The 72,089-nt window shown below is 40.1% G+C and overlaps 2 protein-coding genes across 2 annotated transcripts; both read right to left on the reverse strand.

Annotated features, from left to right (window-relative positions):
* Positions 1-2,251: 2,251 nt before the first annotated feature.
* Positions 2,252-36,864, reverse strand: PAXBP1 (PAX3 and PAX7 binding protein 1). The gene is made up of 18 exons (XM_046002111.1): positions 36,400-36,864; positions 34,818-34,946; positions 30,003-30,179; positions 28,651-28,872; positions 27,988-28,091; positions 26,031-26,248; positions 25,297-25,486; positions 21,556-21,679; positions 18,090-18,189; positions 17,889-18,004; positions 16,100-16,299; positions 14,674-14,818; positions 13,868-13,989; positions 12,071-12,147; positions 11,633-11,699; positions 7,459-7,605; positions 5,380-5,534; positions 2,252-3,218 (listed from the first exon to the last, which is right to left on the reverse strand). Exons 1-18 carry the CDS (start codon positions 36,749-36,751, stop codon positions 3,101-3,103), a joined length of 2,763 nt encoding a protein of 920 aa, XP_045858067.1. The 5' UTR covers positions 36,752-36,864; the 3' UTR covers positions 2,252-3,100.
* A 17,005-nt stretch (positions 36,865-53,869) lies between these two features.
* Positions 53,870-72,036, reverse strand: C4H21orf62 (chromosome 4 C21orf62 homolog). The gene is made up of 2 exons (XM_046001365.1): positions 71,797-72,036; positions 53,870-56,732 (listed from the first exon to the last, which is right to left on the reverse strand). Exon 2 carries the CDS (start codon positions 56,665-56,667, stop codon positions 56,008-56,010), a length of 660 nt encoding a protein of 219 aa, XP_045857321.1. The 5' UTR covers positions 56,668-56,732; positions 71,797-72,036; the 3' UTR covers positions 53,870-56,007.
* Positions 72,037-72,089: the final 53 nt, after the last annotated feature.

Below are 72,089 nucleotides of genomic sequence, written 5' to 3' on the forward strand. Positions count from 1 at the left end.
GAACAATTCTTAGCTCGTCCACCTTTGCCAGTAGTCTGAAGCCACGCTCAACAACTGTGAACCCACTATCTGAACCGCTTTGGAGGGCAGTCTCCAAATCATCTTGGACAATAACAGCCTTATCAAAGCACAAGGCCTCCCAAACATTCAGAGACATTACATTGTTCTCGCTTCACGCAGAAGTTCTGGTGTTTTAACTATTCTTATTTTCATTTACTTGAAACGACAGACCAAAATCTTATTATAATTGGTGAATGATGAGTCCCTTTACTATATGGACATTACCATGTTAGAAATGAATTCTTGTAACAATACAGAACCACTACAATGTAGCAATCTACAACATTAGATTGTAATGAAAAATTTTCATTTTGCAGCTCTACATCGGACCATTTTTAGAAGGCTTTCATGGTTTCAAGGGAAATTAGCATTTTAAAAATTTAAATTCAATTAATTAGCATATAGTGTATTATTAGTTTGGTAGAGTTCAGTGATTCATGAGTTGTATAGAACACCCAGTGCTCATTACATCACGTGCCCTCCTTAATGCCCAATCACCCTGTTACCGCAGCCCCCCCCCCAGAAATTAGCATTTAAAACAAAATGAGGCACTTGTCAAAACTCATGGAACTGTACGCACTTAGAGGGTTAACTTTACTGTTTATAATTTATACCTCAATAAACCTGGCTTTACATTTTAGCATACTCTCATGAGGAAAGTGCTCACTGTGAGGTTGCATAATCTGGGGGCCAGTTCCAAGAGATGATGTTATCATCACCACAGGCAACTATGACTCAAGTCAACTGAAGCCCTCTGGGAGATGACGAGAACATACTGGAGAGATTAGGAGTTGGTACAGTAGATCTGAAATTGCCCTTCCCCAAGTCTCCCACAAGGAGACCCTGGCACTGACGACGGAGTGCAGTGGGAAGCCAGCTCCTGGAGACCTAAACTCAGAACAGCAGCTCTGGGTTGAGGACTTCCCATCAGCCTTGCTGAGCTCTCTGTCTTTCATGAGACTTTAATTCTTCCCATGCCTGCTTCAGACGTCATGCCTGCCTCATGGTCTCGCAGCTGGTGGGCAGCCTCCTCCAGCTCCTCCCCCTTTCCCCCTCAATGATCTGCCGTATTATCTAATGCTGTCTCATCGACTGCTCCCTGGAGGACTGGAATTCCTGGCTATTTCTCCTCCCGCTCCCTTCTTTAGCTGAGGGCTGTTCCCTGGGACATTATCTGGTGGACGCTCCAGCCAGATGCACAAGCCAAGAGAAAGCCCGGGGGCAGAGCTGCAGGTGCCTGCGGGACCCCAGCGGGTCCTCGGGGACATGGGTGGGGCTCCACCAGCACATACTATAATGTCGCCAGCAGTCTTTGTGACTGTGGTTTATATTGCCTCAATAAAATAGCTTTCCTTTGCAAAAACTCCTCTCACCTACTTTGGAGTTAATCCAGAAGACTGATCTAAAAGGAAAAACTGAAGAAGCAAACCTTTAGCTTTATTAAAATGTCACACCCCCTATCTTTTGCCAATTCCCTTCATAAGAAAGGATGTACTGTGGCTATTTCAGGAACAAAACTTCTTCCAGCTGAGATAGGAGAGCTACTTGTTTTATGCACACATCTACGCTGAATTCACCTTCCATCAAGGTCCCTTGATGGGTATTCAAACCTATGCCTGAAACCAAAACAGCCTGAGGGACTGCCCAGGATAAAGTCTCCAAGCTTACTGCAGAAGTCCTTAAAAGTAGACACAGGAAAAATCACCAGTCGAACCAGCACACATGATGCGCATGTCCTCTGTATACATGTTTATGTGTTCTTATTCTGTTGACGTTCTCATTTGAATTCTATTTAGTAGGCCACTATTGTGTAACAGAATGAATATGTAGTGATAAGGAAAGTTCCTACAATAAAGATAACAGTGACGAAGCACTTAAGAGTGCACGCCGCCACCGTTATAAATATTATTTGACCTGGCCAAGGGTACGCACGCTACTAGTCTATGTTAGAGTCATATGAAATGCTCCAAAGTCAGTCACCAGCAAAATACAACAAAGGATCTATTTAAAAATTAATTTAATGCTTGGCTAAAGCTTAATTACATATATAATTATCAAACAATAGTCCTTAATTTCCAAAAAGTTCCTCTTTTGAAAATCACAGAATCAGAAAGCATAAACTTTAAAACAAGTTCTCTGAATATTTACAACATGGTATAAACATTATAGAAGACCAAGGATATCAAATTGCCTGGGTGTAGCTAATCAGCAAGGCATTTTCTTTATTGCATATATAACTCACATATGTGGGATTTTAAATAAAATGACAGACTACTAAAATTCAAATGCATGTATTTTTGTAAGCTGGTCAGGGGTAAAATCAAGAGACGGGACAGTCAGCCCAAAACCATGCAGTGAGGTTTGTGGGGCTATTATTTCCCAAAGTTAAACTTCCGTGTTCTCCAAAACCTATGTTGCATATATTATTTAGAGTTCACAGTCAACCCATATCTGACCGTTACGCTGATTCAGGGAAGAAAGTTTCCATTCACCCACTGACTAAGTCCACACTCGACTCTCAATTTTAAGGCAGCAAAGCTACAGTGATAGCACTGCTAACCGAAAAGGTGATGGACGCTTAGTCATTTGCCAGCCCTTTTGTTGCAACAGTGTCGTAATTTCCCTAAGACAATTTGCTACTGAGTAATTTCCTGCTGTGAAAAGGCTTACTCTGTAGAAAAACACCACAAATTTCCAGTGTGAAAGTTAACTCCATGGTGGTATAAATATATATATGCATAATTACACAATTTACACTGCACACATCGTTTACAGAGAACAATGAACTGAGAGGGTTAATCTGAATGACCGTATAAAATAGTTCTGTAAACAGAGTATGACAGGCAGTAAGGAAAACATGAATAGGCTTCCTGGAAATAATGTGAATTCCATTCATTCCAAAGAAATTGCATTTAAGGACACGGTAATGAATATTAATAATGTTCTTTGTATTAAAACAAGAATCAGTATTTTACAGTTTAAGAAACTTTACATATATACAAAATTTATACACTGGGAATGGTATTAAAGCAAACAGGGTCTATTTTCCTTCAATCAAAGACTTAAATTCTTTCACATTGTGGTCACTTGCAACTGACATAGCATGATCCAGAGCGCGAACACTTGCAAGGAGTTTTACTATCTGTTTTATGTTTTCCCTAAAAAAAGAAAAAAAATTGTCAATATCTTATTACTTAATACAGATGCCTTCAAAGGAAAATTTGTTACTGACTTTATGGCCACTTCTGAGGTTTGCAATCAATTTTTTCGAGCATACATTTTTAAAGAAGACAGGTAAGCAAGCCATAGCATATAAAGAAATAAAATAAATTTATCCATATAAAACAAAACTTGTATATGTTTAAATGACTAGCCTGGAGACCAAATATCCACTTTCCAAAATATAAACACCCCAAAATTTCATTCAATGATTTCCATTGATACCTAGAAAGAAAACAAACTAGTCTATTGCTAAATTACTTTAGAGCCCTGCCTCCCATTCCCTTCCAAACCAGAGTCCCAGGTCTTTCAGAACATATCTAGAACACAAATGTGTTTGTGTGTTTCATCCCCAACCCAGCATCATCTCCACTCTTCCTAAATTCACCAAGAAAGGATAAGCTGGCTTCCTCCGTCACCCCAGCCAGCTGTCACTCTGAATAGGCCTCAAATTTCAGCATATATCGAAATTACCTAGAGGGTTGGTGAAACACAGATCACCAGGCCCTACCCGCAGGGTTCAAATTCAGTAGTAGGTCTGGGGTGGGGCCCGAGAATCTGCATTTCTAACAAAGCTCCCAGCTGATGCTGGCACTGCTGATCCAGGCACCACTTTAAGAAAGACTGTTACAGGGGCGCCTGAGTGGCTCAACTGGTTAAGCGTCTGCCTTCAGCTCAGGTCATGATCCCAGGGGTCCTGGGATCAAGCCCCACATTCTCCCTCTCCCTCTACCACTCCCCATGCTTGTGCTCTGTCAACTAAATACATAAAATCTTAAAAAAAAAAAAAAAAAAGAAAGAATGACTGTTTTAACAGTTGGCACTGTGGTGAGAAACAGCACACAATGTGACATTATTAGCTGTCTCTTCTCTGCAAAACTGTAGCAAGCAGCTTTTAGGGAAGGATTATATTTGTAAAACTTGGTAACCCACAGGGAAACTACTTTATGGGCTCTGCACACAGCAGATGCTTATCATAGGTGCTGAATTTCTTTTCTGTAGAAAAGTGAATCCCCTTTGTCGATATTTAACTTCCCAACAAAAACAGTTAAGTATATATAAATCAAAATGGCCCAGGCTAAGGACGAAATTAAAATATAAATCAAAATGCACCTGACAGAAGTATTTTACTACTAAAAATCTTTACTATCTACTTGGTTTTAACTTTATTTTAAGAGGTAGCAAATTTTCTCAAGAAAATAAGGTTTTTGCATTGAAAGGAAATGAGGGGAAAGAAAAACGTTTTGTTAGAGGGGTATAACTAATAGTGCATATTCTTTTTTTTTTTTAAAGATTTTATTTATTTATTTGACAGACAGAGATCACAAGTAGGCAGAGAGGAAGGCAGAGAGAGGGTGGGGGAAGCAGGCTCCCCGCTGAGCAGAGAGCCCAATGCGGGGCTTGATCCCAGGACTCTGGGATCATGACCTGAGCCGAAGGCAGAGGCTTTAACCCACTGAGCCACCCAGGGGTCCCTAATGGTGTATATTCTAAAAACTCTGACATTAGGAAGAATATATCAAATGAAACCTTAAAAAAAAAAGAATAATGGTTCATTTATTCATTCCTTCCTTGCAACCCCTGGTAAAATGTATGTACAAGCTGCTCCCCAAAAATCATATGAGTGATGACCTTTAGTCTATGATACGGATAAAGGAAAACTTCACACAGAGCACAAATGTCTCAAACTGGCATATAACCTTTAATATACTTAAGTTTCAGTGACCAGCTTTTTGAGGGTTTACATCTGTATCATGAACCTCCAGAGATTAAGATCCATGACACTCTAAGAGCCTGAAATCTCCCCCAATTCTTCAAGGGAGGAGACCTAGAAAACCATGGTTCATTCATTTGCCTTAGAGCTGGTATTAATCAGAAGTCCTTCCTAATACCTTCATAAATAATACACTGAAAAAAAGATTAGGTAAAACTGAAAAAAGAAAAAAATGATGGTTCTTTTTGGTGGGTTTACCAATACCAAATCAATGCACAATTTAAAATAAAATATAAACACGACTCTAAGACATTTTAATAATACTAAATGTGACAAAAACTAAAAACTCTAGATCACTATTTCATTGAACAATTACAAAAAATTACCTTGCATTTCTTTTTTCCACATCGGAACACCCGATACTGTTTCTATAGATTGTATCGGCTAAGTGTACAAGGTACCGACAGAAGTTTTCTAACTGAGAAATAGTTCTTTCTCCTTTCAGGTTCATGAACCACTGCTTCGGGAAACAACTGATTACCTATGAAGAAGAAAGACATAAAATAAAACAATTAAAACAAAATAAAGTATCTAAAAGCTGAGCCTAAACAAAGAGGATAATGTGTGTAACTAGAAGGCCTCCTATTGAACTATACATAGCCAATCGCTTTGATGGGATATTCTTTTAAACCTGACCTTCCACATTAACTATACAAATATACCTGAATATATCTGTATTTTTAACTTCAACAGATAGGTACTCAAAATAAGAGATAAATAACCTTCAATATTTAAGTAAATTAGGGACATAAAATTGATAACCAAATGCTTCATTTTCCTGTATTCCAGGAAGCCCTAAAGGAACTGAATTGTCCTTTTATCACCAGCTTTTGATATAAAAACATGTGCAGCATAAATATCACACTGTAGCCCCTCCCCATCCCCAACAATTTAGTGAGGAGGCACCCATGCTGGCCCAGAGTGGGGTCAAGAGAGCAGCAGCGGAGCAGCTTAGGGCAAGAGCAGGGCATGGTGTTGGTACAAAATCCAAGCAAGCTGAGGCTGACCGCACCTGGGCAAGGGCAGTGTACTAGGAGGATTCAGTCAAGTGGGCAGAGAAAGCTTCCCACTAAAGAACCCAGGCGTGCTTGGAGAAATGACTGATTCCCTGGCTGGGGCCAACCAAGCAGATGAGCCCGGAACATCATGCACCAGAAAGCAAGAAAGTGCTCCCCCAAAATGAGATGACATGTTACAAGGTCACGGAGGTCAATCTGAAGGGAATCAGATGAAATCTGGGACAGTTCCTGCCAAAGATGCAGAATCTGAATCCATTCATGAAAATATCCAACAAACCCAAACTGAGGGACACTTTGCAAAATATTTAGCCCATCATCTTCAGAAGTGTCAAGGTTTTGTAAAAGTCAAGGAAAGACAAAAACTCTTCCAGATTAAAGGAGACTAAAGAAGACATGGCAATTAAATGCCAAAATGATCTGGGAACTTCTTTTGCCAAGGATGTGATATTATTGACATAACTGACAAAACCTGAAGGGTCTCAAAGCTTAGGTGTAACAGATCAACGATGTTGATGGTTACACTGTAATTATGCGTAAGAATGTCCATGTATGTATGAATAGACATAAAAGGATTTGGGGCAGAGGAGTATCATGTTAGAAACTTATTTTGACAGGGTTGAGGGGGAAAAAACTTTGATTTATACTTGCAAGTTTTAATTCTATAATTGTTTCAAAAATTTTTTTTACAAGAGAAATTGGGAGTGCCTGGCTGGACCTCTTGGTAGAACATATGACTCTTGATTTAAGAGTGGTAGGTTCAAACCCCATGTTGGATACAGAGATCACTTAAGAATAAGATCTTGGGACGCCTGGGTGGCTCAGTGAGTTAAAGCCTCTGCCTTCGGCTCAGGTCAGGATCCCAGGGTCCAGGGATCAAGCCCCACATTGGGCTCTCTGCTCAGTAGGGAGCCTCCTTCCTCCTCTCTCTCTGCCTACTTGTGATCTCTCTGTCAAATAAATAAAATCTTAAAAAAAAAAAAAAAGAATAAGATCTTTAAAAAATAATAGTAATAAAAAAGATGAAGCTCTGTAACTCCCATAAAGTAGAAAACAAAATAAAATTAAAATTATTTCTTAAATGAGAAAGGGACTATACATCCAACTATTAAAAATTTATTATTCTAAAATTACAACTTTTGTTACTACCTGCCAAAATAATGATATAATAGATATATAGAAGGACAGATACAAATGTTGCAGTACACATTTTTATGTAAGAAATGCTGAGGGGGTTCAGAACTACTCGAGAAACAAACTGTCAACATTACACCAAGGTCCATAATCAAAGGACTTTTCATAAAATTCTAAAATCTCTCTTCTAACAAAGGAAATGATTCATTTTAATTTACATGCTTTAAAAATTACAACACATGTCATTTAACTCACATTTTGAGCTTTTTTGATGCTGTCATCTCCATATTCTGAATTCTGAAAAGCCATGAGAATGTATCTATTTAATAAACCATCTATTGACAATTCCTGAAGAGTTTTATTCGAGAAAATGCCATACCACTGAAGAAAATTCCCTAATAGCTAGAAAGAGAAAAGAAAATTATTCTCCCTCAGATTGAGATATAACTGACACATAACATTATATAAACTATACAATATAATGATTTGATCTAAGTGTATATTGTGATATCATCACCACAGTAAGGTTAGTATCCCTCACCTATTTTTTCCCTTGTGATGAGAATTTTTAAGATCTACTCTCTCAGCAGCTTTAAATATACGACACATTATTACTACCTACAGTCACTATGTTGTACATTACATACACACAGAATTATTTTACCTTGTAACTGGAAGTCTGTACTTTTCGACCCCTTTCACCTCATCCCCCAACCCCGGACTCCCCACTTCTGGCAACCACACATCAGACCTGTTTCTAGAAGGCACTGTTAAGCAACTAAATGAAGTCAAAGGAAACAGTTACAGAGTAAAACACCTTCTGAAATACAGTGGACCATGTTTTGCCGAAGTACTAATTAACAGTTTTAAAGGGTCCAAAAGTTGCCTCAAATGACGGAGGATATGAATTTTAAGCTTTAATTAATTAAGATTAACTAAGACATAAATAGCCACCCAGGGCTAGTGGCTACTTTATAGGCCAGTGCAAAAACACAACATCTTCCACTGTGATACCAAGTACTACTGATCCTTCGATAAATGTTCTTCATTCAAAATCATGGTTAAGTGAGTCCTACAACCATCCACAAGAAGATGGAATTCTCTTTTTGACTATGACCGGCATGTTTACCAGATCTCGCAAACCTGAACTGAGCTATGTCACTTCAACCGCTCAAGCTCAACACATGCAAATTAGAAGCCAGTATTATAAAATGGGAGTTCCCAACCCACTCACCATAAAAATTCCCAAGTATTTCAGTATTTCTCAGTTCAGTTCGTGGTAACATTATCCAATCAACTGATTAGGTCAGAAGTTTAGATGTCATTCTTCACCTCTCCCTCAAGTTGTCTGACCACCTCCATCCACTGTGTTCATTTCTCTCAGACCCTGTTGCCACCCCCTAATCCAAGCTGCCATCATCACCTTCTGGACCTCACAGTTCCTCAATGATCATGAGCATTAGCTCTGGAGGAGTCATTCTCAAGCAGGGTTCTGAGAGAAATTAAACCTACAGAAAGGAATCTGAGTGACTCCTTACTTAATTTTCCAAAAGATGGTACACAGCAAGTACCATTCTGGATGCAGGGAACAGAGAATTCACTACGCTCAGTGGAGGACTAGGGGCATTGGGTATTGATTATTTCACAGACCCCAGCTGAGAAGATCTCATCAGTGAGACTGGCCTCAGTTAGACTCCCATTTCTACACTGAACAAAGGAATGACTCTGGGCTGGTTATTCTGTGCCTGCCGTCCCAGGAGTAGAGTGAGAAAACAGTGTCTAGTTATCGGCTACTGTGACAACTCAACAAGATAAACAATAAAGGTGTGGCAATCTTAAAAATTCACAAATAAAAATTTGTGAATGCCCCTTCCATGACCAATATTAATTTTCAAGAAAGGTACACAAGCAATTCAATACAGATAGCCTTAGCATTATTTATAATAGTCAAATTATGGAAGCAGTCCACTGTCCATAGACTGATGAGTAGATAAAGAAGATCTGGCTGTGTATCCACACCCCACCCCCAGAATATTATTCGGCCATCATTGAGAATGAAATCTTGCCATTTGCAACATGGGTAGAGCTACAGAGTATAATACTAAATGAAATTAAGTCAGCCAGAGAAAGACAAATAGGATTTTACTCATGTGGAATTCAGGAAAACAAAAAGCAAAGGAAAAAAAAAGGAAAGAGAGAGACAAACCAAGAAACAGACTCAACTATAGCGAACAAACTGATGGTCCCCAGAGGGAAGCTGGGGAGAGCGGGGTGATGAGTGAAACAGGTGATGGGGATTAGGGAGTGCATATATCATGATGAGCTCTGAGTAATGCAGAGAATGGATGAACCACTATACTGTTTGCCTGAAACTAATACAATGCTGTACGTCAACTATACTGGAATTAAAATAAAAATTTTAAAAATTAAAAAAAAACGGTCTTTTCAATAAACAGTTCTGGAACAAATGAAGTTCAATCCAGGCCCCATACCTTAGGTAGAAATTAACTCAAAATGGATCATGGACCTGAAACTATGAACTATCTACATGAAAGGATAGGAGAAAAACTTTGGTCTTGTGTTAGGCAAAGATTTCTTAGGTATGACACCCAAAGCACAACGCATGACAGGAAGTGATAAACTGGACATCATCGACATGAAGAACTTCTGCACTATGGGAATGAAGATAAGCCGCACAGGAGAAAAGCAAAACTCTACAAGTCATAAACCTGATATGAAGAATTTGTATCCAGAATACAGAACTCAAGGCTCAGTAAGACGATTTTTAAAAATGCAAAAGATTTGGGCGCCTGGGTGGCTCAGTCGGTTAAACGTCTGCCTTCAGTTAAGGTCATGAATGATCCTAGGATCCCTGAGGCTGGCTCCCTGCTCAGCAGGGACAGGGAGTCTGTTTCTTCCCCTCTCTCTGCCCCTCCCCCTGCTCTGTCTCTCAAATAAATAAATCTTTTTTAAAAAATGCAAAAGATCTGAACAGATACTTCACTGGAGAACATATATATATAGCAAATAAACACATGAAAACATGCTCAACATCGTCAGTCATTTACAGAAACACAAATTAAGACTAACAAGACCACTACACACCTAGTAGAATGACTTAAAACAAACAAACAAAAAAAACCATCACTACAAAACTGACAATACCAATTGTGGTATGTGGTGAAAATGAGGTATAATTAGGTAACGTTAATATATTGTCAATAGGAAAACCAGCTTTGCGCCAGTATTTACCCAACTGAAATGTAAACTCACAGACCCAGAAAAGGCCACTATGCAAACGCTTACAGCAGCTTTAATTCATAATCACTCCAAACTGGAAAAAATCCACTATTCCTCAATTGGGGAAAGGATTAAAAAAAAATATAGCAACTTGAGGCATCATCTACCTTACAAAGGAATACTACTTAGCAGTAAAAGAGATTAACCACCAGTAACAGATGACAACACTGATAAATTTCAAAAAATTATGTTAAGTGAATGAAGCCAGACAAATAATTCCATTCATAAGTCACCTTTTCAAAGAAAACCACAGGACAAGAAAAAGGGGAGGCCACCGTACAGCAGTGGGCTGTGACTACAAAGGGACATGGGGAATTTGGGAGATGGAAGAAGTGTTATGCATCTTGATCTGGACAGCAAACACAGGTCTGTGTGTAAATTACAGCTCTATACCATCTGGGAAGTTCATCTGCTCCCCAAGTCCAGCCATCGTGGACTTTTCTCAGTTTGTCTAGTGTATGCTGCTCTTCCTTAGCTCAGGGCCAGCCCACTCACTCTTCTGGTCTAATAATCCAAATAGCACTTCCTCGGGGCAGTCGGGGACCTTCTGTGACTCACCAGTCAAGGTCTCTGTGCCCTCTGTGCTCGATTCTACCTTGAATTTCTCCTTTCAGGATTCACCATACCTGAGATAATACCGGTTTGCTGCCTCCTATGCTGGATTATAAACTCCACAAAGGCTCCACTTCTGTCACATTCAACGCTATATTCCCCAACCTAGAAAAGTAGCTGGTATTCTACCCGCTGAATAAAGAACTGTGGCTTAGGAAGGCATTTTGCTGGCTAGTTTGGACCTTGCTTTGGAACTCAATACATTTTCTTGTGTGGAAACATCACACCTCAATCAACTTTTGGAATAAAATTAGTTTGTAAAATGGAGTTTATATACATACGTCAATCTAAGCCTACAGATTTTTTTTTTTTTATTTATTTTTTCAGCGTAACAGTATTCATTCTTTTTGCACAACACCCAGTGCTCCATGCAAAACGTGCCCTCCCCATCACCCACCACCTGTTCCCCCAACCTCCCACCCCTAAGCCTACAGATTTTCTTAAAGAGCAAAATGCCTTCCAAAATATCTGAGTCAAACAAAATCTGAAGTCTTTTAGATAGCCTGGAGACACATACCTTAACTGAAGACCAAAACTGTCGTTGAAAAAACAAGTAAGGCCCAGAATTTTTATTTTCCAAGACACTAAGAGAAAAAGAGAAACATGAGCAAACATTTTATATGTTAAGTGCCATCTGATTCCTGGAAAAGATTTCTACAAGTAAAATAGCTGAACAAAAGAAATTAATTTTTCAAATTTTCAAATAATTATATTCCAGAAGATAGGTTTTAAAAGAAAATGGAAATTTACTAACAGACACAAAGGGAGAACAAAGAGCGTTATTTGCTTTAGTCTGCTTAACGGAACAATTTTTCCACTGAGCTAGTCTCTTTGGTTACAGGTTTATGCTAAATAGGTATGGTTTGTATTTCGAGCTACCTTTAGTTTTTCTAGAACTTAAGAAGCCTTCTCTGGAAGATAATGGAAAATCTTTAATGTTCTGAGAGTTACTTACTTTTTGGGATATAAGGGCATGAAAACATCGTCATCTAACGTTCTCCTCATTCTTAGTAAGAGGGCTTTTAGGTACACCTAAAGAATTAAAAACAGCACACTTAAATAAGAGTTATGATAAAACTTAAATTTTAATCTAAATCAGTATTCAACTGCAAGTCAACAGTCTTCTGCTTTTTTTACCTTCCTTACTTGAAGGCATTAAGGTCTTCTTTTTTTTTCCCACTTTTTAAAAAATTTCTTTTCAGCATAACAGTATTCATTGTTTTTGCACCACACCCAGTGCTCCTATTACCCACCACCTGGTTCCCCAGCCTCCCACTACCCCCCCCTTTCAAAACCCTCAGGTTGTTTTTCAGAGTCCATAGTCTCTCATGGTTCATCTCCCCTTCCAATTTCCCTCAACTCCCTTCTCCTCTCCATCTCCCCATGTCCTCCATGTTATTTGTTATGCTCCACAAATAAGTGAGACCATATGATACTTGACTCTCTCTGCTTGACTTATTTCACTCAGCATAATCTCTTCCAGTCAATACTCACTACTCCCAGTTCAGCCCTCAACTACCAGGCACTGAAGCCACTTAGAAATCTATGAACCCTTCAGGCTACTATGTATCACTAAGATTTAAAATCAAACACATAATCTTCTCAAAAGGAGGCCAGTGAAAATGACAATGGACAGCACCTTTTCCAGGGTGCCTGGATGGCTTAGTCAGTTAAGAGCCTGCCTTTGGCTCAGGTCATGATCTCTGTCTGGGCCCTGGGATCGACTCCTATATTGGGCTCCTTGCTCAGTGGAGAGCCTGCTTCTCCCTTTCCCTCTACAGTCCTCACTCAAACCTTCTCTCTTTCTCTCAAATAAATAAATGAAATCTTTAAAAAAAGAAAAAAAAAAAAAGAGCACCCTTTCTGTGTTTAAATTGCTTACTTAAGAATGCCGGGAGGGAGAGCAACAACGTGATGTTTGAAAACTAGTTGTTGTTTGTTTTTGTTTTTTTTTTTTAGATTTTATTTATTTGACAGACAGAGATCACAAGTAGGCAGAGAGGCAGGCACAGAGACAGGAGGAAGCAGTCTCCCTGCTGAGCAGAGCCCAATGCGGGGCTCGATCCCAGGACCCTGGGATCATGACCTGAGCTGAAGGCAGAGGCTTTAACCCACAGAGTCACCCAGGCGCCCCAGAAAACTAGTTATTTTATACATTGTTCTAATATTTTAACAGTTAAATCATCAACGGTTACCCATTCTAGTAGTTTTACATTTTTCTTTTTCCAAAAAAAAAAAAAAAAACCCCAAAACAATTCTTAAAGGGATTTCTGATTAGTGGGAAGTGGGGAAGTGAGAAGGATGAGAGGCTACCTGGGGTAATGACATCGCCTTGCCAGAGAGAGGTGAAAATTAAAAACGATTATCTCAAATCTCATATATTTCGGGCTATAAAGGACCAGAGGGCCCGAGGGAATCCGATTTTCTGGCAAGCCTTAGAACATAACCACTCATTCCATCAACTCTTGCTCATTTTTTAATTTTTAAAAAGACTTTATTTATTTGCAAGAAAGAGAGAGAGTGTACGCGTGCGCAAGAGCAGTGGGGAGAGGCAGGAGGGAGAGGGAGAAGCAGACTCCCCGTCAAAGCAGGGAGCTGGACGCAGGGCTTGATCCCAGGACCCTGAGATCATGACCTGAGCTGAAGGCAGCCGCTTAGACAGCTGAGCCACCCAGATGCCCCAACTCTTGCTCATTTTTGAAAGAAGAGGGGAGGGAAAAAACCTTTCACAGCTAATGAACAATTAAATTACCTGTGTATTTTTGTTTTCTGCATTCACTACTGAGGGATATCCATTTATTAATTTTAGTGTAATTCCAACCATTCTTGAAGTCTGTGTTGTAGAAAAAGGGTCCCACATATTTTCAGCTATTACTATGAAGAGAAAAGCAGGATGTGTTGAGACACAGAAGTAAACTGCAGCGGACTTAACTCTGCTGTCAAGCAGTCCTCAACTTACAAATGCCAATCCTGATTTACTTTTTCTCTCTCTAGAGTATATGGTCCACTCTTCTTTGTCCTCTTAACTGTGGGAACGTTGAAGATGAGGCAAATGTGAGAAGGACATAGATTCATTCTATTCTCTGCTGCTGGGTGATTTATAAAGATTGGCAGGGAACAGAGGATTTCTACATCCTAGGATATGCCCCAGCAACCAGAATTCCTAATTAAACTTGAAACTTATTTTTAATATTTTAAATAGGTTCCCATACCAATGATTCCTAATCTTTTTTGAGAAATTGATGGAAGTAATGAAATTTCTCCCCAGAAAAAAACATATTCCCCCTGCCAAAACTGTATTTGGTTTTGCTTTAGGTAGTGTTTCAGAGTTTCTAAAATTTATCTATGGATCAATTACTGCCTCCAATGCTAGGCCCACCCCGAGGTGGTCTCCAGTCCTAGGTTAAGAGACGTCCACCCTTTAGCCACCTCTAAACCCAGTGGTTATTTTATCATTTGTAATATAATTTCTATGAGGGAATACGCTCTGGTTAAAAACTTGCAAAAACAGATTTGGAAAACTCATGTGTTTAAATGTTCAAATTCAGAAATCTCTACCTGTTAGTTTCGGAAGAATCACCTTTTCCACAATGGTGGGCAGCAGCGCAACGTCTACATCATCTTTCTCTTGCTCTCGCTCTTCACAACCGTAAAACAGCAAAGATTCAAACCACAGCATATTCTCAAAGTCACGACATTTTGCCTAGAAAAAAAGAGTATTAAAAGCAAAACATTTAAAATGCTTGAGATTTCTGCCTCTAGCCCAGGTAAGAGGAACTCAGGAACAGGATTTAACCTTTAGTCGTAAACAACTGAAGACAAAGTACATGAAACATCCATTTTCAGACACTGGATACACGCAGTACAGGACTATGACCACCCCCTCTACCCCCGCAAAGAGAGAGCATCAAATGAGGTGAACCCCTGGAGGGAGAGTGAACCCCTGGAGGGAGAGTGCCGAGCAGGGTCGGCAGGGTCACAGGCCTCTAGCCCAGGTAAGAGGAACTCAGGAACAGGATTTAACCTTTAGTCGTAAACAACTGAAGACAAAGTACATGAAACATCCATTTTCAGACACTGGATACACGCAGTACAGGACTATGACCACCCCCTCTACCCCCGCAAAGAGAGAGCATCAAATGAGGTGAACCCCTGGAGGGAGAGTGAACCCCTGGAGGGAGAGTGCCGAGCAGGGTCGGCAGGGTCACAGGCAGAGCAGTCTCGCTTAGTTGTGGAGACAAGCACTGGAGTTCAGGGAGGCCAAGACAGTTGGAAGCTGTGGGGCAGAAAAGAAAAAGAACTCCAAAATGCACACAGGTCCCCCTGACCTCTGCTGTGTACTAAGACACACATGCACAGGGTGAAACTCCACAAGGTCTGGCAAGGAACAACTGCCAGCTGGGGGCCAAATGGTTCAGTTTTTTCAGTTGTTTCCAGGGCTCCAACCTCAGCCCTCTTCTCCTTACCGTCTACACATTCCACCCAGCTAATCTCACTCGCACCCATGGCTCTGTCCACCTGCAGGTAACCTCCAAAACTCTCTCTTAAACATGATCACTAAACCTATATAGGACCCTTATATACCAGGCCATCAGGTCCTCTTGATTCCACCTCCTAAATTTGTCAATTTGACTCTCCCAATTTCCATGATCCCTGACTCAGTTCAGGTCCTCATTTCACATCTGCCTCCCCCAGCTTTCCCAAGAGGTTCCAAGATTTTCTAGGATCAAAGGACTAAGGTCTGACTATTTATTCAACATTCACATCCCAGTGTCACTACATGTCAATTTAGTTAACTGAGAGAAGCACTGTATGGAACTTGAAAGTCACAAAGGGCTCTCTTGAGAAGGAAGGGAGCGTAAAAGATCGCGACATTATACAATTTGTATTATAGCCCTGTGCCCAACCTCCCCTCTAGCTTTGAGGTTAAAATTACCCAGGTACCATGTTATATTGCTTTGTACTAGTGACACAAGCCACTCACCTCAAGAGGAGTCCAAGTGAGAAGCTGCAGCCGTATCAGAGGGTTGAATAGCTTTGGCAAACAAAGACCGATATAAGCATCCTTGTAGGACAGATAGTATTTTGAACGCCATGCCTCAAACTGGGACTTAATACAGTCGATTGAATAGAAACTTTCAAGGACATCTTCAAAAACTTTGCTGGACTCCTTTGAAATGCGATCTAAAGACAAAAATAAAAACAACAAAAACCCCACAGAGAATCGTAACTTAGTATGTAGAAGAAAAAACACAATTCAGTGTTTTCAGCATAACTTCAGTATCAGATAAGCTCATTAACAGAGAAATCATTACTAATCACAACTTAACAGAAAGCATAAACAGAGATAAGTTTAGGTTTCAAACGTCTATTATGCAAACCAGAGTGCAGGCAGTGCTCATTTGCATGGCTCCAATATGTGCCATTTCCGGTCCCCAGAGTTTAGTTAAATCCCACCTGTCCCCCAACTAGCCAGTTCAGTTTTCAGTCACTGTGGTATATTAACCATGAGTAATTGCAAGACGTAATTACTCTTCAGTCCACAAATCCCTGTATAAGTATCAGATGTACATCATGATCAGTGATCAAGTCTAATCAAGTCTTCAGACCTAAATGGCAGCTTACACAGAAATATACTGAATGGCAAAACAAATTAATACTATGAGGAAACAGACAAATCTAGAATTTAGAATGTAGGAAGTTCAGCAAGGTAAGTGGCCTGGTCTCTTCAAAAACTTAATGTCTTAAACAAACAATAGGAATGCGTGTATGTGTAAGGTACTCATGGACATTCATTAATTCTAGGGGAAAAATGCAACAACCAAAGTGGGGCAGGAATCTTGTGTGGATCCTGGTTTGGAAAATACAGAATAATCCACAAAAACAGTCCCAAGAGTTTTGTTTTGGGGGAACTGCTACTAAACAGACACAATATAAAGAACTTTCAGTTAAATATGCTCAAGTGTTTAAAGTATCATGGTGTCTACAGGCTACTTTCAAAAGGTTCAACACACACACACACACACACACACACACACACACACACACACACACACACCCTTCAAAAAGTTAAGGCAAACTTGGTTAAATGATGGTAAGAACTGTTGAATCTGGGTGACAAGTACATGGGTGATCACTGTGCTATTCTTTCTAATCTCTGTTTAAAAAGATTCAGTATAAAAAGTGGGAGAAAAATAGACTTCTCCAACTAAGTTCCAAATGGCTTGCAGTCAACAGAATTCCAAATAATCACAACCAGTGGTGGGAAATGAAGAACTTCTGAAGACTCTTCTAGAAACGCCTGGCACATAACAGTATTAACTACTCATCTTGGTTGAAATTATTCAGAACTCCCCAAATCAGGAGTTTACTTCAGGGCTGAGTGTCCCATGTCCGAGCTCTACATTCCTAGGACAGGATGCATTAGGGCGATTCTTGTGATAGGAAACACTTTTTTTTTCTTGTCACTTAAAATTCTATGGTTCTGAAAAGTAATATCACTTATTACACAAGTACTAGTTTCCGTAGTATCGTGTTATCATGTTCGCCTGACATGAGCACTAAATAAAGCCCATGACCAGGTGTCATCACTATTTTGAGACCTCATCATCATTATATTCAGTTAATGAAAATGGGTGCAAGTTTTTACCATTAAGAAGAAAGTGACTGATTCCAATTCAGGGCCACAAAATTTCACACCATCTTACGGTAAAAAGCACACCCAAGTAGAAACCGAAGTGGCAATGAATCTCACTTCCAAATAAATGTCTAACCTTTTTCCAGATTGAAATTTGTAATATCTGTAGAAGTTTCTTCATCATCACTGGAAAGGCCTTCAAGGTGATCTGCCATCTTACCGGTTTGCTCTCTGGCTTGCCTCCGACGAGTCCTAAATAACAAACATCATGTTCCCAAACCAGATAAAAGATTCCTCCCTTTGCAAACAAAGCAACAGCAAACATTTTTAAAATTACCTCCTGGCCTCCCGTTCTGCAATCCTACGTTTTGCATGCTCTTGATACAGTGCCCGATCTCGCCCAAAGGAATCAAGATTTGGTGCCATCAGAGCTTTATCTGTAAAACAACGATGGTTAAAATTAAAAGCCTTCCTTCAACAATCTTGAGGAAAGAGTTTGCACAGAATAAGCTGTAATGATAGACTGTTTGCTAATCTCAACGACAGGATTCTGTGGTAACTGGTAAACCAGATAGTTTTCTAGTTTAGAGCAAATCTCAGTATTATGCTGTGTACCCATGAAAAGGAGTAGAAAAATAAATGGAGAGTTCAATAACCCTACACAAAAACAACTGGGCTTCATCACTATTTTTATATCTACTTGTAACAGAACTAACTGGTTGATACTATCATGATGACCAAATAAATTAAAAATCAAAATTACCTGCGCAAAGGGAAAAATAATAAATTACTTTTAAAGGAAGAAGTTAAGCATCATATATTGAATGATATGACAGAAAAGAAACATGGGTAGGAAGGATGAGAAAACAGCTTTGTTTCAGGAGTTTAATAATTTTTCCTATTTATTCTGATTTTGCTGTGTAGAAACTTATTCTCATTACTATTTCTAGAATAAAGGGCAGAATCAACATATAGAATGAAAACTGGATCCACGAGAACCAACCTATGCTTTCTCAAACTCTTTCAAAGCACAATTCCCTTCTTTTTTTGCTTATTTCCTGTCTCTCTCTTTTTTTAACTTTCTGGGACAATTTTCTAGCCTTAGCTTCCAACCTTCCTATTTAAATGTATATTTCAGTTACTATCTTTTTAATTGCTAAGAGATGGCTCTTATTCTGAGAATACTTCCTTTCTACAGCATCCTCTACTTCTGGCACATGCAGGGCACCTCCTATTACCTTCCGAAGGACAGCAAGTCTATTTTATATTTTCTTCTGCTGCCTGCATTGCCTTTGTTTCCTCAGTCCCTTTGGTTCTACTGTGCGTGCTGCTCTTTCTATGATCGGTAACCACCTCATATAAAAGAACGAAACTGGTAGTGCTGTGGACAAAGGTGGGAGGTAACTAAAAGGTCTCTCCATCCGGTCCCTGGGACAGTCTTGCGTTGGGGGCTCCCAGATAGCGTCTCAGGGTCTTTTCTTTGGACCCATTCTCTTTCTCCAGAGAATAGTCCTCTAATCTCTTGTCTAGGGTAGGAGAAGGAGTGCAGGCAATACCTGTAATACTTCCCTCATTTCTACATTTTTATGAAGATAATCTGTAACACAGGGACTGTAACAGACGCAAACAACCCAAGGGACATGATGCAGGGAAAATCATACATAAAATAAAAGACACCAATTTAAGGCTTTTGCATTTTTCTTCCCCAACATCAGAGATGTGTCACCAAGAGCAGCAAGAGGAAAAAACAAAACCCCAATTAGCGCTCTATTTCAGTGTACCCGAACTGTCAGAGACCCAAGTATTTTTAAAAGCTGACTTTCTGAGTTGTTCATTCATACTTCAAAATCGCTCTGACATCAGGAAGGACGTTCCAGAGTTCAGCAATTATAAAGCAAGATGAGCACGGTAAACAAGAAAGATGCCCCTGTTGTACCTCAAATGAGTTCACACACCACAGGTGAATCAGCTCAAGTCCCAAACTATAGAAATGATTCCTGTCTCTTTACAGGGTATCCTTCACTCAAGAGATATCTTAAAGAATGCTCATTGCTATCATAAATACTTAAAATGTCGCAATGTTCGTAAGATTCTATACTACATGACAGAGAGATGAGAGTAGATGACTCGAGGGATAGCCTCCTTCACCTCTCTAAGAACTACATGCAGTAATTGTGGGAAGTTCACAAATCTCAGCAGATGAAATGCAGGGGTTTTCGTTTCTTTAAAAAAAAGATCAGAAATGGAAGTGATACTTTAGCGTCCCATTTAATTTTCCTCCAATGTTTAACAATGAATATTTCCTTCCAAGGCAGTATTTTTCTCTTTCTCGTTACTCTTCAATTTCTTTCCAACTCTCAGTCTAATTAACATACATGATTCAACCTTTACTTCTAATATCATGTAAATAAATAGCTTCAAATTATAAAGAACAGATAACGGGCAGGAAAAGGTATCTGATGAGATGCACAGCTCATACAGACCGTTTAATTTAAAAAGGAATTAACTTTCTTTCATAGGTTACCTGTAATCTGCCCCAGAAATCTGGTTCTGCCAGGATCTAAAGTGATCTAGAAGGCCTGCGTTAGTCATCGAGGTGCCCAATATGGCAGCAAACCAATTTAAGTTTGTGTGGCAAAAATAAGAGGACAAAGCCATGCATATGTCTCAGGTCTGAGTCTCACTCAGCTCTGAGGGCCATATGATCACCTCTTCACAATGGTCCAAAACCCATCCTGCACACAGGATGCCTTCTCAAAGATCCAACATCTAATTTAGGGGACACCCTGTGTGACAAAGCAAGGTTTTCAAAAAGAGTAACACTAGGGCCCTTTGATTGTTTAACAAGAAGATACTGGTCACCATCCAAGACCTAGCAAAAATTTTTGGGGACAGGACCAAGAAACCTGCATTTTAAATTAATATTACAGTAATTCTTATGTACGCCTCATTTAGAACTCTGACACAGGGAACAAAGAGATGCCAAAAGAAGCCACATTTTTCCAGGCTGGGAAAATCCCTAGCAGAGCACCCAAGAATATGGAGCACAATGGAAAAATGGAATTAAAAGGTTTAAAACTCGTGGTTAAAGAATCTCAGCTAAACTATTTAATGAGAGGTTTCCAATTAATTTTGGTTTTCCATAGCACATCTCTTAATGGAAGGAATATAAACCAAATTCCTGAATTTTTACATTAAAATTTCAAGAACTGGAGGCAACTTATTAAAAAAAAACAAAAAAACCCAGTATAAAAAGCAAACTAAAGAGTAAAAAAAAATTTGCTTTTCTCCAAAATGTAAAGCTCAAAATCCCCTCATCTTGGAGTTGTATCATTTGTTATGTCACTAAAACCCCCTCTCAGTATTTTCCTTGTCCCCAAACTCAGAATCTTTCACTTTGACCAATAATAGCATTTGTATTAGTGCTATGAACAGGATGAAAATGGGGGGGGGGGGGGATTAACTGGGGTCAAATGATAGTGGTTTTAAGATATAATAGTGCTCTTATCTTCTCTATACTCTGAAGAGTGAAAAAATATGTCCACAGAAGAATAAGACTGATAGAATATCAGTTCACATTTTTGACCTCCTTTGCAACACTCTTATTTTCTTAAACACAATCCAAGGACATGCTGTTGTAACTTTCAGAACTACCTGACACAAGAGCAAGGAAATGTGTTTCCTTAAAAAAAAAAAAAAAAGGCAAAAAAAAAAAAAGCGCTAAGCTCTCTAATTTTCAATTAGGCTGCACTAGGTAAACAAGGTTGTTTAATGAATAATAAAAACCTTCAAGATGGACTGACTTGAATGGCTTGAAAACTCCGAAGATTCATCTTTAATATCATCTTGTCGTCTTTGGACAAGGCGGGAAGCTCGCTGTTTGTACAGCTGATGTATTGCTGATTCAAGTTCATTAATCAGTGGCACCTGTAAAAATACAACACACTCCGTAACACCAAACTCCTCAGTTGCTTACTTAGTTGAGGGTTCCACACTATTTCCGGATTTCTGAAAAAGTACCCTCTATGGACAGAACAATCATGAACTCCCAATGGGACACAAATGCAATTCAGTTCTACGATGTTTGGGAAACATCTCTTCTTTTAATCCATATATACAGCTATAATGTCCAGTGCCTAGTTATTGGAGTAAAAGTTTGGTTAGGAAACTTAACACTTCAGTATTAGTAAAGAGAGCAAGTAAAGAAATGTCAAAAACTGTAGTGCTTTTCTTTCAGAATAAAGTACTTGCAAGTCTTTTAAGTCCATTTTTAGTTTTCCAGTAGCATGATCTACCTCAGAATTTGTGTAGCTTAAAATAAACCATTATTGCTGTGCAGTACCAAAAAAAAGGGCAAGGGCTCCATGAGCAGGTAAGAATGGGAGTCTGCTAACTGCCCAATTCTGGACACTTAAACTGCTCTGCCACTCGTACGTGCCAAGTACCTTAACGGTAATGTAGGAATGTCACACTGCACTGTAGCTTTACTACACACTCTTAAATGTGAACTGCATTCCCTTACAGTAGTGAAGCAACATTTCCAGCTTTCACTAACCTAGTATCAATATCTCAAACTCAGACAGCTAGTAAATATTTAAATTTTTCCGTATTTTGTAATGAAATAATAAAATTCATCACATGAATTATCAGTTTACGAAGTCAATGAATTTTTCCAGGTTAATAACCACAGCTAAGCATTCGCTCGGTTCATACAGAGTACAAAAGCTTATAGAAGGAAACCTCACTTAAAAAGGAAAAAAACAAAACAGAAAACTTTATCAATATCTTATCTTATAAACCAAATGCTATGAAACTTTCACAAAACACTAACAACCACTACACATACCTGAGGAAACCAGAAATTCTAGTTTCCTGATGGTTAGTGCAAATGGAAAACACATTATTTAGAGTTTGGGAACACTGGCACCAAGTGTTAGAGCAGCTTCCTGAACTGAACAGACTGCAATGGAAAATAAAAAAAGGTAGGTGGAATTCAAAGATGTCTGTAATAAAAGCAATTTTATACACTTGCATGATTCTGTTGGAAAAGTAGCAAATGTTCACAGAAAGATCAAACTGTGGAGTTATTTTAATCTCTAATATGCCACACCATGGGCAACAATGTCCCCAAATCTGCACTGATTATCTTAGACAGCTGGGCCCACAGGTTCTATCTTTAAAATTTACAATGAGTGATTTTTTTTAAGCATTTAGTGCTGTATTACTGGACTTACACTTCTCCACCCCCTTATTTTTTTCACACCACACAGGATGAAAAGTAAATGTACCTATATAGCTAAGGTGCATTCTTTCAGTCCTGGAGATTATTAACATTCCTCTACTGTGAGAGCTACACACCTAAGGTTGCAGCAGAGTTATTCAATTTATAGTTAAAAATTAAATTAAATTAAAAATTAAATTAAATAAAAATTAAAAACTTATAATGTAAGTTTTCTGTTTAGGTAATCAGAATGCCTTTCTACAAAGCTGAGAAAATTCTGAGAATAAAAACCTTCAAACACATTTTTCAGCTCTCTTGCATGTTTTTTAACAGTACTGATTTTGTCTCAAGAGTATGCACCACGACAATTTCTTTACCCTCTCCAAACTCAAAACTGTTCTTGACTATTTTTATTTCAAGACCAAATTTAAGGTGAAGAACCCAAGAAGGAAGACTGACTACAGGGAAACAAAACAATGGAACGTTAAAATGATCTTTAAATTAAAAAAATCTAAATTCAAAACTACTTAAACTTTCATAACAGAGAAAAAACAAAGAAGTTATCTTTCTATGGCCTTAACAAATTTTTATAGTATAAAATGAATATTCAAATGTATCCAATTATTCCTAAATATTTCCAAGGCGACAATATATGACAGTATTAACTTAGAAGCAGTCTCTTAATAAAACTCAATGCATTGAAAATGTCAAAATGAAAGAAAATGCTCATCCTTCAAAGAAAGGATTATCTACCCCGTAAGTGACTCTGAAACCACATTAACACATCTGAAGTCATTTCTCTAGGAACGTGGTAACTGAGATCAATAAAGTATACTACTACTTATTTCTAAAACAGCAACTAAAAAATCATATGAACTAGGCATCCCAGTAGTCTCTTTAGTTCAAGAATGACATAATCTGGTTGATCACATTACCATCAATTTTTAAGAGTTAAGCTTACAGTTACAAGTATTTAAGTTGACGAAGTTCTAAAGCAGAGGCTCATATACTTCAAGGAAAAAACTCCACAGGGACAAACCTCACAAAGTATGGTTTAAGACAAAGATCCTTTCTCCAGCCACAAAAAGTTATTAGACTCCCACCATTTCCACTGGGCTCAAAAGGACTTTCTTAGTAGGAAGGACAAAACCGCCAGCTCTGACACCTATGTCTACTTCCCACCTTGACTCCGGCCCCTGCAGAGTCGAACCCAGGTTTCTTTCCCACCCTTGCACTTGTCACCCTAAGCCAGTGATCTGCCACAAGGGATATCATTGCTCAGACTACAGTTGCTTGTCCAGAAATCAGGTGGTAAGACAAGAATGTGATAAACGCTACAGATAAGACCACAGACTGTCTAGAACCATCAAGACCCATGAGGAAGACAGGCTAGCAGTGTTCTTTTCTGAGTCTTTGGCTTTAGGGTACTGAAGTAATCAGAAGAGATGACAAAATGTTCCTTCAAACATACTATGCTTACAGATTCTATACTAATCCACACAGCCAAGAAAAAAAGGAGAAAATATGCCTTCTAATTCTGAATCACTTGTAAGTTTAGAGACAGGATATTCAAAGATGTTAATTTTTCTTTTTTAAATATAAGACCACGAAGTCTACAAATGCTTAATAAACCAATGCACCAAATACATTTATCTTAAAAAAGAAAAATCAATTAAGAGGCCATTTGAGAAGAGGATCCTATGTACAGCTAATTTAAAAAATGCAAATAACCGATACAGTACAATGTAAAAAACTGCTCCAAGTGACTAGCACACAAAAAACACAAAACAAACTTGGAAGAAATGAGGCCTTCAAAGAAATTATGACCAATGTTACAGTTCCTGAAATGGACAAAGCATAGGCTTATTTAGATGAAAAACTATCAGCAGCAATGGTGACCAACTTTATTTAGAGTTAAAAGAAAAAAAAAACTAATAAAATCTTGCAACTTTATGCCTATTTGGAATAATCTGTAGAAACAGTTAAAAGATAAGTTTAGGCCTAAACCGTAAAAAAGAAAATTCCACCAGAGTCCCTTATAATCCAATATTTCAGGGCAGGCCAAATCTACCATTATATTAACCACAACTTGCCAAAGTCTTATTTAAATACACTTTATCTTTTTTGTTTTCAGCAAAGGCACTGTTTTACCACCCCCAAGATAGAATGTCGCTAATGAAGAAAATGAAGCATGGCTTTTCATCACTTCTAGAGCTGAGTTCAGTGTACACTTCCCGAGAAATACAGAAAAGATCTAAACAAGGTTGTCTAGACCTCCCTAATTTTGCCTTAGTCAAAGAGATTAATATTTTTGCATTCTTACCTTTTCACTGAAACACTCAAGCAAGTCTTGGACATACCCTCGCATTTCTTGCAAAAATTTATACCGTTCACCAATACCCCCAGAAGACCCTTCTAATCTTTCAATAGCCCTGGTAGAGTCCACTCGGCTTTGCAGATGTTTCTCGTGCTGCTGTCGATTTGTTTTGTGCAGTTCTTTCATGGAGTCCAACCTTAAGAACACAAAAGGATAAATATAACACATTTACATCCAAAAATCTACGCTGTCAGGACTCTTGCAATATCATAATAATGCAATTAGTTCCACTATTAGAATTTAAAAATACTTGGGAGTGCCATCTTTTCATCTGTACTGCTTTTTGTCAAAAAAAAAAAAAAAAGAAAGAAAAAAGAAAAAGAAAAAGAAAAAAAAAAGCAGTTTACAGACTTCATATAAAGTTATCTGGTGTGCTAACCAAAATCTGTTTTGCTTTTCCCCCCATATCTTGACTACACTTTTCAGAGTCCAAGAGGTACGAACTCAGAACTGTCTTCAACAAGATCATGGAGTGGCATTTTTTATAACTTTTCGAGGCTTCCACAGAAGTAATCCAAGAAGGTAGCAGAACAAAGTAGGAAGTCATCTTCTGTTTAGCTTTTGAAGATGGGCCAGTGAATCTTCGTTGCCGATATTCTGCATCTGCTACCCCAGACTACATGTTGCCTGAGGGAACAGAAAGCTAGAGGACAGGTCTTTAAGAAGTTGATCTGCCCTACCTGTCTTTAAGCTGTTTCTTTACCAAATCAATAGTAACGGGAGTCATCTCATTACTGGGAGTTTTGAAAGGGACTGTATTATCTGTTTTTTGAGATTTGGCATCAGATGATCCATAGGCAGTATAACTATAAGGAATGCCATAGGAGGAACCATAAGGCATCGTCTGGTAAGTGTTCTGGTAGTACATATTCACTTCAGTGGGCTGACTTGATTGAACCTAGAAAAAGAAATGGGATAAATGTGAATTGGGGTTAAAAAAAAAAAAAACCAACAGCAAAAATTATACCATTTTCCAAATACTATGTTAATTAAAATAAATAGTTGCAGAGCTCTTCAGAATCAATTAAAGGTAGGGCCGGATGAACATTCTAACTCTAATGGGATGACTAGATTCATTTCTTTTATTTTTTTATTTCTTTTCAGCGTAACAGAATTCACTGTTTATGCACCACACCCAGTGCTCCATGCAATACGTGCCCTCCATAATACCCACCACCTGGCTCCTCCAACCTCCCACCCCCTGCCCCTGCAAAACCCTGACTAGATTCATTTCTAATAATTTTCAGGAAAACATAGTATCAAAGAAGTTTAGAATTGAAAGGGACATAAAGAATAAACCAAGACCAGGGGCGCCTGGGTGGCTCAGTGGGTTAAGCCGCTGCCTTCGGCTCAGGTCATGATCTCAGGGTCCTGGGATCGAGTCCCACATCGGGCTCTCTGCTCAGCGGCGAGCCTACTTCCCTCTCTCTCTCTCTGCCTGCCTCTCTACTTGTGATCTCTGTCAAATAAATAAATTAAAAAAAAAAAAAAAAGAATAAACCAAGACCACCATGTTATCAATGGAAGAGAAAAAACGACTTGTTGTAAGTAGAGAATAAACAGATAGCAGAGACTAGAGAATGCCATCTAAGTACCCTATTTTCTTAACGTAAACCAAACTGCAAAAAATTCTGTCAAAACACCAGTAACAAAAATAGTTTACATTTATGCAACATTTCCACTGTTCTATTTAATTCTATAAAGCAAATTGTTGTAACGATTAAGGAACAGACTTTTTTTTTTCTTTTTTTAGATTTTATTTATTTATTTGACAGAGATCACAAGTAGGCAGAGAGGGGGAAGCAGGCTCCCTGCCGAGCAGAGAGCCCAACATGGGGTTCAATCTCAGGACCCTGGGATCATGACCTGAGCCGAAGGCAGAGGCTTAACCCACTGAGTCACCCAGGGACCCAGGAATAGACTTTTCATCTACAGTTAAGTTTTCGTATCACAGAGAACTCCATCTTCCACAAAATAATTTCTAAAGTCAGAAATAATAAGCTCTACAGAAAAGAAAGATTTCATCTGAACAGTGGTTCTCAAGTTCAGTGTGCATCAGAATGACCTGGAGTGGTGGCTGTGTACCCCCACCCAGTTTCTCATTCACTGATCTCAAGAGGGTGAGAATTTGCATTTCTAACAAACTCCCAGCTGCTGCTGCTACTGGTGGTTGAAGGGCCACTCTGAGAAACACTGATGTACAAAACCAGAAATCTTTCCATCATTCTTTTTTTTTTTTTTTTTTACGATTTACTTATTTGACAGAGAGAGAAATCGTAAGTAGCAGAGAGGCAGGCAGAGGAAGAGGGGGAAGCAGGCTCCCCACTGAGCAGAGAGCCTGACATAGGGCTGGATCCCAGGACCTTGAGATCATGACCTGAGCCAAAGGCAGAGGCTTAACCCTCTAAGCCACTCGGGTGCTCCAATTTTTCCACCATTATGGCTATAAAAGCAAAAGGTAATATTTCTTTTAAAAGCTTACTGGAATTTCACTTCATGTGATTTTCTTAATTACATTAGTTGAATGAGTGTCAAAGATTCAATTCAACGTGCAATATGTTTTTAACTCAACAGAACAGGCAATAAAGGTCTTTCCTTTACTTTTTAATTTTTGAAGTGAAATCCTTTAGTTCTTACCTGAGGGATATTAATTCCTTTTCTTATTTGCTCCTGTTCCCATCGGCTGAGCTCTTCATCTTGTTCTCCAGTTACTAAAGCATCATCATCACTCCCCTCGATGCCTGCAGTCATGGCAGTGAAGAAAATTAAATATCAGAAAAGCAGGGAGAGAAGAAATGCTATCCTGACACTTTACAAAGATTAAGCAAACTACTGGTATTCATTCAGTCTTCCTAAAACGTCAATCATGAGCTCCTGTCCTTTGATACTCCTGACTTTGTTTGTCTTAGCCAAGGTATCCCTTGAAGCAAAAGGCTAAGTATTACATAATCTTAAAACGTTAGGAGGGTTTCCTAGTCTGTGAGCTTGACATCAAATCAACAAAGGGAAGAACAAAACCTAAAGGCCTCTAAAGAATGTTAAGCTGATTACATAAATTTATGCACGTAAAGTGCTTAACACAACACTGCCTACTCAGGAAGTGCTCAATAAACATTCGCTACCACAATCCTGCTTTTGCTTTAAAAAAATTCCAGTAATACACTTGTACTCAAACGAAAACAGTCTTCAAACATTAAACATAGTTAAGTAAATGTGGGTACTTTCTGTTTGACTCTATTTAATAGCAAATCATATGCAACAGCAATGCAACAGGCTTATTATCTTATTAAATCAAGTTACCTATTTCCTCAGCAATTTTTTGTCTTTGTGACTTTTCCTTCACAGAAAAAACTATGCGGCGCTTCTCATCATCATCTTCATCATCGCTGGCATCATTCTCGTCTTCTCTAACAAGGCGGCCTTTACCAGGCTCATTATCATGAGGAGTGAAATCTCCTAATTCTCGGGCCATTTGGCGCTTTTTCCTTGCAGCATGTATAAAAGCTGCATCGGGAATCTCTCCTGGAAACATATGGCAAGGATTATGAAAGACAGAGATATTAAGGCATAACTTTCCTAGTTTCTTGAAAATATGAAGGGTAAAATAATCTCACCAAGAGAACCCTGTCGTAGGGATGGTCTAATATTAGTTGCTGGTGCCCGCTTCCCAAACTGTGCCTGTAGTCGAACTAATTTACTTTTAATTTAGCTTAAATGGAAACTAGAAGTTGCTATACGGACACTAAAATATATATATGTAATGGCAATATGTATGAGAAAGAGGGGAAGGGAAAATCCACCATAGCAACTTTGTGATTTTTTTTCATTTTTAAGAAATAAACAAAAGTAATCAAATCATATTACTGAACTAGAAAGCAAACAATAAAAAAGGTGTCCACGAACACACCTTAAAAAACCATTATAGCATGTTTCTATTGCAAATTATCTTCAACTCAATTGTAAGCATACTGAATACATCACTCTGTTACTTAATTTTGCCTCATATTAAAGCACAGTATGTTTTTTCCATGTTGTTTGGCATAAATACAATTTTTAACGGCCTAACAATATTCATGGACGAGATAAAGCATAACCTACTACATAATCGAATTGACCTTTCACCTACAGTAAAAATTAATGCCTCACTACTTGTCTAATATTATTTTAATAGCTTTGGAACTTCCCATCATGTAAACGTATCTTAATTTACTATGCTGTTCCTCCCCTGCTACACACTTTTATTGGAAAACTGGTCACCCAGTAAACAGATTTGCAAACTATTTCTTAAAAGTAAAGGGAAGAGTGTGGGAGCATAACACTAATAGCAATTACTTTTGCTTTTAGTAGAGTTCTAAAAATTAAGTTTAAGTCTAAATCTGAAATACATTAAAAAAAACACAAAACTTTAGTCCCATTTATCCATTTACTTAAAGCCCCACATTTGCTCTGATTAACAAAAGTGCCTGAGAATGAACCTAGAAAAACTGGGAAGTTTCTAGTTCTTTCACTTTATTTGCAAAAGGAAACACCTGGGCTTCAAACAGGAATGTCATATGAAACACCACTTAGCTAACTCCTTCTTTCACCATCTTTCCACATGGCCCCTCCTTGGGGGCTTCCTTCATTTCTGAAAAGTATCTGCAAATACACACCTGGACGGAGAACATTCAAAGAAGATAAAGCGTTTGAAAAGGCTCCACCAGCTTTCGGCTTTTCTTCCTCCTTCTCACTTTCCATATCCATTTCATCTTCACCGTGTTCACTGATGATTAGCCCGTCTTCTTGACTGGTGTCCTTAACATGTCCTGTTTTGTCCAAAGGTGGCTCACCTACATTTGTGAAAAAAAGCTATTAAAATATATTTAAAATAGAATGTATAAATTAAGTAGGCACTCTTTTCTTTGTTTATAGGCTTAATTTGTCCAAGTTTAAACTATTTTAAATATTTATAAAAAACTCAAACCACTGATGTATGAAAATGAAATATTCAATAGTAGGCATTAATTGGGAAGTAAAATAACAGGGGTCAAAGGGGTGCACTGGAGGCTCTGCTCAATTTCGGTTTGAGTTCATTTTATCAAAATTTTATTAAATTTATCAAAATTAACTGTTTCTTCCTCTAAACTCCCACTGGTAACTAACTGTTCATACCTCTTTGAAGCATTATTTCACTTAGTATGAGCATTTCATTAAACTCTAAGCCCCTCTGAGGCAACTTTCTATCATGAACAGTGTTTATGGACCACATAAACCTCTCTGTAATGAGTACTTCAGGATTATCTTCATCTTTCACAGCCATTTGTCATCCACCACCTGAAGGGGTAAGACCCAAAAGCCACGTTTATACAATCCAACTCTGACCCCACTGCCATGACTGAATGTTCAAGTATGTTTTGTGACCAAAACGGAGACAACCTAATTCTCTTTCCGGGAACCTGGAACTGAGACAGCGAGAGGAGTCAGAGAACAGGTGGCACTAAAAACAACCACATGTAAACCCGGACGGGGGCTTCAGAGTGCCATATTCTGCCATATGGACAGAGCGCTTCCTAATTCTGAGGCCTTTCACAAGACTAGTTGTAACACTGCTTTCCTGCCCTGAGTTCCAGGAGGCATCAGTGTAACTTCCCGGAGCTTTACATCCTTGTAACTTAATAATCCTACTGCACCATCAGTCACAGGCAAAAATCAAGAAAATCAAAGTGTTTTGTACCTTGGGCACTGAACCTGGCACACAACAGACCAAAGAATATAATGAAATATTACAAGTTTATTCTAAATATGATATTCTTCTCGTTTCCCTAGTATGTTCCACTCCCAAAAAGCGTTTCAAAGATTCTCTCTCCTTTTCAAACCATATTCTGTTCCCCTCAATAATCGAAGGGATAATACCACTTCCCTACACACACACACTTTATACTTTACTAAGATAAGGTCATTATGTTTTAGGCTCCCCAATTTCCTCATCTACCATCCTACCTCATTAGCCAAAGCCTTCCTTCTTCTTTTTTTTTTTTTTAATATTTTATTTATTTGACAGAGAGAAATCACAACTAGGCAGAGAGGCAGGCAGAGAGAGAGGAGGAAGCAGGCTCCCCGCAGAGCAGAGAGCCTGATGCGGGGCTCGATCCCAGGACCCCAGGATCATGACCTGAGCTGAAGGCAGAGGCTTAACCCACTGAGCCACCCAGGTGCCCCCAAAGCCTTCCTTCTAACGTGCATCCTGATGCTATGAGATTTAAAAGTTCACCTTATCAGACAGATACGGTTAGATGGGAGTCAAAAACAACCCATTTCCTTCTGCTCTAAACCCAAACTAAATCAATGGCTTTTAATAGAACTGTGAAAAGCCATATACGTTCAGATAATGATTTCTGCATATTTTAAAAGACCGAGCAAATACATTTTATGATTAAACCCATACAAGTGCACAACATGGTTACAGCTGGATTTTTGTTAGTGGACACGTATTATCCTTCCAGGTGTCTTTGTAAAGAGATACTAAATAACCTTTCTCTAGGCTCTCAGGGGATCCTCAATTTCTTCTACTACCAAATCAGGAAACTTACTCCCATGAACATTCTCCTTACCTTAAACTTGATCAGGTTCTCCCTCGTCTTTCTTCTGTCTATGAACACGGGTTTCTCCTTATCAAAAAACTTCTCTTTGACCCCAATGGTCCCTCTGCTGACTCTCCTCTACTTCTCTCTCTGACAAACTTCTAGAAAGCAGTGTGGACCTGCTGCCTCTACTTCATCACCAACTTGTGCCTCAACCCCGGCAAACAGCCTTTGATTTCTCTCAGTCCAAGCTCCCATACCAGCTAACCCAATGACTAAAGCTACAATAGATTCATACAGTACTGTTGAACAATTTAGCAAAAGATGTTCCTTCATCCAAACAGACAGAACGTGGCTAGTGGACTTGTCTCTTCTGCCAGACACCCTCCTCCAGAAAGGAAACAATAGCAACACTGCCAATGGCCTCTCCTTGGTCCTTTCTTTTTGACTTTTCGGGTACTTTTTCATACAAACGAGCATTGTCATCTTGAAACTTTTCCTATCTCTTTTTTGGCCTTTATGATTTTATTTAGTAAATCCTCTTCTCTGTGTGTACACTTATTAAAGGTAGAAGTCTTTGTCACAAAGGTCACAGGTCACAGAAGATCTCATAAATTCCAGACTCGCTTCAATTTCTAAATGCTCCTTTCTCACTTCTCCTGACCTCTCCTGCACTATTATACTGCATGCAGTTGGTTTTCAAAAGATTTGGGGAAAAAAGCAGTTTCCTAGACTCTGAAATAATTGGTTCCCCTAAAAATACTCCTCTTCCTACCTGCCTTCCCTATTTCTATATATAATACAGGATTTTTCTCTGTCACTGTGTCACAAAAGTTCAAAGTCTGACTGTTTCTTTTAAATCCAACAGCTAAAATATATATCAAGCCTACCAATTTTTCCCTTGGAATGTTTTTTCAAATAATCTTTCTTTCAAATAATCCTTTCTTTCTTCTCCCACACCCATAAGCAAACAGTTTTAACTCATCCAAAATTTCCCACTGAGTCAAGAAAAGCCTCAGTGTCACTCAACTACGACCTTTTTAAACTCACTATTAATGGATCAAAGCTGGCCCTTGATTTTAAAACTGTTTTAGGCCTCCAATCTCTCCTTGTGCCAATCCATTCTACATGGTAATACCAGGTTAAGGTTTCAAAAGGCATTTATCATGTCACCATCTTGGCAAGCCACCCAACAGCAACTCTAAACCCCTTACTGGATACTAAACATCCTTCACAATCTGTCAACAAGTACCTTTCACCTTAAACCTATACTTCCTCTATAAATCATCCACTTTGACCTGACAGATGTACTTGCTCTTAACTTAGTCACTTTAAAATGTGGTAATACACCCATTATCTTCCCTCTCCCATCTTTTGGAATTTAAATGATCAAAAATCCACTTTCATGGGGCGCCTGGGTGGCTCAGTGGGTTAAGCCTCCGCCTTCAGCTTGGGTCATGATCTCAGGGTCTCTGCTGGGCAGGGAGCCTGCTTCCTCCTCTCTCTCTCTCTGCCTGCCTCTGCCTACTTGTGATCTCTCTCTGCCAAAAAAAAAAAAAAAAGTCTTTAAAAAAAACCACTTTCATATTCTACTTTATATATGACATTCCTTCTCCTGCCTCTAAAAAAAAAATGCAGCTCCTCTTTAAACCATTCATTGGACATTTTGCCAAACACTGGTTCCAATTAGACATTTTAGTGATGCTGTCTCCAAAATTAGACTGTAAATTTGAGATATAATGACATACTTTTTCACAGTAAGCCTGAGGCTGAGAACCCGTGAAATAATAATTCTATCCTTAATTCCACAGAATAAAAAGATTGCCCTAAGGCATTTGCATGAGAATAACTCAGACCACAGGATATTATAATGGATCCACTTCCCTCTAAGACAAATAACTTCTTAAAACTGTTAAGCTTCAGTTGTGAAAGGGTGTTGAGAAGTGTCTGCACAATGTAGGCAGGAGCCTCACACTGAGGAGTTGTCATCCACGTATCTGATAGGGCTGCTGAATGAGAAAGTATTATCAAGAAACATTAAAACAAGGGTGTTCCGGGACACCTGGGTGGCTCAGTTGGTTGAGCAGCTGCCTTCGGCTCAGATCATGATCCCAGGGCCCTGGGTTCAAGTCCTGCATCGGGCTCCTTGCTCACAGGGAGCCTGCTTCTCTCTCTGCCTCTGCCTGCCACTCTGCCTGCTTGTGCGTGCTCTCTCTGAGAAATAAATAAAATCTTTAAAAAACAAAATAAAACAAACAAACAAAAACAAGGGTGTTCCTCAAAGTTCTGCAAGAATTAAACTAACTGTGGAAATACCACCAAAGAACTGAACACCTGTCTCTATAAAATCCAAGTACAGGAATTTACACAATACTATCTTAAACAGGAATAAATCTGGGTCTCGGGCTTAAGTGGGAAACTTCCTTTCTCTGGTTAATAGCAATCTGAACACTAGCAGGAAAATTGGGAGGAAGATTCAGGTGTTACAGCAGAAACTTTTCGGTGGCAAGGACTCTGTCTTTTTTAAAAATGCATTTACTGGGATGTCTGGGTGGCTCAGTCGGTTAAGCGTCTGCCTTCGGCTCAGGTCATGATCCCAGGCTCCTAGGATTGGGTCCCACATCAAGCTCCTTGCTCAACAGGGAAGCCTGCTTCTCCCCCTGCTTGTGCTTACCCTCTCTCTCTCTCTCTGACAAAAAAAAAAAAAAAAAAAAAATAGCATTTACTGTGCCTGTGCAACTGTATTAGAATTAAATAACAAAACTGTACCAATACTCGATCTGGACCTTTGAAAACAGCAGAATCAACTGAACAAGTTCATAATATATACAGCAAATTCATTCAATCAGTCCCTGTGGAAAGAGCTTTCATTTTATTTCAAATGAATCCTATTAGTTTGGTACTTACTGTCTGTTGATGAGTTGAGTTCTGTTTTAATCTTCGATTTTTCAAGATCTTCTTTATATTCTTTCTTAAGTAACTTTACTATCTTTTTGCTGTAACTTGATTTCTTCACTTTGAAAACTTCTTCATTTTCTTAGAAAAGAAATTAAATGAAGTCTGTAGCAACCATTTCAGACAGTATCTTCCCTTCTAATTTTCACATGGTCTTATGTGTTTTTTGCCTTCACCAAATGGATACTCATACACCCCAAAGCATTACATAATTTGAAATTATTCCAAATCTGTCAGAGACTCTCAAAAGCTGTCCACTTCATAAATTAACCTCATATAATGCAAATTTGAGACTTTCTGAAAGGCATTAATACTTGTGACTACACAAAATTTTCCAATGTCCTACTGTCTTCCTCAGGAGAAAAAATCACTGAAAAAGCACTTAATCACTTTATTATCAGAAAAAAAGATATCCAAAGTCAAAAGATGCTGGGTAAGAGAGCTGTCAAGTCTGAGTAAATCTATAACCAACACAATCTGACATATATTATTTCAAGACTAAGCTGAGAGCAAAGCACTTTTCAAAATTAAGTTTTGATGTGCATCCACTGTCTCTGACTTGAAAATTTTAAAGTCAAATGCAAACACTTTACTGAATAGTTTCTGCATCATCAAAAAAAAAAAAAATTGGGGGGTGGTCCTCTCAAACAAATAAGAAATAACAGAAGGCCAAAGAGAAACAGAAAGGCCCACCTTCCTGGAAAGATGAGACAATCTTGCATCAAAATATAAGTAAGATATCCAAAAGTCTTTCTTTTTTTGCAACATGCACTTAATTGGGTTACACACACATGCAACTGGTCGGGAAGTTAGATTTAAGGCTCATATATAATCAGAAATCCAAATCCACTGCAATCTGGCCTCTCGCACCCGACTGGATAAATTGCCTTCAATTTCTATTACACCGTCTCTCTTCATTGTCCAAAAATCAAGGCGAGGAAAGCCGTACATCTGTACCCCTACTTATTTTCACGGAGAAATTGAGGCTCGGCGTTTGCAAGGGACTGGCCCAAGGTCACTCATAACCAGAGCTTCAACTGCGGGGATTCTGTTCCCAGATTTAGGATTCCTCTTTACAAACCCAGCCTTCTTGGTCAAGGATGTGTGGACAGATCCCCCCAGAGGCGTGGACACAGTGACCGGCAGAGGACTCAGACCGTGCCAAGAGCAGACAGGAGATCCAACTCAAGTTCACCCTGAAACACACCCGCCAGGAAAAAAGCAGGACAGGGGGCACTGAACTCCCACTTGACAAACTCAGAACGACGGATCTGAGCTCCTGGCCCTCAGAGCAGGAAATGCACAGGAGGACGGTAAGGAGGAGGCGGTTGTTAAGAAAAGGCTGGTGGTGGCGCGGGAACGCGTCCTCCGCCAGGAGCAGAAGGCCGGAGGCGGGGAAAGATGTGCAGCAGGTCGGGCGCGAAGGGGCTCTGTTCCGGGCTGCGGGGGCTGGGCGTCCAGGGAATGCGGGGACTAAAAGTGGGGGCCCCAGGGTAGGGATCCTGGGGTCTGGGCTCCGAAGCGCGCCGGTTACCTTCCTCCTCGTCCTGGAAGCTGAGCAGGCTGGCGCGGGGTACCTCTTTGTTCTCTCGCGGCCTCTTGCGCGGCTTCAGTCCATTGCCGGGCTCCGCGCCGCCGGGGAAGCAGCCCCCGGCCTCAGCCCCGGAGCCCGGGGTCAGAGCGGAAGGCGGCAGCAGCCCGGGGCCCTGCAGCGACTCCCCCCCAGGGGCCCTGTCGCCGCCGCCGCCGCCGCCAGAGCCCGGTTCTTCGCCGGTGCCCGGCGGCGGCAGCAACGGTGGCGGCTCCTGCTCCTCATCGCGCTCTCGCTCCTCCTCCTCCGAGTCATTCCGCTTGCGCACGTTCACTCGCCGGGCCTTTCGGAACATTCCCGCGGCTCGCACGGCGGTCTCACACCCGCTCCCACACCGCGGCTCCGGCGGCGGCAAGCTCGCGACAGCGCACGCGCACACTCTGGGGCTCCAGCCGGGTCCCGTCTTCCCTCAGTCTACCGCGCACCAACGAGCGCGCATGCGCTCGCACCCTCACTACGTGGAGAGCTCTCCGTGCCTCTCGCGAGAACGTCAGCTTTTTGCGCTGTCCTCTGTCGGCGTGGAGGACTGTTGGCACGGAACTTTGGGCCTCCGGTGCTATCCGACCGGTCACAAAGAGGATCATAGAGACGGAGAGGAGAGAGTAGGCTCGGTTGGCCCGCGGCCCGCGGTGCTGCAGTGCGTCTTCCGCTCTTACGCAGAGTAGTCAGTCACGAGAGGAAACCTCCAGCCGCGCTCTGGGAGGGGCAAAGAGAGCGGGAGGAGGAGGAGAGAAAGGAGGGGAAGGAGGAGGGGTTTGAAAGGAGGGGAAAGAAGAGAGGGAGGGGGTGGGGGAGCCAGAAAGAGAAACCAGGTTAGGTGAGTCAAAATAGGGTCCCAGGGCGGATAGTCTACCCCAAACTAAGTTGACTTGTGCTGTGGTAATTATTACTAACTCTCTTGAGTCACACTTCGTATTTCTGTATCTTTGTAGCTACAGAGCACTTTGAAAAGCATCGAATCCCATTTATGATAAATTGTTACCTGGCCTGGTCTTTTAGCCCCTTTCTCTGTTATGCGCAAAGCAGATGTGTTTTAGCGTTTGGGAAAGAATGCCAAGTTTGCGAGCAGTTCTGAAACATAGCTAATTTCGGAAACGGAAGGGAAATTGGCTTGCATGAGTGGGACTGGTTGTGATGCATTTCAGCCTTGCGTCACAGACGTCGCAGACGTCACAGTCCAAACTGGCAGGGCCCCATCAGGGTACGGGACCCTGAGGTTGAACTCACAGGCTTACCCTTCGTGTCAACAGACTTGAGCCTTTTTCCTTCACGTGCGTGCGTGTATGTGGATTCGTTTTCATGTCTCAAAATTCAAAAGGTTACAAAGGGCCTTCGTATAGTGAAAAGAGCCCACCCATCCCCAGAAGCTTTCCAGTAACGCAGGAATTAAAATCCTCACGATCCCCCTGAGATACTCTATGAACATAAAAGCAAATAAGTGTATCTTTATGAATTACCTTTTTACACATATGTAAACTGTGTTTTTAGTTTAACGTAAATTGAAGTTTGGTTCACGTCCATACATAAAGTTGGCTTTCCTTTCACCCAGCTGCCTACCGATCTGTTTTTGGAATGTACCATAATTTATTAAACCAGCCCCATGAAATTTGATATTAAGGTTATTTCCCATCTTGCTATAATATTCAATGCCACAATGGAAAGCTTTGGAAATGGTCACACCTGGAGAAGGAAACAGAATTGGAAGTACTAGATCCAAATGTGTGCATTTGTAATTTTGCTAATTCTAAATTGCTCTTTATAGAATCTGTGCTAATTTGTACTCTTACCAACAAAGATGAGAGTGCCTCTTTGTCTACACCATCCTGTCAAAATTGCTCTTAAGATTTAAGTTCCAAGCTGAAGCAAAAACCCCAAGCCCACCAAGAATTTCTATGTCATTCACATCTGCCTTATTTTCTCTGGTTTTCTTTGTTTGGATTTGAGATCTACCCAGTCAGGACCCACTTTTGGAAACTGGAAAGTTGATCTAGACTAAGAGCATCATCTGTAACATTTTCTTCCAGTTAATAGAAAAAGGTAGCAACATCTCGCTCCCATTCTGTTCTCATTACTCTAAGTTCTTGTATTCTGGCTACTCAGCATTGATTTAAGTTCTGATTCTGACAGTGTTTCATTGGTGAAATTGAACTCCAATTCCCATCACAGAAGATTCAAATTGTGCCTGATCAGCCTCTAGACACCTGAGCCAAGAGACAGATTTGCAGTAATGATTAGGGTTAGAGGTAACAAACATAAGGTCCAGAGGAGAATATGTTAATATCTTGGCTTAAAATTTCAAAAAGATCTTCCACAGTAAAAATGGTGGCCGAATACAGATAGACGGGAGGACCTGTCATTTTAACATGAGCCAAGATAGTTATAAACAAGGAAGACATTTATAACTTTGACAGTCTACCTATTCAGATAATTAAAGGGCAAAGTTAAACACTTGAAAGTTGTTTTGCTACACAAGCAAGCCAAAGTTCCTTTTATTGAGGTTATAGATCTTGTGGAAATTGAATTCCTGAAACTGAACTAGCTGCTTTGGTTGCCTGTCAGCCCATATATTATCCAAACTGCTGATTTTATAAAATGCGTTTGTGCTTTAAGTATTAAACAGACTAATTTGTTTATTGCATGTAGTATGTCATTAGCATTTAATATTGGAAGGTGTTTAGTATTCTGGGAAAACAGAAACTGCTCACATAGAACTGTTACATCAGTCATTTTGTTTGAATCAGTAAGTTAGTTCAGTTCTTTTTTTAAAAGTCATTTTTCCAGGCAATAATTCTGATTTTTCCCCCACTGAATTGTGAGTTTGAATGGATTAGTTGACCCATAAATTCAGATAAAACAGGCAAACCAGTTTCGTTTTGTTTGCTGACTCAGTATTAGACTCTGTAGTCTAGAACAATGGTTACAAAATGCAAGTGTATGAACCTGTGAAAAGTTTTCCCTAGTCAGTTGCCAAATGAGAACAGTAAATAGTCTGTCTGTGTAGAGTAGCCAGATATCCTTTCTTGAGGGAAAAAATGTTCCTTTATTCTGCAATTGTCTTTCTCTTTCCGTATTAAGATACTAAGATCTCTTTCCTTATGTGAAACAATGATGATGTTATATGATAGTGTGTGTTTGTTTTTGCATTCTTATTTGGCAAAGTAAAAAGTAAAAGCCATGAATCCTCCTAAATTTTTTATTTTACCTAAAAATTTTATTTTATATTTTTTTAAAGCAAGGTTTATTAAGGGATAGCAAAGTGGTAGTACAAAGCTCCCAAGGAGGGAGTGGACCCAAAGGAGTTGCCCTAAAAATTGTATCTGGCAGGTGAAACTCATAGTCTAGAAATCCCCAGTCTAGGAATTTTTCTTTTCTTTCTAAAACTATAACTCAATAATTCTACTCTGGAAAAATCATTCAATTATTTAAATATCTTTAGAGCTTACCCTGCTGAAGGCAGCTCTGCATTAACTTAAAGTAAAATGTAAGTAAGCTTCACGGGAGAAGAGATTAGATGTTTTCTTCACTGCTATCTTCACAGCACCTATAATGGCACCTCGTACAAAACTGGTAATAAATATTTGTTGACTGAATGGTACTGCACATTATCTGTTTATTTAATTAGTGATAAATATTTCATCCTATGTTGATATAAATTACATTTATATATAATGTAATATATATATTACAATATATACAATAGATACACAATATATACAATATACAATTGATAATAGATATACAAAATATACGATAGACATGCAATATACAATATATCTACAGCTTACATCCCTTTATTTTCAAAACAAGATTGCAATATATTTGTTATAAATTCCTGGGTAGATGAGTTTTTTTTGTTTGTTTGTTTGTTTTTACTTTACACAGAGAGAGAGCGCGTGCACAAGCAGGCACACAGAGAGAGGGAGAAGCAGGCTCCCTGCTGAGCAGAGAGCCTGACACCACTCGGGGCTCAATCCCAGGACTCTGAGAACATGGCCTGAGCCAACGGCAGAGGCGTAACCTACTGAGCCACCCAGGCAATTCTGGTAGATGAGTTCTTAAAGCAGTAATAGATAGCTCCCCATTGGCCTTTAGGAAGTGCCTCCAGTAGAGAGAAAGGCCCTCTCCACCCAATGACAGTTGGAAACCAGGTTACATAGTACTGATTGGCAAAGATGGGCACCCTATCCAAGGTAAGCCAATCAGATTCTCCCAAGATTTTGCACTTGACACTAAGACAATGAGTCCCTGCTTGTGCCTTAGAATTGCAATGAACTCAGGAGCCCAAGGGAAGCCATAAATTACCATGTTAATTCAAACGCTGAGAAAACTAGTCTGAGTAGCAGAAGGAAGCAGATGTGCTAAAAAGCGGAAGACAAAATAGCATGTGGGGTTCCTGTGTCTTTCCTGGCTCTTGTTCTCAACGCTTCTTGAAGCAGGACTGCACTCCTGTCTGTGGGCTCCCTGAGATGCCCCCAGAATCCTTAGAGTAATTTTCTTTTTGGTTTTGTTGCTGTTGAGCTTGTTTTATTTTGTGGGTGTGTCTGCTTTAAATACTTCACATTTCCATTAGTTAGAATCAAAGAACCCTAGGACCAAAGAATTCTAACAAAATAAACGATAGTTATTTTAATTCTGTAGTAATGTTAATTTTATCTGTGCAATTTATACAACCATGTTTTTTTTTTTTTTTCTTTCAAGATTTAAATTCAAGTTGGTTCACATATAGAGTAGTATTTGTTTCAGGGGTAGACTTTAGTGATTCATCAGCTGCATTTAACAGCCAGTGGTCATTACATCAAGTGCTCTCCTTAAATCCCATCACCCAATTACCCCATCCCTCCACCCATGCCCCTCCAGCAACCCTCAGTCTGTTTCCTATAATTAAGAGTCTCTTAGAGGTTTGCCTCCCTCTTTGTTTTCATCTTATTTTATTTTTCCTTCCCTCCCCCTATGTTCATCGGTTTTGTTTCTTAAAATCTACCTAAAGTGAAATCATATGGTTTTGTCTTTGACTTTTTTCACTTTGCCTAATACCCTCTAGTTCTGTTCACATTGTTGCAAATGGCAACATTTCATTCTTTTTGATGGCTGAGTCGTATTCCGTTATATACATATACCACACCTTCTTTATCCATTCATCTGTTCATGGACATCTGAGCTCTCTGCATAGTTTGGCTATGGTGGACATTGCAGCTATAAACATTGTGGTACATGTGCCCACTATGTTTGTATCTTTGGGTTAAATACCCAGTAGAACAATTCCTGGGTCGTAGGATAGCTCTATTTTTAACTTAATAAGGAAACTTCGTACTGTTTTCCAGAGTGGCTTGCACCAGCTTGCATTCCCAACAATGTAAGAAGCATTTCTCCTTCTCCGCATCCTCGCCAACACCTGTAGCTTCCTGACTTGTTAATTTTAGTCATTCTGACTGTGAAATTTCTTCTCATCCAAATGTAGAGTGTCATGAAAGTAAACAATATTTTATTTTCTTGAATGGAAATATTGGGCTTGTTCAGTATTTTAAAATTGCATCTGCTATTTAGACCAGGTAATTCTTTTTTTTTTTTTGGCATATAAATAAATATTTATTTCTTTATTGGTATAAGTTAAAAAGTTAAAGCAATTACTTCATATTCAGCCTATTCATGTTTTTGTTTCTATCTGCTCCTTACCTAGCATTATGGTTTTTTTCTTACCCATTCATCGTATTCCTATTCTAATCTAGACCAGGTAATTCTATTATTATCCATTTATTCAACAAAACTTATTGAGCATCTGCTGTGTTCCAGGCATTGTGTGAGGCAATAGAAACATAATAAACAAGACAGATGTGTTCTTTCTCCTTCCAGACCTATAGTCAGGTGCTGGAGACATAATAAACAAGTAAATAAACATTGATTGCTAATTACCATTAATTTATAAGGAAATCAATAGTGTGGTGCTACATCTAAGAAGCACAAATATAAAATTATAGAAATTTTAATTTGATTCATTTCTTCCCATGTGCCAATGACTGTTTAAAAATCCGTATCTTCACTAAATATGTAAGAATTTCTAGGACTGAAGCAGAACACTTTAAGATGATTACAGTTACTACCTCCTGGATGACTCCTTGACTAAACTTTTCTTAAAATATTTTTAAAAAGATTTTATTTATTTGTCAGAGAGAGAGAGAGCACAAGCAGGCAAAACAGCAGGCAGAGGCAGAGAGAGAAGCAGGCTCTCCCCTGAGCAAGGAGCCCGATTCGGGACTCGATCCCAAGACCCTGGGATCATGACCTGAGCCGCAGGCAGCGGCTTAACCGACTGAGCCACCCAGGTGTCCCTAAAATATTTCATGTAAAAATGAGGAGTTGAAATCATTTTATCCAGTTCAGTATTTTACATTTATTTTTTAAAAAGTAATTTCTATACCCAATATGGGGTCAAACTCACCACCCCAAGATCCTCTGACTGGGCCAAAGAGGGACCCCCATATTTTATTTACATTTCTCATGTTACTCTTTGAAAGAGTGTAATTTGCAGTCATACAGATAAGATATTTATATTACATCCATAGTGGATGCTTTATGAATGATTCTAAGAACTATATTACCAATACAAAAGCAAAAATAGCAATGCAGCCTCTCTGAAAGAACTCATTTGTGTTAGCTTAATACCATTCATACATTACTGTGGGTCCTACTTGAGGAAAAATGAAAAGAATATACATTATTAGAAACAACAGAGTTATAAATATCTCCTCTAGGTATAAAAGACAAGGTTTCTTTCTTCTGTGTTACTGAGTGTTACTAGAGGGCAGCGAGGTGTATAAGAAGCACAGTAACCTCCTAATACAGTTACATAGAGAAGAACCAAATCAAGCTTCCAATTCCTTAAAAATTAAGTGGACTTTTATTTTAAATATTTATTTATTTATTTATGTAGAAAGAAAGTGGTAGGGAGGGGCAGAGGGAAAGAAAGTCCCAAGCAGACACCATGCTGAGCACAGAACCTGATGCTGGGCTGGATCTCAAGACCCTGAGATCATGACCCAAACTGAAATCAGGAGTCAGACGCCTAACTGACTGTGCCACCCAAGCTCTCAATTAAGTGGGCTTTTTAAAATAAACTTTGTCTAGGGGCACCTGGGTGGCTCAGTGGGTTAAGCCTCTGCCTTCAGCTCAGGTCCTGATCTCAAGGTTCTGGGATCGAGCCCCACCCACATCAGGCTCTCTGCTCAGCAGGGAGCCTGCTCATCCTTCCCCCCCACCCCCATCACCTGTTTGTGATCTCTGTCTGTCAAATAAATAAATAAATAAATAAATAAAATCTTTTAAAAAAACCCTTTCTTTAATTATAAAAGTACTACCTGTCTATTAGAAATTCAGGAAATGCAGAACAAAAGAAAGAAAATAATTACTTACAATCTTAATGCTTAATTTTTGATGCATTTCCTTCCAGAATTGTTTTATGAACATTCATTCATTCATTCTTAGTGGCTTCATCATTCCAGTACATAATCTACTTGGAGTTAGTTCTCCATTCCTCTCACCTTTAATAATCATATCCACCACTCTACTTTGGCTTGCTACCATGATTGCACCTTGGACCTTCTCCAAGTCACTGGAGAAGTGTCCAGGAACAGTATCACTTCTGTCCTTCCAGTTGGCTTACTCTACCTCCAGTCCAATGAACCCATCACTGTTCACTGGCCATTCTCTTCCTTCTGTCTTTGTTTCCCTCCTTTTCCACACTGGATTTCCTGGGGTAAGATTACAGTCAGCCCCTTGCCACCACTTCAACTCTCTTCCTTCCTCTTCCTTTGTTATACTCACCCACCATAAAACTCTAACCATAGTTGAGGCAAACCTTTCTGTATCTGTTCCTGACTATCTAACATCCCTGACACTTTTAAATGGATGGCAGACATCAAAGGGACACTAAAAACATTTTTCTCTGTAATACATTGTTATAATATGCCTTTCTGTCTGAGTCAGACAATGAAGTAGCCAAGTCATATGTAAAGGTATATGAGATTTTAATAATAAAATCAGTGAGCTCAAATGTATAAACTGATAGAATTATGTACTCTCCAGAGACCATTTAATCATCCATTTTATCTGTGAAACATTTATAAATAGCAATCATTAACCTGGCTACAATTAAAAGAAAAAAGACAACCTGAACAAATTCTTCCAGTTAGAGATTTTAAAGGGCACATTCTCTAACCAGAGAAAAGTTATATGACAAACCAAATTCAAAAGGTAAGCAACCCTTCCTAATTTAAATTCTTTAAAAAACTTTGACTACTTGGGAATTAATGAGCAGCCACCTAAATCTCTGAATCAAAGAAGAAATAAAATATGATATGTTATCTAAAACCTCTAAAAATTAATAAAAATGCTGATAGTTGTATGTAAAAATATATGATGCACAGTTGTTAAGGTGTACTCAGAGAATAGTGTATAACTTCAAACCATTTGTAATTGCAAAAATTGTGATAGGAATAAATCATCCAACCTCAAAAATGACAAAAATAAAACAAAACCCTGGGGGCCCCTGGGTGGCTCAATTGGTTAAGCAACTACCCTGAGCTCAGGTCATGATCCTGGAGGCCCAGGATCAAATCCCACATCTGGCTCCCTGCTCCATGGAGAGTCTGCGTCTCCCTCTGACTCTCCACTTCTGGTGCTTTCTCTCTCTCTCTCTCTCATTCTTTCTCTCTCAAATAAATAAAATCTTAAAAAAAAACAAAAAACAAAAAAACGCTAGCAAAACAATTCAAAGAAGATGGGGAGTAGGAATAATCAAAGAGAAAACTGTAATCAATAAATTAGAAAACAATAAAAACCAAAATATAGGAATTATAAAGAAATTATAAAGAAAACCCATGCCTGATTTTATTTTTATTTTTACTTTTTTGCATTAATTTATTTTTTATAATTTTTTATTATACTAGTCACCATATAGTACATCATTAGTTTTTGATGTAGTGTTCCATGATTCATTGTTTGCGTATAACACCTGGAGCTCCAGGCAATACATGCCCTCCTTAATATGCATCACTGGGTTCACCCATGCCCCCACCCCGCGCCCCTCTAAAACTCTCAGTTTGATTCCTGGAGTCCATAGTCTCTCATGGTTCATCTACCCCTCTGATTGCCCCCCTTCATTGTTCCCTTCCTTCTCCTAATGTCCTCCATGCTGTTCCTTACGTTGCACAAATAAGTGAAACTATATGATGATTGTCTTTCTCTGTTTGACTTACTTCACTCAGCATAATCTCCTTCAGTTCCAACCATGTCGATGCAAATGTTGGGTATTCATCTTCTCTGATGGCTGAGTAATAGTCCATTGTATATAGGGATCTATAGTCAACTAATCTTCAACAAAGCAGGGAAAAGTATCCAATGGAAAAAAGTCTCTTCAATAAATGGTGCTGGGAAAAGTGGACAGCTATATACAGAAGGATGAAACTCCACAATTGTCTCACACTATACACAAAGATAAACTCAAAATGGATGAAAGACCTCAATGTGAGACAAGAATCCATCAAAATCCTAGAGGAGAACATAGGCAGTAACCATTTCTTTGACATCAGCCACAGAAACTTCTTTCAAAACAGATCTCCAAAGGCAAGGGAAACAAAAGCAAAAATGAACTTTTGGGACTTCATCAAGATAAAAAGCTTTTGCACAGCAAAGAAAACAGTCAACAAAACAAAGAGACAACTCACAGAATGGGAAGAGATATTTGCACATGACACTACAGATAAAGGGATGGTATCTAAGACCTATAAAGAACTTCTCAAACTCAAGACCCAAAACCCAAAAAATCCAATCAGGAAATGGGCAGAAGACATGAACAGACACTTCTCCAAAGAAGACATACAAATGACTAACAGACACATAAAAAAGTGTTCAACATCATTAGCCATCAGGGAAATTCAAATCAAAACCACATTGAGATGCCACCTTACACCAGTTAGAATGGCAAAAATTGACAAGACAGGAAAAAACAAATGTTGGAGAGGTTGTGGAGAAAGGGGAACCCTCTTACACTGTTGATGGGAATGCAAGTTGGTACACCCACTTTGGAAAACAATGTGGATGTTCCTCAAAAGGTTAAAAATAGAGCTACACTATGACTCAGCAATTGTACTACTGGGTATTTACCCCAAAGATACAGATGTAGTGAAAAAGAAGAGCCCTATGCACCCCAGTGTTCATAGCAGCAATGTCCACAATAACCAAACTGTGGAAGGAGTCTAGATGCCCTTCAAGAGATGAATGGATAAGGAAGATACGGTCAAGATATCCAAGCCTGAAAAAGCAATACAAAATACGCATGCCACCTACAACTTTAGATATAACCAGAGATAAGGAAGAGCCAAATTAATTATGAGAAAATGTTATATGGAACCCAACAATAAGTCATTGGAAATTCTACAGAAAATGTACTTTCTAGCAAAATACATGCTTCACAAAACTGGCTTAAGATCCTAGTGGCTCTTAACAAACCAATAAGCAAAAAGAAGCAGGAAAGATATTTAAGAGGTAAATAGAGTGTTAAAGATCTAGGAATGATCACAGAGTTGTTAGCAGTCTTTTTTCCCTTCACCTCAATGAAACCATGACAAAGGAGATGAAAGAGCCTTCTTCATGTGAGGGATTCAATACATTTATCCAGTACTTTTAATCTGTGTCCTTGGTAATTTTCTTTCCCATACCATGAGACTAGTGCATCACCTCTCCTCAAAGCCCTTCATGTGCCCCCAACAAATTAATACATAACTCTTTGCTGAAAAGTTCAGCTCTTAACTCATGCTCATGTAAATCAAAAAAGAATCCTTCCTATCTAATCTATCAAGGTGTGCACCGTATTCTCTTTCTTTAAGGACTTCACTCTATTAGCCATCCCCTCCATCTTCTGCTTCCCTTCAGCACACATGTCTACTTTAGTAAGTTCCATCCTAGAACTTCCTTGGACATCTGGCTCCAGCTCCTTTCCTCTGGTCTCCTTCACAGCTGAACTTCATGCATTTGTCTCTACTCATTTCCAGCACATCTTCATCTCCCATTCATTCCTCAATCCTCTCCAGTCTGACTTCTGTCTCCATGACTCTGCTAACACTCCCCTTTTAAGGCCACTAAATAACTTACTTCTTGCAAATCCAGAGGATGCTCCTGTGTTCATTGTATATGACCTGTCAACAACCTTCAAACCAACTGACCCCACTCTCCTACTTGCAACACTGTCCTTTCAGTGGCTTACATGAGCTCATTATACAATCTCTTCTCAACTTCATCTTCAGTGATGTCACACTGTAGCTTGAAACTGGCCAAGGTAGGAGTATTTACACCATGGAAATCAGCAAATGCCTCAAATCAAATCTCTTCTTCCTGGAGAGCTAGTTATAAAGCATTTAGCAGATTATCACTGCTTCAAAAACACCCAGGCTATGTTATCTCTTCTTTCACTAACCTTGCCAGCCCTTTAGGAGGTCTCCTGTAAGTAATCACTAAATATTCAAGTGCCTTGTTGTTTGATCCTGGATCAATTTTTAAAATCTCTTGTTAGATGATTAAATTAAACCCTGTGGCTTTAATTTTTATCATGATAAGGATGACCTTAGGCCTGTGACCAATATGGACCAGGCAGTTGAATTGAATTGAATGAGGTAAACTGAAGTTGAATCCAGCTAAGTGACAAAGAAGTAGTCTCCTTTTGAGAAATTATTCCTGGCTTTCCAAAGCCCAAATAGGCTCTCGAATGCCTAACCATGGGAAAACAAGTGACCATGTGATCTAGCTGCCCTGAGGAACTAAAGTTTACTAAAGTAAAACATAAAGTTGGGCATGCAAAACAGCCCTCTAGAATTTAGTGCAAGTAGTACCTATGGGGTTGGATGCTGGCAGGTCTTGAAGACACATCTCCTTTGCTTTGTCTCTTGTACTCTTGATGCATTGCTACCTGTCCTTGGAAACATACCTATGGCCTCTTGAGGTATTCTTGATGATCAACTGATTAAGGAAGAAAAAATTCAAGTCTAGTTTACATATGTTTCTACATGATGTGCTATAGCACTGCCTACAGTGGGCTTTGTAGCATTGTAGCCCCAGTCAGGAGTGGACATGAAGGAAGCCATGAAAGGGAATCCTCCCAGTTCATCCAGGTGCCTGCTTTGCTGGGGGAAAAGCATGGCTAGAAGAACAGATCTATTCTGACTCATATAGTCACTAAAGGTTTGGCTTGATTTCCACTTTTCAGCTGGAGTGCCTCAAGAGAGTTAGACTTAATGTCCCAAAGGCATCCATTTTATGTAATAAATTAGCTTATCTTTTATTTTGTTGTTGTTCTTATGCATCTAGAGTTAACTTATCTTGCGTGCATCTAGGTATGTTCCATCTTAGGAGAATTAAGAAATCATTTTCTATATAGTTTAATTTTCTTGCAGAGGCCAGAACAAGAAAGGCTGGGTGAATGGTCAGGGACTTGGAAGGAATTAGACAAGGTGATGTGGGCACAAGTGATATGAATAGACTCAGAATAAGCATAAATAGGGAGATACTTGTGTCTACGTAAATACTGCAAAGTCCCCCCACCAAAAAGAATGCTCTCAATAAACTCAATAAACTCATTCTATGGATACCAGTCTACCTCTTTCTCTAGCTACTCCAGTGCCTACACATTGGCCTTCTGAACAAAGTAGCCATGGGGACAAGGATGAAGGTTTTGCATGGATTGATCAACGTGGACTTCCTCTCATCAAAACAGATCTCTTTAGGGCCCAACCTGTCAACAGCTGAGACCAGTGTTGATCCCCAATATGAAACATTCCCTGGCAGGACCAGCCATTTTCATTATACTAGACCCTTCCCATCATTAAGGGGAAGCAATTTGTCCTCACTGGAGAAATGAGATGCTTATTCTATGAACTTTTCCCCCTATCTGTCATGATTAATTTTGTGTGTCATCTTGATTAGGCTAAGGGATGCCCAGATTGCTGGTAAAATATTATTTCTGGGTGTGTCTGTGAGGGTGTCTCCCAAAGAGAGAAGATCACCCTTGCCAGTGTGGGTGGGCATCATCCAATCTGTTGAGGGCCTGAATAGAACAAAAAGAAGGGGGAAAAGATGATGCACTCTGCTTGAACTGGGACATCCATTTTTCTCCTACCTTTTGTAGCTATTGTTTTTCTCCAGTCCAGAGCCCAGTAAAGATTGTGTATTACATTCAGTTGTCATAGCTGGTTAGTCTCCTTTATTCTAGAACAGTGCCATCATTCTCTTGCCCTTTCTTTTTTTTTTTTTTTTAGTTTTCATGACATTGATAAAAAGCCCAGCTTTTTGAGTTTTTTCCTCCCCATTTTTATTTTTGCAGACTGTGCCTTAATTTGGATTTGAATTAGATGAAGACTTAACAGTTTTAACAAGAATACTACATAGGTAATGTGCCTTCTCACTGTATTCTTTCTTGTGATAGTACAGACTCATGGATTCTTTTCAGATCAATATGTTGGAAACCGTTCCTGTAATTCATCATACTGGTGCTCAGACGGTCCCTCTTATGGCCAGAGGAATCCTTCAGGCTGGCTCCTGTATTTTTTTTTTTGATACATTCCCATCAATTTATTGAGCTTTTCTTGCTTTCTGTCACAGTAAAGATATTCCAAGCTCACCTTATACTTTTGCTGCCCTGATCCCCTGGAATCAGCCATTTCTTCAAGGACCTATTTTTCTTGTTCTTGTTGTTTGTTTGTTTTAATGGGGAGTGGTTTGGAGAAACCAAAATTTAGGTATTGGTGTGTTTTTTGTCATTTCTTCTTGGGTCTCTCTGTGGATAAAGCTAAGTCATGTATGTGTTAAAAATCATGAGTTTGTAATACCTTTAGTTCCAAACCTAGGATGCTGCTTTTCCTTCCCTTAGTTCATATTCCTCCCATTAGAACTGTGGGTCCCCCCAAACCTTCAATATATTTACTCTTTTGCCCAATCCTATAATACCCATGAAATACTTTCAGAATTGTGCCTATACTCCAAACAACAAGCCTACTGAGTAAAATTCATAATTTATTTGCAGTTTTAAAAACTAATATTGTTTTATATCTTCTGTTTAAAAATGTTTTAAGTAAACTTGTGTTTTAAAAATGTTTTAAATAAACATGACAAAATGGCCACATTTGTCAATTCTGGATGACAATTTCATGAGTATTAGTTGCATTATTCATTCTTTTCTTTTTAAAACTTTTTTATTGCAGTACAATGTGATTTTTTAAAAAGTGCATTTTTTTCTAGGTGAATGGATAGATAAATTTCTACTAGTTAATATATGTGTATTTGTGGGGGAAGGTGCTTATGGTAGATATAAAGAAGTAGAATTGGCTTGTAGCTTATGTGTGTTTTAAGATACATTCCTAAATTGTATTTAAAAGTGGCTGTACCACTTTTTTATCCCACCAGCATTCTATGAGAATATCTATTTGCCTACGAGTAAGACAAAACTTTTTATTAAGTAGTGCTTTTTTTTGCCAGTTGAATAGATGAACTATCAGTGTCCCATTGCATTGCTCTTAGTTCTCTTAGTAGAAGCAATTTTTTATTCAGTTATTGGCTATTTGATTGTCATCTCATGTGAATTGCCTGTTTATTTACTCCCCTGTTTTTTAATAGATTGTTAATTTTTTTCTTTCCCATATTTTAGAGTTATCTGTAGCTTCATTTTACTATTATCCTACTTAGCATAATGATGTTCGTTAGGAGGTCAGACTGTAGTGTTAAGTAGTAGCACTTGTTCCAGCATTTGTTTATATAAAAAATAGTCTTACAGGGTTTTCCCTATATAAAAGTGACTGTATGTTTATTCAAAAAAAAAACTTTAGGAAATCAAGATACTCCAGAAGGAGAAAATGAAAATTACTTTTAATGTCATCACCCAGATACGGTACCATTAATATTGTAGTGTGTATCCCTCTAATCTTTTTCCCCCTCTGCATACCATTTATTAAATTTCTTTCCCTTTTTTACCTCTGCACACCATGTATTAGATTTCTTTTCCCATGAACTTGTGACTTTATTTTTAACATGTGCTGATTTTTTGAAATCGGGGAATCTCTTTTTGAGCTGTTCTTACCACTGTTTTTATTCGTCTGTATGGTGATGTGCCTGTTTCATTTAAATTGGTGAAGCTTTATGATACACTGTGCCCTCTGCAGAGCCAGCCCTCCCTCCACCCATCAGTGCTTTCCTGGAGGCTACATCAGGTAGCCTGATGACACTTGTGTGTCATTCTGAGTTGTGAGCTGTGACTATAGTCTCTGCTAAATTTAAAATGCTTTAAAAATTTGAACAGAAAAGGACTCAGCATAAAACAACTTTTTGTTTTAGAGTCATTTTTCCTGTAACAAACGAGATCAGATCTACAAATGTCCACTGTAGATTCTGGAGAAAGATCCTGAAGTTATTAGTGAGCAACTCTGGGAAATGGAGATTGATTGCCCTTTTCCCATTTTTAATTTAATGTGTGTAGAATGCTCTTAATAGCTTTTCTTGATTCTTCTGTTCTTCCTTCCTTTCAGGAGCCTTTCATAGGTTCACTCAAGAGTTCTAACCCCTAATTCTTTCTTCTCGTAAGGCCTTAGATTCCTCACTGCCCCCACCCCCAATCTCCATCCAAGGGCTTTTAGGATCCTGACTCTAGATGTTGAAGAGTGAACTACTGCATGGGAGACAAGGGCAAATTTCCTAAAATTCCCACCTGTAGCTCTGAAAATGAGGAAATAAGGCATATCAATATTGCAAGTGGGGGTGCCTGGGTGGCTCAGTCCGTTGGGCGTCTGACTCTTATTTCAGCTCAGGTCATGATCTCAGAATCCTAAGATTGAACCCAGTGGCAGGCTCTATGCCCAGCAGGGAGTCTGCTTGGAGATTCTTTCTCTGCCTCTCCTCTGTGCACCACCCCCCCCCCCCGCCGTGAGCACATGCACACGCACACATACACACTCTCTCTATATATAAAATAATAAATCAATATTTTTAAAAATACTGCAAGTGATCTTCCACAACCCTGAGGTCATTGTCTTCAGTCCAGTCCTTCTGCATCACTTCCTATTGGTCAGTGGGGCCCTGGGACTCTCTTGCCCTGACTCACCAGAGTGGACCGTTAACTTTCCAGAAATTTTGCAAGCTGGTTGTTAAATAGTCACTATTAAAAATTAAATTACAGAAACTTATAATTTATTATATGAAAAAACCAAAGATAATCCTCAAAACTCACCACTTCTTCATTATTCTACTGCATTTTACTATTATTTATGCTGTTGAGATTATTTGTGCCTATTGCATCTGTAGGTAGAAATGCTATCTACTCGTGTCCTACTGTGCATCTTTGCTCAACTCTGTTCAGTGGCTTCTCTTGGTAGCTTTAAATGGGTTATGATGTCAGTATTTACACCATTAACATTGGAAAACACTACACGTAACAGGGTTTGATTTGTTGTCTTGTTGAGCGTGCTGGAGAAAATGTTAATAATTCAGGCTAAACTAAATTTCAAAGTGTATCATTTCAATAGCCTTAACATTCTGGATAGTCCTCCAAGTTAAGTAAATATTCCTCCAGTATTTGGAAAAGATTATTTGATTCAGCAAAGAATTTGCTTACATCATTCATTGACTGGCAAATGGCATTCCCACAAAAATCTTTGTTAATTTCCTCTTACTCCTAATGTAAATAAAAGTATCAGCCAACATTCACACCAGGAACTATGCTCACTCATCAGTCACAATACTGGGTTAGCTTTGGACATAAGAATTTGCCAAAAATCACCTACAGCATTCTTTGGGAATTAATTACATACATATAGTTTATAATAAAGAATACAGTATATTTTATTATCATTTTGTAAGCTGTGGGATATACATCAGCAAAATTTGTAATAAATTTATGTACATAAGTATCCATGTACCTTTTTTTTTTTTTTTTTTTTTTTTTTGGAGAGCTGGTGGTGAAACTTTTACCAGCACACCACTGATCAGAGGTGACAAATGTCCAGCCCCAAGCTTAAGGGGACCACTGACACACAGTGTTCCTGAAGTCAACAAACAAACAAAGAAGCAAAATAGTGTGCCAACATTTACAAATTGTGAGATTTCACACAAAAACCTGGAATTCCTAATTTTTTTGAAGGATGGAATCTGGCTCCCTTGTATCCTCCCACAGGGACATTCAGCTAGAACTGAGCTGCTGTGGACCCTTCAGGTGGGGTATATACTCTCAGTTTGCCACTTCCCACTGCCTCATGCCGCTCCCCCCAACCCTCACCCTCCACTGAGCACTGAATGCCGTTTTCCCCCATGTATGTACTGTGGATTTTTCTCTGTTCCTTATTTATCCTCTGTCAGTGCAACCTGAACCACATTTTCAGGCCAGAAATAAATCAGGCAAGCTTGATTTATTACTACATTAACTTCCCTTGTCTATTGATTTAAGTCCCATTGTTCTAGAATTATTTCTTACAAGAATCACTTACAACATCTGTGAAAGGGCTTTGAAACTATTCAAAGCCACCAAATGCAAGATAATGCATCTTAAGGTACTCATAATTTCTAAATCATTTAATTTTATACTTTATTAATAAAAATCATTAAAATTCAGTTTTTTGTATTTTCAGTAACTAATGATCGTAAATATATTTATTTTTTGTCCTTTCACTTATATTCTTCTTGCTTTCCTTTTTCTAAATCCTTTTTTTCCCCTTGTCTTTTTCTCTCACTTTAAACTTACCTCTCAAATACAATATCAGTAATGAGGTCATTGCATTATTCTATTAAAAGTCATACTTTGATCTTAATTTTGGCCTGATTTAAACACTGACATTATGGACTCATGTTAATTAGCCTGAATGGCCAAATCCCCCACCAATTAAGCAAATGTTGATATTTCAGGTTATTTCAGTTACCCTATGTTAAGGGTAAGAGAAAAATGTGTTGATTGTCATCTGAAATCATCAACCTCAAGACATCCTGTTACTTTATAATAAAATTCTTTATTACCATTATGACATTATAAATGCAATTATATTTCTAGTTCCTTGCACTCTAAGTTTGGTCATTTGTATCATAATTGCCATGGATTCTTTACATTTTATCTCAGTGGTAAATTGAGTCTGTGAAGAAAATTTTTCTTTGTACACTGAGGTCAGTTTCCTTTTTATTTTTTTTAATATGTTGCCTTGGTTCCTTTTGTCATAATACCTAAGACCACTTTATGTCAATTATGTCATATAACGTGTCTTAACTTTACAGTTAAACATCCGAATGGACTGAGTCCTAAAAGGTCTTTGGTTAATTTTCTTTTAGTCATATGAGCATCTTTTCCCATAAGAATAACATTATAAATGATTATTAGATTCCCAGGCTAGCCCCTGGTGGTGTTAAATGCGGTTCTAATGGTATTAATCCAAATTCTTATTTCTGGAGCAGGAGGGGGAAGGGGAGGGTGGATGAGGAAAATGGGAGAAGAAAGGTGAAGTGGTATGGTGGGGACAAAGAAGAAGTCAAAGAAAAGAATGAAAGAAAAGGGATATAAGACAGAAACTCCCTGCGTTTAGGCCTTGCTCTAAGCAAAATTTTGAGATATATGTCATTGATTATTGTGTCCTCTGGTTTTCATTTCTGTATCACATTCCCCTAAGCCAATGCTCTCATTTGGTCCTAAGATCCCACCCTAACCCGACCTGTTCCACTCTTTTTTTTTTTAAGATTTTATTTATTTATTTGTGCGACAGAGAGATCACAAGTAGGCAGAGAGGCAGGCAGAGAGAGAGGAAGGGAAGCAGGCTCTCTGCTGAGCAGGGAGCCCGATGTGGGGCTCGATCCCAGGACCCTGGGATCATGACCTGAGCTGAAAGCAGAGGCTTTAACCCACTGAGCCACCCAGGTGCCCCCAACCTGTTCCACTCTTAAAACTTCCCTTTCTCAGCACATATATGCTTGGCAAGTATCGGTCTAAGAGATATTTGGAAAATATGTTGGAAAATACGAGTCTAGGAGAACCTAATCATTGTGTGGAACTCACAGTCCCAAAGCCTCTGAAATCTATCCTTCTCTTCTTAGGGGAATTCCAGTCACTGTAACAAAATGAAGCAGAATAAAAGGAAGGCAGTGTTTTGAAGGAAGATGTCTTCCTTGGTGGTCATCCCCGGTGCTCATTTCCACTAAGCAGTCCTTGGTGTGCATTGCTTTCTCCACATCTGATCTGACATTTCCCCACAGACCTCCAGGAGCACAGACCCAGCTGCTCTCAAGACCTTCTGGACACAGATCATTTTGTTTGGTTGGTTGGTTTGGGTTTTTTTGAGTTTTTGTTCCTTTTTTGTTTTTTGAAATCGCTCCCATGGTTGAGCAAAGAGTAGAGCAGAGAGGGCGGGTGTATGTGTGGCTCTGTGGTGAATGGGGCTGGGCAGACAGGTGAAGTTGTAGGTAAGGATGCCCATGGCCTTGTTCCCAGCTTCCTTGTTCAAGTTATCCATAGCTTGCCAAAGTTCCTGACGGTTGGCCTCTGTTACAACGTTAGTAAATGAACGTGATGACGTAGCTTTCGTTGCTTAAAATTGGGAAGGTTTCAAAGTAAGAAAAGTAAGGAAAATTGTTGGCAATGCTGGCAACGTTTTCAATACTGTATGCTTTTAATGATGATTTCCTGTTGAAAAGCGCCAGATCTAAGAAGGAGATGTACATACATGTTTGCCAGCCTCTGGGGAACCACACCGGCTGCTCTCCGGGTTCCCTTTCCCCGCCGTTGAGCATGAGCAAGCTCTGCTCTTGTGATAGGCACTTGGCCTGGGTGTTGATGCGAAGCCTCTTCAGACCACAGATAGCGAGGTAGTCGGTGGGCAGAGTGTTGGTGCTGCACAGAGAAAGCTTCAGGTCCCGGACCAGCGTGAAGTTCAACAGGAGGCCCAGGGCCGATGCATCTGTGAACCAGATGGTCAGATGGTCACTGTAGCTGGTTTGCTCGAGGGCTAAAGGCAGGACGGTTCTACAGCTGCACATCAAACTGGCCAGACTGTAGTCACAGTCCTGGACGTCTGCAGGGCAGCTGCAGTTCCGGATTGTGTTTTCCTTGGTGAAAATCAGCGTGCTGTTCTTCTGCCCTCCCGTGAAGCAGTGGAGAACAAAGATACCCAGCGCACCGGCCAGAAGGACTCTGTACCCAGGAGGGGGTGCCATTCTGATCTCAGCGTGCGCCACCAACCGTGTGTTTCCCCTTCGTGAGCCAGTTCACTGGAACTCACCTGAAAGGCAAATATGCAGCTTGGTTATCACAGGCTCTCTTTAAAAATGTACAGCTTACGGGGCGCCTGGCCAGCTCAGTCAGTAGAGCCCAGGACCCTTGATCTTCGGGGTCCTGAGTTTGAGCCCCACGTTGGGTGCTGAGATGACTTAAGGGATATGCAGCTGATAGAAAAGGAGCCCCCGAGATAACCCACAGAACCTCTTCTCTCTCGTAGTTCTATCAAAGGCAGGCAATGCATGGAGCCCAAGTGCAGACACTATTTTGTCTCAGAGCCTCGTGAGAGGCAGCAGTCAATCTGCTCATCTGAGACGTAAGACTCCCTGTGATGTCTTTTGACAGACTAACACAGCAACAGCGAGCAAGACAGGGGGCCCGAGATGGGACCCCAGCACACCCTGCTGTCCGTGGGCAGGGATCTGTGGTGCTTTGACTGTGCTCATTCTCCAAACATTGTCTTTCTTGGACTGAGTACCTGGCAGCCCCTGGAACATGCACATTCCCTCCTCCCCCTCAATATCGGACTTCCTGGAATTCAGGAGACAAACACTTCTTGTTGGATTCAGCTCCCCAAGTGCTACCTGTTAAACAACATAGCATGAATACCAGTGAAACATTTAGTTAATGATAAACTTTAATTTCTAACTAGACAAGCATGCCCCCCTCATATTAATCTGTTTATAGCTCCATTGATACATTGCTGCTCTCCTACAAATGTGTTAGAGTAGATTTTAACTGTGTTCATAGACAGTGAAAACGCTAATCACACACCAATTAATCACAACGAACTTGCTTATCTGCTCCTTCCCCCGAACAAGTTTTATCAAATAGCTTAGTGTAGGGCTCTAAAACGAAGCAATATATCAGCAGCGATCAATGATCTAAATAAGGTAGGAGCATATGCATGGTTAAGGAGCAATGCTAATGTCCAATCTGGAGGAAAATGCCTTAGTACCTGGCGTATAATAGATGCATGGTCTTCTTTTATGGTGAGCTTGGAACGAGACACACATTATGAAGTAGGGTGCCAGGTTTTCATTCTTGCAAAAATGATTTCCCCTGAGTTAGCTGACAGCTGACCAAAAGATGTAGGGCCAAAGATACCATTGAGTTCTTCTGAACTGACCAACGAGACAATTCAGTTCATCTGCACGTACAAAGCACCATGGGTATGGCAAAATACTTGGAATGAGATCTCTGACTTGGAGAGTCCATGGCTAGTGACAGGATGCCCACAGGAAGTGCTGAGCAGGGATACATGGGTCAGTCTGAGAGGCCGAATATGTGACAGCAGGAAAGAAGTGAGGCAGACATGCGCCACTTAGGGTGCAAGCTGAGGCCACAAGGTAGCAAAGCAAGGCAAAGAGAAGTTCAAGAGGGCAAAGCTGAAGATGCTGGGGTCAGGGAGAAGGTGGAGAGCACAAGTTCATCAGCTGGTGGCTGGAGTGCAGGGAGAATAACCTGAAGCTCAACCAAGTAAACCTGAACAGAAGGTAAGACATTAGTTCACAGCCATCACACTTCATTCATTCGGCAAATGTTTACTGGGCATTCACTGGGTGGCAGGCACTTTGCTAGCCCTGGGGACATAGCCCAGAAGACAACAAGCTTCTAGAACTTGTGTTCAAAAGGACTTGATTCTGCTTCCAGGCATACCTATGAGGACCAAGGGGGCTATAGCAGTGGGGAGGGAGAGAAAGCAAAGGCAGGAGTCAGGTAAGGTTCAGCACGGGCCATGTGCCAAGGTCAAACAGAAGAAATAAAGATGAACAAGACACATACCCTTGCCCTCCAAGAGCTTATAAGCAGAAGAGGAGGACAAATAAGGCTGAACTGAGAAAGACCCTATCGACCATACCAGTGGTTATAGGAACATAGCAGAGAGATAGGTTAAAGTCCATTAGGGGGTCTGAATAATGTGCTTTATAGTGTTTTGTGTTTATTTTGAAGTTGGCACAGTCTTTTCTGAAAGAGCGTATTCATTGGTTCATTTTGTAATAAAAGAAAGGGCTTTGAGAAATGCGTAGAGCCAGAATTCTTCCTGAGCACAAGATTTAACAGTTTTAAATAGTTTTAAAATGTGGTGGTGACTACCCCACTTAGTAAGGAGCAGTAACGTATTAATTACAAGATAATTTTAGATGATCAGTTGTCCTAGATTCCACTGGAGGTTTCTAGGTCTTCATGCCCCAGTAGCCCTTTCATCTCAGAACTAGGAAAGCTGTCATCAATGCCAATGGCTTGCTCTGATCCCAGCCTGGAGGGGAAAGGGGAGGCAGAAAATGTTCTATCCATCAGCCTGGAACCTGGTGAGAAAAGTGCCTACTTCATGATTCCAGATGCTGGTACCATTCAGAGACATGCATGGAAGAAGAAAAGAGGTAAGAAGGGAAACGGATGATGATTTCCTGAAATGAGTGGGGCTAGAGATCATAAAAGGGATTTGTGAGCAACCCCCTGTCCCCTGCAGTCAAGGCCCTGGCTGGACCTCAGGGTGACCCCCCTCCCTGCTTTTGGATATTAGGGAACTTGAAAGCTGAAACAAGAAGGCCTCCTGATAGGGTACAGAGTGGGACAAATATCCCTGGTAATAAGCTTATGGGGTTTCCAAAAAGATGCTGATTGGACGTTTTTCTCCTTTGGTTTTATCCTGGGTAAAAAAACCACTTGGTTTTTTAGATTTGTTGAATGTGGATTGTGAACACCTGAGTTTCACTGTGTGTTTATTCATTTGTGGGCAGATTCCAGCCTGGAATTGGGAGAATGGGCACAGATACACCACATGGTCCTTGCCCTTAGCTATGTCCTTGACCATCATGGGGAAAGAAACTATTTTTCCTCTGGGGGTTGGTTATCTTGTTAGAAGGGAAATCACGACAATCTTGTCTCCAGAAGGGGTGAACCTGCCTGACAATGAAGCCAACACAGAGAAGAACAGACACGAAATGGAGAGATATTCCTAAAAACCTTTTTGAGCACTGAAATCAAGCCATACCTGACATCCTTCCTTGGTTTTTGAAATATGTGAACCAGGTTTTTTTTTGTTTTTGTTTTTCCTACTCAAACCAGTCTGAACTGGATTTCTATAATAAGCAATGAAAAGAATGCACTGACATTTGGTAAGCTATCTTTTTTTATTCATTCAATAAACCTTTGTTGCGTCCTTGCTATGTGCTAGCCACTGTGCTGGAAATGAGAAGAAAGCCAATAAGAGCTCCCTCAAAGGGTTATACCCCAGTGAAAGAGACACTTGAATCAATAATCACAGTATGATGTGATAATCACTACAATAACATTTTGTATAGGGTGTTATGTCTACACCTAACTTTGCCTGGAAATGAAAGGTATCATATTAAGCTTCATGGAAGAGGTAGTATCTGAGGAAGGCAGTAGTTCTCGAGTAAAAAAAGAAGAAAAAAAGTTATCTATGTAATTAGCATAGGGTGATCAGAATTTGGAAAAACCAAAAGTAAGACCAAGAGATTGATGGGCTATGGGGATAGTAGTGGGAGAGGGGAGCTGAGGGTTCCTGTAGGGTGGAAACTTCTGACTTGCCCTGACACATCATTTTCTCAGCATCCCAGCTTTTGTGTGCTCTATCATTAGGATTTGCCTCCTATGTCCCAAGATGAGCCCCTTCCCCACCCCCATGATGGGCAGGAGCCTAGCAATGTGACAGGTCTATGCTGTTCTACTACTGCCCACAAATGGAAAACTACATAGTAAAGCTAGGGTAAAGGTTGATTCCTCCCTTATGTTGCAGTGTAATGCCATTAAGGAGGCATGGGGGCGGGGAGGGTGTGCTCTGCTCCACGTGGTCATGCAGGGACTCAAGCTTTCCTCCCTAGCTCTATCATCTCCCAGGCCTTTGGATCCCCTGCAGGATTTTCCATTCACATTTTATCGGCCAGAACTCAGGCATGTGGCACCCCCTCTCTGCAAGCAGCTTGGAAATGAAATCCAGCACTGTACCAAAGGAGGAGAGGACAGCCTGCATATTGGTAGGCACTAGAGATTTCTGACATGCCTAGGTTGTAAGACATCATAAATGGCTTTATGCAACCATGATCAACAGGTAGTGTCAATTCACCCAAATTTCTCTGGCAAGATACGGAAAACCATGTATGATCATTAAATCTTTGAGCCTTTAAATCACTGAACATGTTGATAAACCAGGGCAATGATTCAGAATCAGTTCTAATATTGGTTTTGTATCGCCACAGAAGAAATCTCGACGGCAATTAATACCAGCAATTAGCTGCACGAAAGCAAAGATTTTGAGCAGATATGGACATCAGTAACTTCAAAACAAATTCCACACAGATTCCTTCTCAATCTAGGATTACACCCAATGTTTAGATAATGTTTATACTTGGCTCCAAAAGGAATGTTTCAAACTGCACTAGTTCTGTTTATAAGAAGATATTACTAGTAAGGAGATAGTGTGTCTGTCGGTGGGAGGATACCATTTGGACCATTTGCTCAAAACAGATTTGAAATGTCTTGAATAATGATGTTTTGAACTCTGTAGTCTCAACACAAAAGAGAAAAAAATATTATTGTGGAACATCATAGTGGTATTCCCCAAATTCTAACAGCAATTAAAAACTAAGAGTGATTTCAAATTTTTAATTCAGATGTGGGATTAATTGAAATTAGAAGGGATTATTTAATTTTAAAGGTGGAAAGGCACTTAGGGGAAAGACTCAGTTGAAGAAGCGGGGGAAATAAGACCAGACACAAAGGAGATGCTCCAGCAAGAAACAGATGGTCCAAAAGAGAAATCTTAACTGCAGACACAGGAAGAAAGGCAGAAGACAGCCAGGGTCCAGGCACCCCAAGAAACCCATTTTGAAGCCAGAACTTGGACAGCTAGGCCAGGCTCTCTCACAAATGCAGTTCTCAAAGTGTGCTTCTGCAAAACTCCTTGAAGAATCCAAGGGGGCAAAAATGAGAGAAATTCCGGAAATGGAGACAATTTGGAATTTGGGGTATATCCCACAAAGAGAGAACTACCCCTTACTATTGAAGTGTATTTCATCAAAAAGGTTCCCAGTGTTGCTAACCCTGAGAGCAGTAGGATGCCCTCGCTTACCCCAGGGGTCTAATGGGTTGCCCCAGGAACTTGGCATGTACTCTGGGAACAAGCAAGTAGGCAACTAATTATAGGGCAGTGGGCAATGTGATTGGTGGGTGCTTATTAAAGACACAGAGTAAGTGTTGGCCGGAAGGGCCAGGAAAGGCTCCCAAAAGGGGTGCTATTCGGGCCATGCAGAGAAGAGGGTGGGGGAGAGTGAAGGGGAAAGGCTGCAGATAGAAGAGTCACTTGAGCAAAATCCCAAAGACTAGAGTGCTTGGCACATCTGGGAGCCCATGAGGCTGCAGTGAGGGCAGGGCAGAGGTAGACAGGACCTTGCCAGCCAGGCTCAGGGTTTTAGTTTCCAAACTGTTGTTGCCATCCTCCTCTTCCTCCTCCTTCTTCTCCCTCTTCTCCCTCTCCTCTTCCTTTTTTCTTTCTTTTTTTTTTCAGAATGAAGAGAGGTTTCTTTTTATTTAATTTATTTATTTGAGAGAGAGAGCACAAGAGCAGGGTGAGGGGCAGTTGGAGAAGCTGTCTTCCCGCCAAGCAAGGAGCCTGATGTGGGGCTTGATCCCAGGACCCTGGGATCCCAGGACCAAAAGCAGATGTGTAACTGACTGAGCCACCAAGGTGCCCCTCTCCAAACCCTTCTGATGCTCACCTCATCAATAAAAACTTTAAAAGCCCCCCAATATATGTAACCTTTTATTTATAAAAACATTATAAATATCATATTTATATATCATCTACACTGTAAGCTACCCACAAGTAGATTTTTTAAAATTTGAGGTGAAAAATAATGAAAGTTGGGGGACCTTCAGCTCTACCCTGCTAGCCTGGTTTGCACACTCCCCCGGATGCAAACACTCACTAAGGAGGCCCCTGAAAGAGGCAAAAAGGAGGCACTGAAGGTTTGTAAGCAGGGCATACCTGTTTAGTTCCAGGTATAAGGAAGGTCATTTAGGTGCCGGGCAGAAATGAAATTGGAGTAGAGACACAGAGAGCACCCTGAGTTCTAAGTAAGAGAACATTTTTCTTTTGTATTTTCTTTGAAGGTTTGCCTCTCTCCATTTGCTGACTCCTTCTCCCTCCAGGCTCTCCAGATAAATCTATTTCAGTATCTGGAATCCGGGGGTGAGTGGAGTGGACCAAGAGAGGAGGATTTGGGAGGCAGGGATGAGGACAAAGCTCTTACCCTCCTGCAGGCAGGCAGCGGGACACCCACCTGAACTTCTCAGGAGGAACATGTGGTGTAGGAGGCAGGGGATCCAGAGTGGACAACACTGGAAAAGCTTTTGGTTTCCTTCTTAGCATCCTAGCCTGGCTTACCTGGGACTCCACTCCTGAAGACGCCCACCCTCTCCCTGACCGCCCAGAGAAAAGGCAGAGTTCACAGAGTCAGGACCCCCTTGGTGGGTTCATTAGGCTGGAAGTGAGACCAGCTTCTGGCAAGACAAGTGATAGGGAAGATTATGAATTGACTACAGTAGCTTTCCCACCCCCAGAGTCCCCTTGCCGTGCCTTCCTCTTAATTCCTTGGTCAGGGCTCATCCAGGAGCCTGGTGTTAAAAACCCACTCTCATATAAGGCTCTAATGGCACACGGCTAAGCCTTCATTTAAACAAACACATTCTTGCTCAAGGGCATTCGCACTGAGAGCCTTACTCCTACGTGTCCCTTGTTAGAGGGAAGGTGAGGATTAAATAAGAAATAGGGGAGAAGTATGGGATGGAGACTCCTCTCGAGGACCCGAGAACCGGACCTGTTCTCAGGTCCAGGGCCAACTCATCCGTGGCTGTGCAATCACCCTTCCCAGGCAGGTCAAGGAGGAAGTGCAGGCTTCCCTGTATTATGTGGATGAGATGCTCATGAGAACACTTCAGGTGCAGGACCTTGAGAAGCTCTTTGAGAAAAAATATCTTGGGCATTTTTCTTTGCTTTGGCTCTGACCCACAAATGCACCACGGGAGCCAGGTTACAGATAAAACTCTATGAAAGATGATATTAAAGAAAGGAGTGATAGCTTTGATGTTGACTATTTCAAAGTTTGCAATGTTGAAAGTTACATTGATTTGGATCTCTCTTTAAAGTTTTCTTAACTGTGATAAGTGTTGTCTTTTCTTTCTTCTTCACATTCCATAACAGCACACCCCTATCCCTGGTATGAGCCACTGAATTTTCACATGCCCTCCCAAGAGTCTGCCTCTGGGGACACCGCTTTGTGCATTCTCTGTTGGTGAAATCACTTCCCTGTCATTGAGCTTGACGTGGTTCACCGTGAGAGGCACAAAGCTGAGTTCAATGTGATTCAGAGATGACTGGGATCTCGTTGGACTTACAGAGTAGGAGCTAACCTGTTTGCAGTCATCTGCTTTATTTCCTCATCCAGAAAATGAGGAACTCAAAGTTCATGTCTCCATGAGATGGCATTTAGGCAAAATTAGCCTCAAGCATGCAATTAGGATCTTAAGAGGACAAAATTGAAAGTATTTTTGTGATGGTTCCTGTTCAACCCACTGTATAGGGAGTACAGTGTGGGCCACTCAGAAATGAATTTCTGAGCCATGTCTCTCAATATGACATGGGGGTGATAATTCCTACCACACTAGGATACAATACGAGTAGAGAAGGATGCATGTGGAAATATATATAGTCTATTAGTGCTACTCATGAGTACTGTTAACTACTAGTAAGTATACTATGATATACATGGCATTATAGTACTATTTATTAGCTATGATATTTTGTAATGTCAGAATTATAATAGATAGAGGGCTATATTAGCATGCTCTGTCCGGGCATCCCAAAAGCCACCCCAAAGAAATAGAAAGTTACTGATTCATTCAATGCACTCCTTACATCAAAAATTTGAATAAAGAATAGGTTCGATATAAAGCAAAAATGCTTCTTCGCTCCATTTTTCTTGTAACAAACAACTCTGATTTACAAATGTTCCTCTATAATTCTGGGGAATGGGATGCCTCGACATTCTTAGTGAGATAATCTGGTACATGGGAATAAGTGTCCATTTCCCATTTCTACTAATTCTACACATTCTAACTTAAATATGTGTAAAATGTTTAAAGGAGCAGTAGGGTATAGACAATGATCAAAACACATTCTTCCTGGTCTTTTCTTATCCCTGCTAGATACTGGGGGGTGGGGGATGGGAAGGGTGAATAAGGGCCACTGAAGGTACATGTCCTAATCCCTAGTACCTGTAAATGCTGCTTTGTAGAGCAAGAGGCACTATGCAGAGCAGATGAAGTTAAGGACCTTGAGATGGGGAGATCCAGGATTATCTGGGTGAGCCCTGTGTCATCACCAGGGTCTTCTAAGAGGAAAACAGGAGGAGACAGAGAGAAAAAAGGCAATGTGACCATAGAAGCAGGGATCAGTGATATGGCTACAAGCAGAGGAACGCCAGCCCAGCCACTTCCAGACACTGGAAGAGACAAGGAACGGATTGTCCCCTGGAGCCTCCAGAAGGAATCAGCCGTATTGACACATTGACTTTAGCACAGACTCCTTTTGGACTTTGACTTCCAGAAATGGAAGAGAATGAATTTCTTTTGTTTTAAGTCACCGCGTTTGTAGACATGTGTTTTGTAGTAATAGGAAACTAAGACAGAGGTTTAAGGAAGCGACAAAACACCCATATCCAACCACCCTTCAGACCAAACACACGAGCAACTCTGTTAACAGCCCTGCAGCACTTGGTAGGTGTTTCTCATGTCTTACTCCTCCCACTAGCCTGGATTACTGACAAGCTTTTGGGGTAACTAGATCCTCAGCTCCATTACTTGTTTTCAGAAATACAAGGCTCAAAACTGTCCAGAGTAGTCATGCTGTATTGGGCCCAGCCCAGCCTGAACAGAAGCATCTGGACCCGTCTCATGAATTCAGAGGGGCACCTGTAGCCAGCGGTTACTTGCATGTGTGGAACTGTCAAGGCAAAAAGAAGGAAGCAGGAAGATGATGTGTGAAGCCCTAGGGCAGGGATGAGTGGAGGGACAGGATGGCACCTGTCTCTTCTCAGCCCAGACTAATTAATGCCTTGGGCTGAGTCCAGTGGAGCTGCAGGCAGAGGCTACCTGGGCTTCTCTCAAGAACTCTGAGAGTGGGGCACAAATGGTCCCTCTCTGGGTGACAAAGTGTGACAGCGAGCTGGGGACAGAGCCAATCTCCCCACTTCTGCACTGAGTGCAGGACAGCTCCAGCACAATGAGGAAGGAGGAGCAGGCAGCACCATTTGGCCCTTCCAGAAGAACAGACTGGGGATGCCCCTGGTCACTGCTCTCCTGTGCCTGTGGGTCTCCCTGGAAGGCACTGAGTGACATCTGCAAAAATCCCATGAGACATCGCCAACCTCTTTGGCTTTGCCATTGAGGACCATTTAGGTTTGCAGTTGCCTTGGAACTTTCCTGTAACTGTTGGGGACCCAAAGAAAAACACGCTCACTTGGAACGGGGACCAGGAGCCCCAAGTCAGGGTCCCAGATCCCTGTCCTTCCACCTCCCTACACACATCCACCCAGACCTTCCAGGAAGAGTGAGCAGAGTTAGGAAATATTGATCTCACAGATATTTGTGAGCATTAGAAGCCATTGCCCTAATTGCTCTCGGTTGAGGGATTGTAATAGCCTACATTGCAGACTTCCCCACAACGGAACACTGAAACATCTAGTTTTGTAAAACTAGCCTGGAACAGCTTTACTCCAATTACTGGGCCTGTATTACATGAGTGTGAGGTTGCCAAGGAAAATGAGTCAGAGTAATCACTTTGCTAAGAGATGAGAGGAAAAAAAAAAAAAAGAAAAAAGTCTTGTAAACCTTTACTATTTTAATTACCTGCTTCCAGAACAATAAAAAGGGAGTAAGCTCTTCCGCCTAGTGTTGTACATTATTACAGTTCCGTAAAGTACATTGAACTATATCCCCACGATGTAAGACTTAAGCTTCTTTTTTTAAGATTTTATTTATTTATTTGACACAGAGAGAGAGAGAGATCACAAGTAGGCAGAGAGGCAGGCAGAGAGAGAGAGGCAGAAGCAGGCTTCCCGCTGAGCAGAGAGCCGGATGTGGGGCTTGATCCCAGGACCCTGGAATCATGACCTGAGCTGAAGGCAGAATCTGAACCCACTGAGCCACCCAGGCTCCCCACGTAACCTTTTCCCTTTCATTTGTATTCAACTATTCCAATGATTCGATTTTAGAAGAGTAAGAATTAAATTTTCCTTTCGTGGTTTTAGTTACAAATATTGGGACCAAAAGCACTTTAAACCTTGCTGCTTTCTTAAAAAAAAAAGATTTATTTATTTTAGGAGAGAGAGAGAGAATCCTAAGCTGACTGTGCTGAGTGTGGAGCCGGATGCAGGACTTGATCCCATGACCCTGAGATCACGACCGGAGCAGAAAACTAGAGTCAGCCACTCAACTGACTGAGCCACCCAGGCACCCCAAACTTTGCTGCATTCTTGAAAGACTTGTAAGTGTCTTTAAATGCCTCCTGGGAATGATTACTAAAGGTAATGTGGGATTCTGGAACAGAAATAGGATATTCTAAGGAAATCCGAATAAAATGTGGACATTAGTTAATAATAATAAAGTACTGATATCTGTTCCTTAATGGTGACAAGTGTTTGTAACATACATACATGAGATGTAACGATAGGGGAGATGGAGTGTGGATCAAGTGGGAGTCTCTGTGCTATCTGCACAATTTTTCTAACACTAAAACGATCCTAAAATAAGTGTTTTTTTGTTGTTGTTGTTTTTGTACATCCATTCTTTTGCTGACTGCATGTTAACCTATGGACTTCAATATTGTCTCTATGCTGATGATGAACCAGCTCCCACACTCTTCCCTGAGCTTTGTGCTCGTGTATCCAGCATATTGATAGCTCAACTTAACAGAATATCCAAGGCACATCAAACCTAACTTGCCATATACACAACTCTTGATTCCCACGAGAGTTTGGGCTGCTGGGTAGAGAAGACATGTTATTGTATCAACATTTTGTTGCATCGACACTTAACAGCTCCTCAGCCCTGTGCTCCCAGGACTAAACCAGCTAAATATAGAAACACTGATAACAGATAATGTACTTCCAAATAAGAGGTGTGGGAGATACGTGGTGTTGAAAGTTGACTGAAATTAGGAACTATGCGTATGCTTTACTGATTAATAATAACAGTTAATGACTGCTTCTTTTTTTTCTTTTTTTAAAGATTTTATTTATTTATTTTTTTCCCATTTTATTTATTTTTTTAGCGTAACAGTATTCATTGTTTTTGCACAACACCCAGTGCTCCATGCAAAACGTGCCCTCCCCATTACCCACCACCTGTTCCCCCAACCTCCCACCCCTGACCCTTCAAAACCCTCAGGTTGTTTTCCAGAGTTCATAGTCTCTTATGGTTCACCTCCCCTTCCAAATTTTTTTTTTTAATAAACATATAATGTATTTTTATCCCCAGGGGTACAGGTCTGTGAATCGCCAGGTTTACACACTTCACAGCACTCACGATAGCACATACCCTCCCCAATGTCCATAGCCCGCTCCCCCTCTCCCAATCCCACCTCCCCCCAGCAACCCCCAGTTTGTTTTGTGAGATTAAGAGTCATTTATGGTTTGTCTCCCTCCCAATCCCATCTTGTTTCATTTATTCTTCTCCTATCCCCCTAACCCCCCATGTTGCTTCTCCATGTCCTCATATCAGGGAGATCATATGATAGTTGTCTTTCTCTGATTGACTTATTTCACTAAGCATGATACGCTCTAGTTCCATCCACGTTGTCGCAAATGGCAAGATTTCATTTCTTTTGATGGCTGCATAGTATTCCATTGTGTATATATACCACATCTTCTTTATCCATTCATCTGTTGATGGACATCTAGGTTCTTTCCATAGTTTGGCTATTGTAGACATTGCTGCTATAAACATTCGGGTACACGTGCCCCTTCGGATCACTATGTTTGTATCTTTAGGGTAAATACCCAGTAGTGCAATTGCTGGGTCATAGGGTAGTTCTATTTTCAACATTTTGAGGAACCTTCCTAGAGACATATAAACTACCACAACTGAACCAGGAAGAAACAGAAAACCTGAACAGGCCCATAACCAGTAAGGAGATTGAAACAGTCATCAAAACTCTCCAAACAAACAAAAGCCCAGGGCCAGACGGCTTCCCAGGGGAATTCTACCAAACATTTAAAGAAGAACTAATTCCTATTCTCCTGAAACTGTTCCAAAAAATAGAAACGGAAGGAAAACTTCCAAACTCATTTTATGAGGCCAGCATCACCTTGATCCCCAAACCAGACAAGGATCCCACCAAAAAAGAGAACTACAGACCAATATCCTTGATGAACACAGACGCAAAAATTCTCGCCAAAATACTAGCCAATAGGATTCAACAGTACATTAAAAGGATTATTCACCATGATCAAGTGGGATTTATTCCAGGGCTGCAGGGTTGGTTCAACATCCGCAAATCAATCAATGTGATAGAACACATTAATAAAAGAAAGAACAAGAACCATATGATACTCTCAATAGATGCTGAAAAAGCATTTGACAAAGTACAGCATCCCTTCCTGATCAAAACTCTTCAAAGTGTAGGGATAGAGGGCACATACCTCAATATTATTTATTTATTTGACACAGATCACAAGTAGGCAGAGAGGCAGGCAGAGAGGTGGAAGCAGGCTCCCCGCTGAGCAGAGAGCCCGATGCAGGGCTCGATCCCAGGACCCTGGGACCACGACCTGAGCTGAAGGCAGAGGCTTTAACCCACTGAGCCACCCAGGTGCCCTAATGACTGCTTCTTTGTACCAGGTACTCTTCAAAATACTTTTACATGTTTTATATCATTTAATCCTTGCAATCATAGTAAAGGTAGATATTTTGAGCCCATTTTTAATATCAGAAGATGGAGAAACACAGAGGTTAAATAGCTTTCCCAAGGTCACAGAGCCTGAAAGACAGGGCTAAGATTTAAACTCAGGCAGCCAAGTATGTTCTAGGGAGTTGTGGTGGAAATTATAGTATTATTTTCCAGTCCAGACTCATGTTTCTACTCTAATACCTCACATTCTATCACTAGATTCTGTGCCCTTTAACATAAAGGGTGTATAGCAACCTCATGTTAGAGGAACAGGAAACAAAATGAATGAAATGAGTTCCGGTAGACATAAACATTTCAGAAACATTTTTAAAAATGAACGTTTAGGGGCGCTTGAGTGGCTCAGTCGGTTAAGGGTCAGCCTTTGACTCAGGTCATGATCCTAGGACCATATGATCAGCCCCACACAGGGCTTCCTTCAGCAGGGAATCTGCTTCTGCCTGTCTCACTGCTGCTCTCCCTGCTTGTGCACTCAAGTGCTTTCTCTCTGTCAGATAAATAAGTAAAATCTTAATAAAAAAAAGAATATTTAGAAATTAGATTTGAAAATAAGGACATCAGTTGAATGCTACTTCTGCATGTAGGACACAGATTAACTCAAAGAGTGAATCAATGGGAAGACTTAACTAAAATATGTAGCTACTGCCTTCTCTCTTTGACACATGGCGTTATGAGAATTTGTTCCCCAATGACTGCAAACTCCTCAAGACTTTCTCTTGAATGACTTGGTCTATGCTCAGCTGATCAGAACACTGGGGTTCAGACCCTCCAGCATGTCACATACACCCTTGTCTGTGCTCTCAATCATATACCCATGAGCCATGTGGCTTATCTGTTCTCCTCACTAACACAGAGATGTGATCTACTGGACACTGAATTTAAAAAGTTGATTGTGTACTAGCTTTAAGCAATACAAATACTGGTATGGAAGAGAAAATTGGGAAATCCAAGTCAGCTGTGAAAAAGCACTCTTTTCCATAAATACTATATTGAAACTATTATTTTCAGAAAATATCCAGTTTCTGTAAAAAATATTTTTAATGAAAATATTTCTTTTCTTTCAAACATATTGCATTATTTTGTCCAAAAATAAAGTTAAAAACTTCCCAAAGATCCCTGTTTTCATTAAAATTTTTTTCAAACACATGAGGCTGGATATTTTTGGTAGTTTTTAAAGACAGGTTTTTACAGAATATTATATACAACTCTTCTAAAACATTTCCTCTACTCAGTTCATGCCAACACACTTACTGCTAAAAAACAAACAAACAAACAAAAAAACAAAAAAACCCACAACTGTCCCAAAACATGCTTATTAAACAATACTATTTATGCAGAACTGTGTAAGGACCCTAGTTTTGACTAAAAAATCCCCATCCTCTTGCCTTTGACTATAGTATTTATTTTATTTTTTCACTTTTAAATAAAGGGACATATTTTTTACAAAGTTAGCCAATCCATGAGTTAATGCTCATCTAAACATTCTTCCTATCTTTCCATGTTTTCCATTGAGCAGTGTGTAAAAAAGGAATAAATGTAATGCTGTTAGATAAAAACAGAGCAAAGGAACAATATCAGCTGATGTTTTGAAAGTTCCCAGTTTTCTCTGGGATCATGATAAGGCAAAGAGGTCATCTCTTGTGTGTAATAATGCCTTTGCATTGAAGATGGACTGGGAAATAGAGCCAAATATTTTAAATAGAAACAAGCCCAGGTTCCACAGAGATATCTGTTATATAATATTAGCCTACGTGAGTTTATCTGCTTAGAGACTAAATGAGAAGACCATTTCATTCTTTGCTGAAGACACTGAAAACATTTCCTTTTAAAGGCAGAATCTCAGTATAGAGCAATTCATGTGCCTAGAAGCCTAAACAAAATCGTTTCATGGTGAAAGTCACCCATTAAATGTACATTTTGTTCAGGAAATATAATTTCTGTGAGAAGAAGGGGCGCCCGCCGTGGCTGTTCACATGGTCACAGAACTTGCCTGCCAGCCAGCAGAAATTCTGAAGCTACGAAAAACTGTCTGCCCAGCTAGGCATGCTTTTCAAAAAAGAACAGACAAAGTACTTACATCTCAGAGTTCTACCACGAGGCTCGCTTTTCCACTCCGCAGACCTCTGCCCGATTCTTTACTCCGGCTTGACAGCTGTTTTAATCTGCAAGGCAGTATGGAATGTGTGGTCTTGCACTTGCTGTTCTTTTCCGTTTTCAGAGGGTCAGTGGCCCTGGTCGTTCTCATGGCAACCAGGAGGAAGCTGCCAGCCCACCAGCTTCATTAACCACACAGCAGGACAGAACCTGCCTTGGTGAGTGCTGGCAACTCTGGGGGTTGGACAATGGAAAGTTTCCAGAAGAAACTAGGCA

Source organism: Meles meles, chromosome 4 (genome assembly GCF_922984935.1).
Source record: "Meles meles chromosome 4, mMelMel3.1 paternal haplotype, whole genome shotgun sequence".
In the NCBI taxonomy this organism is placed as follows: domain Eukaryota; kingdom Metazoa; phylum Chordata; class Mammalia; order Carnivora; family Mustelidae; genus Meles; species Meles meles.

What these genes read in the sequence shown, in the direction of transcription:
- PAXBP1 (XM_046002111.1), bottom strand. Translation starts at nt 36,751, where the DNA reads ATGTTCCGAAAGGCCCGGCGAGTGAACGTGCGCAAGCGGAATGACTCG. An exon ending in TTGAGTGTTTCAGTGAAAAG is followed by an intron (nt 21,680 to 25,296) that starts GTAAGAATGCAA and finishes GTATTTTTACAG; the next exon opens with GTGCCACTGATTAATGAACT. An exon ending in ATGCCCTTATATCCCAAAAA is followed by an intron (nt 11,700 to 12,070) that starts GTAAGTAACTCT and finishes TTTTTCTCTTAG; the next exon opens with TGTCTTGGAAAATAAAAATT.
- C4H21orf62 (XM_046001365.1), bottom strand. Translation starts at nt 56,667, where the DNA reads ATGGCACCCCCTCCTGGGTACAGAGTCCTTCTGGCCGGTGCGCTGGGT.